The sequence below is a fragment of the Arachis hypogaea genome, chromosome 16 (assembly GCF_003086295.3).
Source record: "Arachis hypogaea cultivar Tifrunner chromosome 16, arahy.Tifrunner.gnm2.J5K5, whole genome shotgun sequence".
NCBI classification, from domain to species: Eukaryota; Viridiplantae; Streptophyta; class Magnoliopsida; order Fabales; family Fabaceae; genus Arachis; species Arachis hypogaea.
In genome coordinates, this window is record NC_092051.1 from 30,339,823 (window position 1) to 30,411,911 (window position 72,089).

The 72,089-nt window shown below is 35.8% G+C and overlaps 4 protein-coding genes, 1 long non-coding RNA gene and 1 other non-coding gene across 7 annotated transcripts; 3 read left to right on the forward strand and 3 right to left on the reverse strand.

Moving 5' to 3' along the window:
- Positions 1–12,811: 12,811 nt before the first annotated feature.
- Positions 12,812–31,271, reverse strand: LOC140180089 (uncharacterized). The gene is made up of 4 exons (XM_072220486.1): positions 31,233–31,271; positions 14,815–15,135; positions 14,181–14,267; positions 12,812–13,624 (listed from the first exon to the last, which is right to left on the reverse strand). The coding sequence occupies exons 1-4, from the start codon at positions 31,269–31,271 to the stop codon at positions 13,406–13,408; spliced, it is 666 nt and encodes a 221-aa protein (XP_072076587.1). The 3' UTR covers positions 12,812–13,405.
- On the forward strand, positions 26,948–27,055 carry LOC112760883 (small nucleolar RNA R71). The gene has a single exon (XR_003181299.1). It is a non-coding gene; the product is annotated as a small nucleolar RNA R71 (small nucleolar RNA).
- A 12,383-nt stretch (positions 31,272–43,654) lies between the features above and the next one.
- On the reverse strand, positions 43,655–44,448 carry LOC112758868 (uncharacterized). The gene is made up of 2 exons (XR_011874182.1): positions 44,307–44,448; positions 43,655–44,131 (listed from the first exon to the last, which is right to left on the reverse strand). It is a non-coding gene; the product is annotated as an uncharacterized lncRNA (long non-coding RNA).
- A 4,605-nt stretch (positions 44,449–49,053) lies between these two features.
- On the forward strand, positions 49,054–54,011 carry LOC112758869 (uncharacterized). Of its 2 annotated transcripts, none has more exons than XM_025807657.3 (4): positions 49,054–49,438; positions 51,587–52,270; positions 52,424–52,661; positions 52,777–54,011. In XM_025807657.3, the coding sequence occupies exons 2-4, from the start codon at positions 51,644–51,646 to the stop codon at positions 53,718–53,720; spliced, it is 1,809 nt and encodes a 602-aa protein (XP_025663442.1). In that variant the 5' UTR covers positions 49,054–49,438; positions 51,587–51,643; the 3' UTR covers positions 53,721–54,011. The 2 variants fall into 2 exon arrangements, with proteins under 2 accessions (XP_025663442.1, XP_025663443.1); XM_025807658.3 differs by having other exon boundaries at positions 52,789–54,011.
- LOC112758870 (26S proteasome regulatory subunit 4 homolog A) lies at positions 53,915–57,437 on the reverse strand. The gene is made up of 6 exons (XM_025807659.2): positions 56,799–57,437; positions 56,044–56,289; positions 55,649–55,818; positions 54,819–55,035; positions 54,545–54,685; positions 53,915–54,218 (listed from the first exon to the last, which is right to left on the reverse strand). The coding sequence occupies exons 1-6, from the start codon at positions 57,279–57,281 to the stop codon at positions 54,135–54,137; spliced, it is 1,341 nt and encodes a 446-aa protein (XP_025663444.1). The 5' UTR covers positions 57,282–57,437; the 3' UTR covers positions 53,915–54,134.
- A 12,116-nt stretch (positions 57,438–69,553) lies between these two features.
- LOC140180090 (uncharacterized) lies at positions 69,554–70,057 on the forward strand. Its single transcript, XM_072220487.1, has one exon. It carries the CDS (start codon positions 69,554–69,556, stop codon positions 70,055–70,057), a length of 504 nt encoding a protein of 167 aa, XP_072076588.1.
- The last annotated feature ends 2,032 nt before the right edge of the window (positions 70,058–72,089 follow it).

A 72,089-nucleotide genomic window follows, 5' to 3' on the forward strand; every position in this document is an offset into this window, starting at 1 on the left:
ACTTCTAATTCTCAATTCTTGCTAAGAGCTTTCTTAGTTATTAATTTATTTTTCTCGCAATCTATATTTTCTTGTTCCTTATTTCAAAAACCCAAAAAATATACTTTTCCATAACCAATAATAAACTACACTTCCCTGCAATTCCTTGAGAGACGACCCGAGGTTTGAATTCTTCGGTTATTTTATTGGGTTTTGTAGTTGTGACAAAAAATTTAAACGTTGATTGAGGTTTAATTGTCAGTTTAGAACTATACTTGCAAAGCGATAGTTTTTGTGAAAATTTTTACCGAAATTTTTCCTTCGTCAATCATGTCCAAAGTTCAATTAAAAATGAAGCAACTGAAGGTAGCAAAATATGAGTTCAGTACACACACAGGGCAATAAATTGGCCAACCAACACAAAGCAATTACAAAAGAAATATAAAGTGCTACTGCAGACACAATAGCTACTACCACGGCATATCAGTAAGGAGTTGGATCTCTTTGCCGGCCTCCTTCAGTTGCTTCACAGCGTCCGTGACGAACGGATTTTATGTCAGTAAAGAATTTTTAGAAAAATAATCACGTTGTAAGTATAGTTTCTAAACCAACAAAGAAACCTTTCGTACAAAAATTTGGTTGTCACAAGTAACAAAACCCAATAAAATTTATAACTGAATTATTTAAACCTTGGGTCATCTTCTCAAGGAATTGCAGGGATGTGTATTTCTTATTGGTTATGAGTTTTCTGGGGAATGTTGAGTTTGGGCAATGGGCACGAGCATATGATTGTAAATTAAAGTAATGAAAATTAAAAGAGATTTATATTATTCTAAATAAAAAGCCTTGAATGAAAGAATGATTAATTGGAAGAAAATAAATTATTAATTAGAAAAACTCTTGGCAAACTATGAGAACTGGAAATTCCATCCTAGTTATCCTTATCAGGTGTGATGAGAATTGGCTTTTGCTCCCACTTAGTTAACCTTTAATAAATAAAGGAAAGTCAAGTGGACTAATCAATTTGATTCCTCAAGTCCTAGTCAACTCCTATGGAAAGACTAGCTTTAGAGGGATCCAAATCAATCAGCAATTCCCAATTTTCAATCAACAGCTGAGTTTGATAACTCAAGTGTCACCAATTACTCAACCAAAGCCAAAAGGGGAAAATCCAAATTTTTTATATAATAGATAGAAGAAAGCAATCATAAATCTGAAATACCTCAAATTGCATTTAAACATAAATTCAAATCTAACATGAAGAGTTCATAAGCCAATTTGGCAACATAAGTAATTAACAAGTAAAAGCATTAGAGTAAATAAAAGTAGGAGAGAATATAAATTAAAGGAATATTGAACCTGGAATTGAGAAATAACCATAAACTGAGAGGAATCCTAATCATAAAAATCTAAATCCAAAATCATAAATCCTAAGAGAGGGGAGAGAGCCTCTCTCTCTCTAAAACTACATCTAAAACCTAAAATTGTGATTATGAATGTTGTGTTTATGAATGAATGGATTCTCCCACTTTATAGCCTCTAATATGTGTTTTCTGGGCCGAAAATTGGGCCAGAAAACATCCCAGAAATTGTTGGGGGCGAATTCTGATCCGTACAGTCGCTGATTTTTCCGCAGAATGACGTGTCCGCGTGATTCACGCATGCACGTCATTTTTATGTACGGCCACTATAGCGAATTTTGAAGCCCTGGATGTTAGCTTTCCAATGCAACTGGAACCGCATCATTTGGACCTCTGTAGCTCAAGTTATGATCGATTTAGTACCAAGAGGTCAGGCTGGACAGCTTTAACAATTCTTCAGTTTCTTGTATTCCTTCTACTTTTGCATGCTTTCTTTCCATCCTCTGAGCCATTCCTGCCCTGTAATCTCTAAAAACACTTAACACACATATCACAGCATCGAATGGTAATAAGAGAGGATTAAGATTAGCTAAATTAAGACCAAAGAAACATGTTTTCAATTATAGCACAAAATCAGGAAGGAAAATGTAAAACATGCAATTACATGAATAAATGTGAGAATAATGGATAAAATTCACTAGATTAAGCACAGGATAAACCCTAAAAATGGGGTTTATTAGTCCGCCAGCTTTGCTTATATAGACTCCCCTTCAGCCTTCAACTTTGAAATTTCATGCTGAGCAATCCGGTACTTCCCATCCAAAGTTTGGCACTGGGCCAAGACTGACTCCACTTTCCTCCTGATGGCAGCAACTCGGAGAAGATTTGGGTATGCCCATTTGGTCTGTGCTACCAGGTCTTCATCATGGAAGATATTCTTAGTACCCGGCAGTAGCTGGGAATCAATGAAGGTGCCTGCATCGAAGTGCTTTTTCCATGACGGAGAGAAGCTTCCCCAGGTTGGACCTAGGCTTCCTATTCTTAGGATTGGAGATTTCCAATATATTGTCCTCCTCCTCCCAAGCTCCCGTATTATTCCCAACCAGAGCTCCCTGGTCCCGGTCCACCTCGCCGGTAGTGCTACGCCCAGGCTAGGGCTTGGGTTGGGGCACATGCTAGATCTCTAGCTCTCCGAGCTGGGGGATCTCCTTCCAGGCTTCAGAAGAATCGGGGGCATCATCATCTTCATCAGGAAAAAAGTGGGTCATCAAGAGACTCAGAGTATTGTTCCCACTTGTCATCTCAACTGCAAAGAAAAATCAAAAGCTAAGTTACAAATTTGTCAAGAAAATCGAAGTAAACAAGTCGAGAAAATGGAAGAATATTAACGGGATTGAATACCCTACACTTACCTAAGCAATCTCGGCCAGTGTCCCATTCACCCATCAGAAGATGAGGATTAAGGATATTAGAGCCAAACACGACCAACAGAACGTCAACAATCTGCTAGTTTTGCCGACCAATGTGCTCGTAAGTCACTTCGATTAAGTAGTCGGAGTCGGCGCCAAAGCTCCAGTAGGTTGGGATACGCCTCTCCCCCTCAAGGGTGAGCTAAAAAGGGCTGGGTGATGATCTCAAGATGGCCTCACTTTGTTGAAAGTTTCTTTAAAACGATGGAAGAAATCTTCAAAGAGGCCGAAGATCCTCCGATTTTGCACAGCTCGAAAAGAGAGGTACCCCTTTGATGTAAGATTTTTTGTCGGTAAAGAATTTCACAAGAAATAGTTGCGTTTCAAGTATAGTTATAAACTAACAATGAATCCTCACATCAAAGTTTAATATGGTTGTCACTAGTTCAACCTCAATAAAATAACTGAGAGTATTAATCCCGGGTCGTTCTCCCTAAGAATTATAATGAAGTGCTTTATTATTGGCTATGAAGGAATGTTTTGGGGTTTTTGAAATAAGGAACAAGAAATGTAAATTGCAAAAGAAATAAACTAACAACTAAGAAAGCTCTTGGCAAGGAATGAGAACTAGAAGTCCTATCCTTATTATCATCATCAATTGTGACAAGAATTGTCCATTGCTCCCACTTAGTTAACCTCTAACTATGAAGGAAAGTCAAGTGGATGGAATCAACTTGAGTCCACAAGTCCTAGTCAAATCCTAAGGAAAGAATAGCTTTAGTGGCATTCAAATCAACTAGCAACTTCCAATTATCAATCAACAAGAGACTTTGATAACTCAAGAGTCTCCAATTACTCAATCTAAGCCAAGAGGAGAAAAATCTAACTCATGACTAAAAGAAACATTTCATCAAACACCTAGAGGGCAACAAAAGTAAACATCATCAATTGCAAGAATTAAAGGAAGCTATAACTAATCAAAGCAAGAAATCGACAATAGAAATTAAAGCAAACATCAAAAGACATGGAAATCATAAATTGCATTAAAAGAAAATGGAAATCAACAAGAGAGTTCATAAACTAAAATTGACAAAATAAAAGCATTAACAAGAGAAGTAAACTACTATAACAAATAAAGGTAAAAAGAAAATTAAATTGAAGGAGAAAGAGATCTAGATCTAAAAGGAAGAAAACTAAGAACCCTAATCTAGAGAGAGGAGAGAGCTTCTCTCTCTAGAATTATACATTTAAACTAAACTAAAGTGTATGAATGGTGATCCCTCTCCCCCCATTTGACCCCTCTTCAATTTTGCATGTAATAGCCTTAGAAATGAGTTGGATTTGGGCCTGGGAAGCTCAGAAATCGCCCCCAGTGTTTTCACTTTAATGAGGTCACGGTGAGCTGCGACGCGTACGCATGGGCCACGCGTACGCGTCGTCTGGCATTCTGCATCTCACGCGTATGCATCATGTCACGCGTACGCGTTGCCTAGACAACCTCATTTTCACGTGTGCGCGTCTGTCACGCGCGTCGATGTATGCACTCCAAATCCTTGATTTTCCATGAATTCTCCACTTTGCATGCTTTTCTCTTCACTCCGTTGATCCATTCCTAGCCTTTTCAACCTGAATTCACTAACAAACACATCAAGACATCTAATGGAATCAAAGGTGAATTAAAATTAGCAAATTAAAGGCCTAAAAAGTATGTTTTTAACCATTAAGCACAATTAGGAGAAAGTCATGAAATCATGCTATCTCATTGAATAAATGTGAGAAAAGTTAGTAAAATTTCCCTAAATTAAGCACAAGATAAACCCTAAAAATGGGGTTTATCACCCTTCTTGTGCTTGCCCTCTGGTGCACGAAATCGTGATTGTTCATTCCTTGGTAACGGCGCCAAAAACTTAATACGCACGTTCATAATCTTAATTCTTTTTCACAACTTCGCACAACTAACCAGCAAGTGCACTGGGTCGTCCAAGTAATAAACCTTACGTGAGTAAGGGTCGATCCCACGGAGATTGTCGGCTTGAAGTAAGCTATGGTCATCTTGCAAATCTCAGTCAGGCGGATTCAAATGGTTATGGTGAATTGATAGTTAAAATATAATTTAAAATATAAAATAGGATAGAGATACTTATGCAATTCATTGGTGAGAGTTTCAGATAAGCGTATGGAGATACTTTTGTTCCTTCTGAACCTCTGCTTTTCTACTGCTTTCATCCAATCACTCATACTCCTTTCCATGGCAAGCTGTATGTTGGGCATCACCGTTGTCAATGGCTACATTCCGTCCTCTCAGTGAAATGGTCCAAATGTGCTATCACCGCATGGCTAATCATCTGTCGGTTCTCGATCATGCTGGAATAGGATCCAGTGATCCTTTTGCGTCTGTCACTACGCCCAGCACTCGCGAGTTTGAAGCTCGTCACAGCCATCCCTTCCCAGATCCTACTCGGAATACCACAGACAAGGTTTAGACTTTTCGGATCTCAAGAATGGCCGCCAATAATTCTAGCCTATACCACGAAGACTCTGATCGTAAATCAGGAGGCTAAGAGATATGCATTCAAGCTTGCTTTCATGTAGAACGGAAGTGTTTGTCAAGCACGCGTTCATAAGTGAGAATGGTGATGAGCATCACATAATCATCACATTCATCATGTTCTTGTGTGCGAATGAATATCTTAGAGAAGAAATAGGCTTGAGTTGAATAGAAAAACAATAGTACTTTGCATTAATTCATGAGGAACAGCAGAGCTCCACACCTTAATCTATGGTGTGTAGAAACTCTACCGTTGAAAATACATAAGAACAAGGTCTAAGCATGGCCAAATGGCCAGCCTCCCCAAATGGCATATGAATTCAAAAATAGGGAAAAAGACCGATCCATGATCAAGGATGATCAAAACATTATAAAATAAATCACTAAAAGTAGTTTTTATACTAAACTAGTAGCTAGGGTTACATAAGATAAGTAAATGATGTAGAAATCTACTTCCGGGCCTACTTGGTGTGTGCTTGGGCTGAGCATTGAGCTTTTATATGTAGAGACTCTTTTTGGAGGTAAACGCCATGTTGTAGCCTGTTTCTGGCGTTTAACTACAGAATAGGGCAGAAAGTTGGCATTTGAACACCAGTTTGCATCGTCAAAACTCGGGCAAAGTATAGACTATTATATATTTCTGGAAAACCCTGGATGTCTACTTTCTAACGCAATTGAGAGCGCGCCAATTGGATTTTTGTAGCTCTAGAAAATCCACTTTGAGTGCAGGGAGATCAGAATCCAACAGCATCTGCAGTCCTTCTTCAGCCTCTGATCAGATTTTTGCTCAAGTCCCTCAATTTCAGCCAGAAATTACCTGAAATCATAGAAAAACACACAAACTCATAGTAAAGTCCAGAAATGTGACTTTTATTTAAAAACTAATAAAATTATATTAAAAACTAACTAAATCATACTAAAAACTATGTAAAAACAATGCCAAAAAGCGTATAAATTATCCGCTCATCACCCTCTCAAGAAGGATTTGTAAGTAGAAAAAAAATGAAGACTTCGACAATAGTTGAGAATTTCAGGTACTCGCAAACCATCTCAAAGCACCGATAGCAGTCCAACTAATCGGGTGAAGTTGTGAGGAGGCAACATCACATCTATTTAAAAGTGCTTGGACAAAAGGGAAAAAAGAAAGCCGGACGCCCAGAACAGAAAACATGGGCTTGTACACCCACATCCAGTCGGGGATGCGGGGGTCATCAAGGTTAAGGTGGCAGATGCGGTCCTGGGGTACGGTACTAAAAGCTCGTAGTCCCTCTTCTCAGGACCGCCGCCGCATATTGCTCCTGTGTTGCAGAGCTCCTGCAGTTCTTCCACAGTCACTCTGGAGGCAATATTCATCACGTCACAGGTACACCATACGTAACGATTCATGGGCCTAGGCGAAAGGGAAGTCATCCCATGGGGTCACATTGCCATACCTACAGAAGGGGCAGCACTTAAGTCATTCTACACTAAACCACCCTAGCCTAATCTACAGAAAAGACACCTATGGCACCCCCTAAAAGCTACCTAGCAAATACCAATTTGATCCAAAAAGCAACCACAACAAGAAAACCAGGACAGCAATGGCATAGAGTAAACAAAATGACACAAACAAATTATCACTTACTAGTGTTTGTGGCAAAGAAAGGTGTTGAAAGCAAGCAATAGTAAGTCTCCCGGAGCAAAATTCACAAGCAATGATAGAGATAATAGTTGCAAAAGGATGGTGAAAAAGTAAATAATGGTGGCTGTTACAGAGGAAAAGAGAGATGAAAGGAAATGGTAACTGCAATCATAACTGTAGAAGAAGAATCGCAAAAGTTCAAGGGCAAAATCAACTTTTTTGCACACTTTTAAATCACATTTAAAAGCAATTAATGCCCCGGGTGCCATAATCGAAGCGACGCCCTAGAAACAGGTGTTGAGGGCAACCCCCATGCGCGAGGAAAGCACTAGAAGCCTAGACCCTCGCCGACTAGCCTGTATTAGGCAGAGACTACCCTCACAAGAACACGAGCAGGCGAATGCGTTGATCGTGAGTCTCACGCCTTGACGCATTGGGGCTAGTATTCTGGCCCAACCCAATAAAAATGGGGGTTCACTAAGCAGACACGCGCTCCTTCCATACGGCCAGATGCCCTCCACATGATTCAATCTTCTCTAGGAAGATCTCGATAGCTGGTGGAAGCTTCTAAAAGGCTGGGCCCTAACAGAAGGGGCCAACCCAAACGAATGGAGATAAGGGAGAGGGACCTACCCCTCTCTCCAGGTACGTTATCATTATCAAAAATCTAGCTGCTTCATCGTACGGATGCTAACTTAAGCATCAAAGTGTCCTTACTGGTAGCTCTACCTGCTGACCAACCGATGACCCTTTGATGCAGCTCCTCACTTCAGAACTCATGTTCAGGTCCCGATTCTTATTCCAGTATCTCGCAACTAATCGACTCAGCAAACTACCAAACAGTTTCATAATTTTTTTTCTACATTTCGTTTTCTATTTCTTCCGTATAACAATCTATGTAAAGAATAAGTTATATAATAGAAGTTACTAAAAATATCATTAAATTAACATCTATAATTACATACATATAACACTTATATTTATATATATTACATATAATAATTCTCAATTTCATCCAACATATTAGTTGCAAAGTGTATAGCAATATTATTTTAACATCAATAATTTTATGCATATAACATTCATAATTTATATTTATAATATCTACAATTTTATATTCATAATATCTATAATTTCATACATATATTGTCTATAATTAATAAATTTTTATAATTAATATTACCAAATTTTAAATTAGGTATCTTATTGTATATTTCAAATCTCACATGTGCACCAATAGATTATATTTTAATTATTTTAATATTTTTATTTGATATTTATATGTATGCTTATTTATTTATTCTAATATGATGGGTTAATAATTATTTTTAAAATTTTGTTTCTTAATTTTTGTTTATATTTTATTTTTTATTTTTTATTTTATAATAATCTATATGTAAAAATATGAATCGTGACAAAAGCTGCTAAAATGTTTTAATTTAACATCCATAATTTTATACATATCACATCTATAATTTTAAATATATAACATCCATAATCAATAAATTGGTATTGATATTGTTATTTATTATTTTATTTTGCAAATCACAAATAAATAATTTTAGATATTTCTGATTTTTAATAAATAGAAACTGATCAAATTTAATATGTTTTCTTTTTTTTATATGTGTTGAGATGGTTTGAGATATTTCTTAAGATCAATTATATAAGAATTTGGAATTTTTATTTGAGAAAAAAGTTGTAGAATTGTAAATATAATATGGGGATCCCTACTCAAATTTTCGAATTAAGAGAATTATGTCCCTCATCTATCATTTTCACAAAAAAAAATTTTATCTTTAAATCTTTATTCGAAGCAATTTCGTAAAAATTTTTGCGTTTCGAAAAATTTTGCCATCGTTAAATGATAGAAGTTTACGAAGCATGAATAAAAGGATGTTTAATGATCTTAAAGGCACTAATCAAAAGGGACCCTCTCACTCTCTTTAGGGTTTCACTCTATCCCTTTCATGAAACTCCATTACACGTAGCCTCATTGCTTGGACACCAAGAATTCAACGGTCCTTCTAAAAAATAACCCCGCTTTCACCGTGGAAGCAAACTCCCTCTTCATCCCGCTTCCGCTGAAGGCCGGCATGCCGAGGTTGTGAAGATTTTGTTGCATATAAACGAAGAAGCTTGCATGGTTAGGGACAAACGTGACAAGATTCCTCTCCATCCACTTCGCTGCCATGAGGGGACACGTGGCGGCCATTGAGGAGCAGGTAAGGACAAGGCCAGAGTTCGTTAAAGAGAGGATTACATGAAATTCATAGCTTCAACTCTACTTCGTTCTTTTCCTGTCTTTATGTGGTATTGTTAATCATAAGCGGGTTTCCACTTAACCATTTATGAAGTAGATAATAACGTTCTTGATGGTGGGTCCCAACATAATGTGGGCCCTTATCATATCTATCAGAAGATTAGGAGTCTGGGGTATTTGTTGATTTATGCATGGGGTAGCTTGCTTTTGATTATTGGGTTCTTTCATATATTAATAAGGTTCATATTTTGGGTGAGATCAAGAAGAACGCCATCGCCAACGAGTTATAACTCAAATGACATATTCTCTCTATATTCATCTAGAAGACGTGAATTCGAGTCTCAATCTTATCTTTAATAAAAAAAAAAGTCCTCCTCCGCTCTCTCTACAACTACCTCTCCTCAAGCTCCAAATACTACAAAAAATGCTCACTCACAGTCATGAGTCATGGTAGCATCTAATTAGGCTACTTATTACGGAAATAAGTAATTCTTTCACCTTTTGTTTGTTAATATTTATGTGCTAACCTAAAACTCATCTTTCTCATCCAATCAAGATAAGAAGCCTGTTTGGTGCTACCAGCATCACAACAAAAATAATCTACAGATGAATTTAAGACAACATAGAAAATAGAATTTGTTAGGCTGCGCCTATTTTTGAGAACAGGACAGGATAAGATACTGAAGGATAAATATACAAATTTTTGTGTTTTTTATATTCTGTTTCGTGATAAATTATAACAAATTATAAAAATTTAATTTATTTTTATTTTTTTATTTAAAAAATTTGAGATGAAAAATATAATAATAAAAAATATCATCATAAAAAATTAATATAAATAATAAAAAAAATAAAAAATAAGTTGTATCCTTTATTAATGTCTCTATATCCTTTCTATTAGAATGGACATAAAATACACTAATTTAGTGTTTCTAGACACATTACCTCTGTTCATATCTTTTCTACCAAACACAATTCTATATTTTTGTATTTCTATAAACAAACGCAGCCTTATAGCGTGTGGTACAAAATAAAGTTTAAGAATAGAGTGCACGTCTCGAGATTAAAGAAAAAGATGGAATAGAATCCGAAAGACCGATGACGATATTAGTTACATATCACTTTTGCCTAGAAAAATGTTAAGCTGTGACGAAATAAATAAACAGAAAATTAAAGGAAAATACGAGTAACGTTTGAGAAATTATAACTGTTGCGTTCCATCCAGTCTAATTTTCAAGCTAAAATTTATTAACAATTAAAAATGTTATTTGTACATTAAAATTAATCATTAAAATTAATTATTAATATATTTGTATATAAATATATGTATAATTTAATTTATTTTCAATATATATTTATATTTTAACATATATTTTATACCAATAACTAATTTTAGTAAGTGATTTTAATGTACACGTAGCATTATTCATTAACAATACATGTATAATTGCACAATAAATTTTGTATATCGTGAAGTGTTTCAAAATATTTGTCTCTCTAGTCTTTAGTAAGAAAACTAATACATCAAATATGTGTTAATTATTCATGTTTATTTCTATTTATAATTTCACATATTTAATTTCTTTTCTTATAAACTTGTAAATATAATATAATTATTATTTTTAATATTTTTTATAAATTTAATAAAAATAATATCCTAATGGTACGTTATCTCTATTGCCTGCACAAAGCATTTATGTACACTTGTCATTTGGAGTCGAAATAGGTTAAACAACCTGTCAAGGGCTTACATATGTTATAAAATAGATTGAACGATTGTAAAAGTCAAAATTTATTAATAAATTATGCTTAAGTTTACAAATTAGTTTTATAAACCTGTTTAGTGTCATAATGTCTGTATCGATTAAAACCTAAATAAATATATAAATAATTTTTTATGATTAAAAAGTTATTAAATATTTAAATTTATTATAAATATTTTTGTATATTTTAAATATTCTTTTAAACATTAAATTTGTTAAATAAAAAATACTAAATGACTAATAAAATTTATTGTTTTTAATCTGTAATTAACCATTAATGATGACCAAAAATAATAAATTTTGATAATCTTTAAACATTTCTTTTATTATATTTTTTATTAAAAATAAATTTTAAATAATATTTTTTTATTTTTATAAAAAAATTATCAGATTTTTTAGCAAATATTAAGTCACATCAAATTTAATACCGATCTTATTTATTATTTAAAAATAAACCTATAACAAATTACAAACTAAACTCAACCTTCTAATTAATTATTTTATAGGTCTCACTTATTACGGATGAAGGTTACCTATTTTTATCCTGCCTGTTATGTTTTAAGTAAAGAGTAGTGAGTAATTTTGACCGTAAACCATACTCCTTTATATTCTTCCTCTAAAGAAAATTTTCAACAAATGCATATTAATAAATAAAATACGTTAAAAAATTATCAAAATTTATTATTTTTTATCATTATTTAATCATCAATTTAATCTTTTAGTCTAGTAATTTAATAATATATTTTATTATATATTTTTAAACATTAATAACTGAAGGTTCTCAATGGCCTAGAAAAAAGAAATTGAATCCATGATCACTTTTATACTTAAATGATTTAACCACTTTTACGTATTGACACTGTAAGAAAATAAGCTTTCTGCTACGCTTTTAAAGCGTGCCGAAAAGTGCAAAAAAAAAATGTGCCGATAGTTTTTCGCCACATTTTTTGAGTTATCGGCACGCTTTTGAAAGGGTCACATCCGCGAGCGTGCCGGTTGCTCTATCGCCACGCTTTTGTTGATCTATCGGCACGCTTTTTTTGTTGGCACGCTTCCATTTCTTGCCACGCATAAAAAGTGTGGCCATATGTCTTAACCTATAGCTACGCTTGTACCGAAAAGTGCACATATCGCCATGCTTTTGGAAGCGTGCCCAGTGAGGTGATTTTGGCTACACTTCAAAAGTGTGTCGATAGGGAAAGATATGGCTACGCTTTTTCAGCGTGCCGATAGAAGAAGATATGGCTACGAGAAGATATGACTACGATTAAAAAGCGTGTCAATAGCCAAAAATATGACTATAAGTTGGATCAAAATACTTATGGCTATACTTGCCTATAAATCTTTCTAATTAAATATTACAAAATTAATATATAATTTTAAGTCATAGTTTAAATGACTAAGGCCTAGTTTGGGTAAATGACTTAAATAAGTTCTTTTGGAAAAAGAGTTTAAAGCATAAGGACTTTTATTAATAGTAGCTTATAAATAAGTTATTTTGTGTTTGGATTTTTAGTTATAAAAGTACTTATTTTAAAGTTGTAGCGTTTGAATAAATAACTCAAAAAATACATTTTTTTTACACAAGAGAATGAATATTAAAATAAGGGATAACGATGATAAAAAATACTTTCCAATATTAAATGTTGATTTTACATAACCTAATCACTAATATTGTGTATGATATGGTAGGTGAAAATAAAAAATAAATATAAAATGTGTGTCAATGTATATTTTGTTGCTGTTTTTTTATTTTTTTATACTCCTATTAGAACTCCCTTCTCTTTTATTGAGGTCAAGAACTTGCTATAATTAACTATGAAAATAATAGCAAGCTATAAAATCACATGTAAAAAAAATAAAATTAAAACTGAAATTTCATACCACAATTAAATACAAATTTAATAATAAAAATAGAATGATAAAATGATAAAAAAAAACCAAAAAAAATTATATGCAATAAATTATTCGGATGGAATATTGTCTGATAATGGTGGTGGAAGATCAATACTTTTAGCAAATGAATCATTACGTGAAAATGGTGATGGATGACCCTCACTTGCAGCCGATGGAACATTGCGTAAGAATGATGGTGGAAGGCCAATACTTCTAGCAAACCTTACGTGAAAATGGTGGTGGAGGGAAAGTAGATTTTTTTGTTTTGAAGTTAAATTTTTTTAAGTAAGTGGTAGAATGACTTATCCAGAAGTAGAGAAGTCATATATTTCTACTTTTTCAAAAAGTTATGAATTAACTTTTCGGGAAGTTAAAAATTTTTTTTAAAGTAGTGCCAAACACACATACGGTGACTTTTCATAATCCAAAAGTCAAAAAAGGTAGCTTCTGCTACTTCCCAAACGGGCTCTAATTTAAACAATAAAATTTTTTTATATAATTTTAAATTAACCAATCCAACATACATAAACTTTTATCATATTTGTTAACAAAAAAATAAAATTTATTATTTGAAAAATATAACATACGCATCATTAAAGTTGCAATAAAAGAAAAAGTCAAAATTTGTTATTTGAAGAACAAGAAAACTGTTCTTGTGGGAAGACCAAAGAAGCTTTGGCTCATTTACACCTTTCACAAGTTCTGATATTAATGACTCCACACCTTCCTCATCAATGACCAAAACCACTATTTCAGCTCCCTCCTTAGCTAAAGCTTGATCCTCCTAGAATATAAAATAAATAAAATCAGATTATGCATTCAAAGAACAACTTCTGCTCCACTAATAAAAGAAATTCTCTTTATAAGTCATTATCAATTAATGGCATGTGCCAGAGTTACTTAAGAGTTAGCATTATAACATAAAGCTTAATCTCAAGTGTCATTTCTTTACCACCTACGTTGCTCAACTAGTATATGCCATGGGAACTACCAAAATTCTAGTATTTTTCGGCAATTTATTTCTGTTGAAACTTTGTTAGAGAAATACTGACAGAACGTGTGGTTAGAAGAATGTTTTTACATTCCTAGGAATTTTACACCAAAAATCTTATATCAGAATGATCTTACAATATAAGATTCCCAAGAATATGAAAGCTTTTCATGAACCACACACCTCTTGACAGTTGACAGAAATGGTTTTATTGTAAATGGGTAGGGGTAAATTCAATATATTATAGTCTGTAAACTCATATTATTCATGTTTCGCACACGTTTAGAAAAAGAAAAATACTCAATGAAGATGGTTCAAATGAATTATAATTGCAGGGATAATTCCTGACCTCAAGAGCTTTTTCTTCATCGTACATAAATTTCGGAAGTTTCTTTATGATTTCTGTACTGTCAGCTGCAGCCAGTGTCCTGCTTATCTGGACAGTTCATAAAACACAAGCCAAAGATAAATATTTATATGCCTCTAAACTCATTACACAATCATTTTTAAGTTAAAAACATCATATAAAATACTACTCAACAGCAATTCATAAAAGAAGGTTCATGTAAAAACACATATATGACCACTGCTATCAAGTAAATGGAGTGTGTTTTTGTGTGTGTGTGTATATATACAAGTGGAAAAATAATATGAAAAAGAAGTAGAAGCAGTTTTATGACATCGAAGGGAGTCAACATATAGAGTCAATTCGGTATAAATGTGCTGATAGAAAACGAAGAAATCACACTGAATTTGATGTAGGTATAGTTAAGTTGCTGGGATCACATCTGATTCGAGTAATACATAAATTGGATTAAAGTAAAAGGGACTGCAGTGTGTTCTTTTTCCTGACTAAATTTAGCAAAATGTATATATGGATAATGGGGATACTGTTCTTTTTTCCGGTAGTTATAGTGAGAAACTTATAAATGATAAAAAGCTGAGAAAAAGGAACTAAAATTCAAGTAACAAAAGAAAAGTACCAGAGATGCAACGATGGTAGCTCTTCTTTCAAGGAAGAGAGTGAGGTGGCTAACAAAGTTTAAACTTCCAGTTAGCCATTTGCCAGAAGGAACATATAGTTGAGCACCACCCTTATCAGTGAATGACTTGAGATAGCATATAGCATTTTGGAATGCAACTGTGTTCAAAGTTTTTCCATCTCCAACTGCCCCAAATTCCAAGATCAAAACACTGTGAGGCCTAGCATTGTTCCATGCTTTCTGCTCATATGGCCCAAGACTATATTCTTCTCCATTGCTTTCCAGTGCAGTGCTCAATGCTACAAGCAAAAGCACAGCCACCTAAAAAGAAGAGAGCCATAAAACAAAAAGGAGAGTAGAGTTTTAAAGTGCACTCTTAACTTTACTAGAATGCTGGAACTAGAAGGGGCATTATGTCCCCTAAAACAGAGAAAACACTACCAAATTGACAAATTCACAAACAGTATTGAATCATTGCACAACTTTTGAAAAGAAAGAGTATCTGATAAACCACTATTTTATGATTTCTCTTGTGCTCAATTGAGTAGTTTTTATCAAATTTTTACTCACTTATTCATATAATTTTCATGGTTTTACAATTCCTTCTTTATTCTATGATATATGTGAAAACATGTTTCCTAGACCTTAAAAAACTGTTAATATTAATTATCCTTTATTACCATTCGATGTCGTGATTTGTGTGTTAAGTATTTTCAGGTTTTATAGGGCAGGAATGGCTTAGAGAATAGAAAGGAAACATGCAAAAGTGGAAGGAACGCGCGAAAATGAAGTTTTGAAGAAAATGGCAGCGACGCGCACGCATGGACGATGCGGACGCGTGCCTCGCGCAGAATACAAGCGACGCGTACGCGTGATTGACGCGTACGCATGACAAGGAAAATAATATGAATGAAATCCGGGAAGGGGCTCCAGTATATAGAGAGGATCTCACCGTTTAAAAAGTAATCATAGAAACGATGGAACCCACCATTTCTTTATCTATTTCTATTTTATTTACTATGTTTTTTCTCAATTCAATATACTTTCATATGGATAGGTTAAACGCTTTTAAATAAAAAGCAAAAAATGGTGGTCAGGAAGGTTATAGTAGCAAAAGCCATTGAAATTCTTACTCATTCACGCGTACGTGTGACAAGAAAAATCTCCAAATGACGCGCACGCGTGACCTACGCGTACGCGTGACAGACGCTACGTGCAGAAAGTTGCAGAATTCGCCCCCAGCAATTTCTGAGCTCCTTTTCGGCCCAAATCTAAGCCCAGAAACACAGAATAGAGGCTGGAGAATGAGGGAATCAAAGGATTCATCAATCGTTCATTCATTATTGACAATTTTAGGTTTTAGATGTAGTTTTCTAGAGAGAGAGGCTCTTAGATTTTAGGATTAGAATTTTTTCGTTTTCTCAATTCTAGGTTCAATGTTCCTTTAATTTATGTTCTCTTCTACTTTCATTTATTCTAGCATTCTAGTTTATCTATTTTTCCTATTGATCACTTTATGTTGCTATTTGATTTATGAATTCTCATGTTTAATTTGATTTTCTATTTAATATAATTTGAGGTATTTCAGATTTATGATTGCTTTCTTTAATTTATGTTATTGATGCTTTTAATTTAATTTATATTTCTTCTTCCTTTGCTTTGGTTGAGTAATTGGTGACACTTGAGTTATCAAACTCAGTTGTTGATTGAAAATTGGAATTTGCTTATTAATTTGGATCCCTCTAAAGCGAGTCTTTCCATAGGAGTTGACTAGGACTTGAGGAATCCCATTAATTGGTCCACTTGACTTTCCTTTATTTAGTAAGGGTTAACTAAGTGGGAGCAATAAACAATTCTCATCACAATTGATAAGGATAACTAGGATGGAATTTCCAGTTCTTATACTTTGCAATGGTTTTCATGATAATTAATTTACTTTCTTGCCAATTTATTTCCTTGTTCCTTATTTCAAAAAACCCAAAAAGATACTTTTCTCATAACCAATAATAAATCATAGTTCCCTACAATTTCTTGAGAGACGACCCGAGGTTTGAATACTTCGGTTATAAATTTTATTGGGTTTGCTTTAGTGACAAACAAAATTTTGTACGAAAGGATTCTTTGTTGGTTTAGAAGCTATACTTGCAATGAGGATTTATTTGTGAAATTCTTTACTAGCAGAAATCCGTTCCGTCAAAAATGGCGCCGTTGCTGGGAAATTACAATTGTGTGTCTTATTATTGGTTATTGTAAATATTTACTTCTTGCTTGTTTATTTGTTTTTATTTTTGTTTTTAATTTTTATTAGCTATTATGAGTTCTCACCCCTGTCGCTTTGAGTTTGGTTCCAATATTGTTGTTAGGAATGGAAGCTATAACAGGAACATGCATCAAGGTCGAAACAATCAAAAATGGAAGGAGCCACGAGGATTTGATCAACCCTTTCAGCAACAACACCCTCCAAGGTACCATGGACAACGACCATCCTACAATGCATGCCAAGACAATAGTTATGGTGGACCCTTTCATGACAAACCACCTCCACCAAATTACTATGGTCAAGAACCATTCCGAGGTGCGTACCAAGATGATAGATATGGTGGACCCCCTTGTAGTTACCAACAAGTCCCACCCTATGCTTATGAACCACCTCCACAATATACCTTTGAACCACCAAACTCACAAGCCCCTTACTACCAAACACCCCCATATGACCCTAACCCTTATCCACCATTTCCATATGCACCATGTCCATATCCATCGACCCAAGAATCAAAGGATCGTCTCAAGGAAATAGTGGATCAATTTCATGCAACTCTTCATCAATTGGAGCAAGCGATAAATCGATTATCCTCCCAACATTTGGATACTCAAGGAACTCCCAAGGCTTCATGTGGAAAACCTAATGACGAACGTAGCATGAAGGAGACACTAGAAACTCCGGTAGACAGTAAAGAGCATAACTTTGTATTGGAACAAATGGAGGAAGCCGGAATTATCGAAGAAGAAGAATTGGTTGAAGATTTAGGAGACGCTGAACCTCCATGGGAATCAAGAGTTGTGGAGAACTCCGTCCAGAAATTTGCAATTGATGCTGAGGAGGATAGTGCACAACCCCCAAGGCATGTACCTTATGAAAAACTGGACGGAACAGATCAAGAAGCAAGTTTCTTTGATGATGATGAACAGGAATCAAGCTCTCTTAATGAAAAGCTTGCATCCGAAATGGAACTCTTTGAGCTTGAAGAATCTTCTCCAAGTGAGTATGAAGATGATGTGGAGGTAGATTTTTCTCAACCTCCAACTTATGACTTGAGTGATGAGGAAGAAATCGAAGACTTTGATCTAGACCTGGTTGCAGTTGAAGAGGTTTGTAAGGAAGTGGAAGAATTCACAGAAGAGTACAAGGGAGTGGAGCTTGAAAGACCACTGAAAACACCTCTCCCAAGGCCATTACCACCCAATACAAACTTCAAGTGGGTAAAATCCTTAGCCTTTATCTTCACCTTTCCACTTGAATATAGTTTGCTCGAAACCGATGGCCAGCTTAGAGCTCTTTGTGGCTTTAAGAGTAAGAGGGAGATGATTAGTAATAGGAGTTAGCATCCAAGGTTCAATACGGTTCCACGCTCCAAATGTAAGTGCAAGGATTGGTATAGAGCTCGATTGAATGGGTTTCGGAAGATGTTTGGGTGTCTCAGTGGAAATTCGAATTGCGTACCGCCCGGTTGGAACAATGTAGATAAAAGCGAAGACGGGTACAAAAGCAAGGTTTAGGATCCTGGAATTCATTCTGATAATCAACACTCCTGGAGCCTGATCACCTGCTTTAACTTGCTCAAGGGCTTTACGTGCCTGGTTTGGGACCCCAGAGGCTATTGGAATTACAAACGTTGGTGGAGATTTCTGGATGAGTTCAAGCACAAGCCACCATAACAAGGAGCTCACCAAATGTCCAACTTAAGGACTTTAACTAAAAGTGCTAGGTGGAAGACAACCCACCATGGTATGATCGTTCTCTTTCAATCTTAATTTTATTTTGTTTTGTTTGTTTTTAGTTTTATTTTATTTTATTCTCCCTAGTCTCATTAATAACATCCGCATTAGTATCTGCATTTTGCATTCTGATTATATATATATGGCTACACCACGTGTGCGCATGGGCCACGCGGCCTCGATTTCAAATCGGCGTCTCCATCCAACGTCCAGAAAGTTAGGCTGGAATCGTGCGGCTGGTATGCGTAGGCATAAATTGACCCACGCGTGCGCATCCATGACGCGTGCGCGTCCATGATGCGTACGCGTCATTTTCATTTACACACAGCATGCGTGGGCATGCGTGACGCGTACGCGTCGCATGAAAATTTTTGCCCCCTAATTGAAACAGAGAGTTACACCAAAACGATGCTGGATTCGTGCGTTTAGCACAATTTTGGTCGACGCGTACGCGTGTCTCATGCGTACGCGACATTTTCATTATCCCCTGTTTACGCGTTCGCATCCATGACGCGTTCGCGTCGTTTCAATTTTACCTCATCCACGCGCACGCGTATGCGTGGATTTAAATTCACTAACCCCCCTGACGCAAAAACCCTAACCCTCGCGTGCCCATTCCCCCCCTTCCCCAACGTTCCATCTCCACTCTCTCTCCCTCCAAACCTCCATAACCACCGCCACCGTCGCCGCCCCTTGGCCGCACTGCCCTCACTCTCCCCTCTTCCCCCCTTCTCTTCCTCTTCTCCCTCTACCCCCCTCTCTCGCCCCCTGCCCCGTTGCCAACCCCAAAACCCCGCCGCAGCCGACACAGCCCCCGCCGCCACCGTCGACGACCCCCGCTGCTACCGTCGCCCCTCCCCTTCTTCTATTCCTTTCCCCCCTCCTTTCCCCTCTCGAACCCTACTGCCACCAGCCACAGCACTGCCGCTCCACCCCAGCACCGCCGTTGCTGCCACCACCAGCGCCGCCGTACACCCCCTCTCCCTTCATTTCCGTTTCTATCACTATGCCCCCCAGGTTTCACTGCACTCCGATTTCTTTTCCGTTCAAGTTAGTTAGTTTGCATATTTCAATTCTGTTCAATTTAGGTTAATTAGATATGCATGTTTGTAGTGGATTCTAGGTGGTTAGGTAGCTAGGATGTGGTTAGAGGATTCTAGGTCTGATAATTGCTCCGTACCTACTGTTTGAATTTTCTGCTTTTCACTATTGGTTGGCTGTTATTGTTGCTATTTCACTATTTCATGGCTGTTTGATAATGTTCTGCTTCATACCATCAATTCATATAAGCTGCATTCATTCCTGCTGATTCCAAGTATTGCTCTGCATTCACATCATATGCTGCTGTTTTGGTTTACATTCTGCCTTAAATCTATCTTGATTGAGATTTCTGCTCCATACCATTTTACTTGCTGGTTTGATATAACTTGTTTTGAGATTTTTATAAACTGTTATTTCTATTTGACAAGTGCTGCTACTTGCATTATTATGCTGTTTGATTTTCCGGGAACGTTCCTTTTACTGCCAGAATGCTGCCCAATTTTTCACAAAAATGGTTTTACTTAATTGCCATTCATGACTTGCCTTTGGTACTTTTCCGTTGTGCTTTAATTAGTTTAAACCAAAGTCACCTCATGACATGCTAGGCTAGCATTCACTATCTCTTTTGGTTCCCTTCCAACTTCAATTGCATTATTGATGATTCATAATCTTTTTCATGCTTCTTTCATTTTCATGTTTATCATAAATAATCTGCATTATCTGCTTGAATGTGAGTTATTTGTTCTTCAAGTTTGTGCATTTCTGTTAGCTAGGAACCACAATACCATGCCACTAACTTTAACTGCCCTTATTCACTTTTGACTTCATTGACTTTCTAACTTTCCTCTTAGTTTTACACTAACTACTTTCAACCCCTTTCAAGGCATGTTTATTGTTGTTTCCTGACAAACAGGCATTCTGCATCTCATAGTTTTTGGATTGTGATTTTTAATTGAATTCTATGAATTTTATCTTGCATTCAGTCCACTATTCTATCTAATTCAGACTCACTTCATGCTTTGGCTATTATTTCTATTTTGCCCATCTATGCTTATATTGTTTGAATCCTATTTACCTTCCTATTTTTCTGCTTTAAGTTGCTAAATTATACCCTGAATTTTCTATTTTTCAGGATGTCTGACCCAAAAGAAAAGGGAAAGGCTAAGGCCACTACGGATAAAAGGAAACGAGGCCAAACATCTATGGCTCTGATAGATATACTACATGATGATTTCTGACGTGAGAAGAACTTTACTCCGTAGGAAAAAGCAGACCAACTAGTGCCTGCGACTAATCCGATCAAGTTCGCAAATCGCTACTGTGAACTGAAATATGAGGTCTTTAGGACTAAAAGACACCTATATCTGGAAAAGACCCTCATAATTTCACCTAAATTGCTACAGTATACTACAGAACAGATAAAACAGAGAGGCTGGTTCTTTCTATAAAGGAATTTGACTGAGATTAATGCATCATGGGTCCGGGAATTTTATTGCAACTATTATAAGACGACCTTGGATGCAGTACAGCTCAGAGGGAAGCATATTTTAGTTACTGAGGAGACCATTGAAGATATCCTCCATTTCCAGCCTAAGTCAGATGAACCAGACGGTTACCAGAAGGCTGAGGAAGCCATGAGATTTATGACTTTTGATTGGGAGGCAGTGAAGCGAACCATATCCATTGATCCAGCTGTCCCATGGGTTATGGGTAAATCGATAGTGAATTGGTGCACGAAATTGTGATCTCCAGGCTCGAACAAATCCTGGTAATGGCTCCAGAGCTTAGTGCTCTGATCTTAATTCATAATTGTCACAACTTCGATACAACTAACCAGCAAGTGCACTGGGTCGTCCAAGTAATACCTTACGTGAGTAAGGGTTGAATCCCACGGAGATTGTTGGTATGAAGCAAGCTATGGTCACCTTGTAAATCTCAGTCAGGCAGATATAAAGTAATCATGGAGTTTTCGAATAATAAATAATAGAATAGGGATAGAGATACTTATGTAATTCATTGGTGAGAATTTCAGATAAGCGAATGGAGATGCTTTTCGTTCCTCTGAACCTCTGCTTTCCTGCTATCTTCATCCAGTCAGTCTTACTCCTTTCCATGGCTGGCTTTATGTGATACATCACCACTGTCAATGGCTACTTTCGGTCATCTCTCGGGAAAATAATCCAATGCCCTGTCACGGCACGGCTAATCGTCTGGAGGCATCACCCTTGTCAATGGCTTCATCTTATCCTCTCAGTGAATAATATGCTCATGCACCCTGTCACGGCACGGCTATTCATCTGTCGGTTCTCGATCATGCTGGAATAGGATTTACTATCCTTTTGCGTCTGTCACTAACGCCCTGCAATCGCGAGTTAGGAGCTCGTCACAGTCATCCAATCATTGAATCCTACTCGGAATACCACAGACAAGGTTTAGACTTTCCGGATTCTCTTGAATGCCGCCATCATTCTAGCTTACGCCACGAAGATTCTGGTTAGGAGATCTAAGAGATATTCATTCTAGCTTATTTCATGTAGAACGAAAGTGTTTGTCAGGCACGTGTTCATAGGGGAGAATGGTGATGAGCGTCACACATAATCATCACCTTCCTCACATTTTTGGGTGCGAATGGATATCTTAGAAGCGAAATAAGATGAATTGAATAGAAAACAGAAGTACTTTGCATTAATCTTTGAGGAACAGCAGAGCTCCACACCTTAATCTATGGAGTGTAGAAACTCTACCGTTGAAAATATATAAGTGAAAGGTCCAGGCATGGCCGAGATGGCCAGCCCCCAAAACGTGATCACAGGATCAAAATACAATCCAGGATGCCTAATACAATAGTAAGAGGTCCTATTTATAATAAACTAGCTACTAGGGTTTACATGAGTAAGTATTTGATGTATAAATCCACTTCCGGGGCCCACTTGGTGTGTGTTTGGGCTGAGCTTAAGTGTTGCACGTGCAGAGGCCATTTGTGGAGTTGAACGCTAGTTTTTGTGCCAGTTTGGGCGTTCAACTCTGGTTTTGGATCCTTTTCTGGCGCTGGACGCCAGATTTGGGTAGAAAGCTGGCGTTGAACGCCAGTTTACGTCGTCAATTCTTGGCCAAAGTATGGACTATTATATATTGCTGGAAAGCCCTGGATGTCTACTTTCCAACGCAATTAGAAGCGCGCCATTTCGAGTTCTGTAGCTCCAGAAAATCCACTTTGAGTGCAGGGAGGTCAGAATCCAACAACATCAGCAGTCCTTTTTCAACCTCTGAATCTGATTTTTGCTCAAGTCCCTCAATTTCAGCCAGAAAATACCTGAAATCACAGAAAAACACACAAACTCATAGTAAAGTCCAGAAATGTGAATTTAACATAAAATCTATTAAAAACATCCCTAAAAGTAACTAGATTCTACTGAAAATATATTAAAAACAATGCCAAAAAGCGTATAAATTATCCGCTCATCACAACACCAAACTTAAATTGTTGCTTGTCCCCAAGCAACTGAAAATCAAAATAGGATAAAAACAATAGAATATACTATAAATTCCAAACTATCAATGAAACATAGCTCCAATCAAATGAGCGGGACTTATAGCTTTTTGCCTCTTGAATAGTTTTGGCATCTCACTTCATCCATTGAGGTTCAGAATGATTGGCATCTATAGGAACTCAGATTTCAGATAGTGTTATTGATTCTCCTAGTTCAGTATGATGATTCTTGAACACAGCTTCTTTATGAGTCTTGGCCGTGGCCCTAAGCACTTTGTTTTCCAGTATTACCACCGGATACATAAATGCCACAGACACATAACTGGGTGAACCTTTTCAGATTGTGACTCAGCTTTGCTAAAGTCCCCAATTAGAGGTGTCCAGGGTTCTTAAGCACACTCTCTTTTTTGCTTTGGACCTTGACTTTAACCGCTCAGTCTCAAGTTTTCACTTGACACCTACACGCCACAAGCACATGGTTAGGGACAGCTTGGTTTAGCCGCTTAGACCAGGATTTTATTCCTTTAGGCCCTCCTATCCACTGATGCTCAAAGCCTTGGGATCCTTTTTATTTTCCCTTGCCTTTTGGTTTTAAGGGTTATTGGCTTTTTGCTCTTGCCTCTTGGTTTTAAGAGCTTTTGACTTTTTCTGCTTGCTTTTTCTTTTTTTTCTTTCTATATTTTTTTTTGTTTTCGCCTATTTTTTTTTCTGCAAGCTTTGTTCTTTGCTGCTTGTTCTTGCTTCAAGAATCATTTTTATGATTTTTCAGATTATCAAATAACATGTCTCCTAGTCATCATTCTTTCAAGATCCAACATATTTAACATTCTTAAACAACAACTTCAAAAGACATATGCATTGTTCAAGCATTCATTCAGAAAACAAGAAGCATTGTCACCACATCAATATAATTAAGCTAAGTTCAAGGATAAATTCGAAACTCATGTACTTCTTGTTCTTTTGAATTAAAACATTTTTTTATTTAAGAGAGGTGATGAATTCATAGGACATTCATATCTTTAAGACATAGTTACTAACTACTAATGATCATGTAATGAAGACACAAACATAGATAAGCACCATAACATAGAAAACGAAAAACAGAAGAAATAAGAGCAAGGAATGAATCCACCTTAGTGATGATGGCGTTTCAATGATGTTCTTGAGCTCTTCTATGTCTCTTCCTTGCCTTTGTGGCTTGATTCCTAGTGATTTTTGGTATTTCTATCCTCAGTTGCTTCCAATAATTATGTGGAGGGAAGTGCATCCCCTGAGGTATCTCAGGGATCTCTTGATTTGCAGCCACATGTTCTACCACTGAGCTGTAGATCCTTTACATAATTGTTTTACCACACCAAACTTAGAATGTTGCTCGCCCTCGACCAAAAGAAGAAGGAATAGATGAAGAAGAAGATGTGGAAAAAAAACTAGGATTATGAGGAAGGAATGTGGGGATCCTGTGGGGTCCACAGATCCTGAGGTGTCAAGGCATTTACATCCCTGCACCAATTTAGGCATGTAAAATGCCCTTGCACACAACTCTGGGCGTTCAGCGCCAGGTTGGTGCCCATTTTGGGCGTTCAACGCCCATTTGCTGCCATTTCTGGCGTTGAACGCCAGAACCATGCTTGTTCTGGGCGTTCAGCGCCAGGATGTTGCCCATTTTGGGCGTTCAGCGCCAGAACCATGCTCTGTTCTGGCGTTTGAACGCCAGACAGATGCTCCTCCAGGGTGTGATTTTTCTTCTGCTGTTTTTTATTTCGTTTTCAAATTTTTTATTTATTTTGTGACTCCACATGATCATGAACCTATAAAGACATATAACTAAGAAAAACATAGTTAGATAAATAAAAAATTGGGTTGCCTCCCAACAAGCGCTTCTTTAATGTCAATAGCTTGACAGTGGGCTCTCAATGAGCCTCACAGATGTGCAGAGCTTTGTTGAGACTCTCCAACACCAAACTTAGAGTTTGGATATGGGAGTTCAACACCAAACTTAGAGTTTGGTTGTGGCCTCCCAACACCAAACTTAGAGTTTGACTGTGGGGGCTCTGGTTGACTCTGCCTTGAGAGAAGCTTTTTCTGCTTCCTCTCCATGGTTGCAGAGGGAGATCCTTGAGTTTTAAACACAAGGGAGTCCTCATTCCATTGAAGGACTATTTCACCTCTGTCAACATCAATCACAGCTCTTGCTGTGGCTAGGAAAGGTCTTCCTAGGATGATGGATTCATCCTCTTCCTTTCCAGTATCCAGGACTATGAAATCAGCAGGGATGTAAAGGCCTTCAACCTTTACTAATACGTCCTCTACTTGTCCATAAGCCTATTTTCTAGAGCTGTCTGCCATCTCTAATGAGATTTTAGTAGCTTGCACCCCATAGATTCCCAGTTTCTCTATTACAGAGAGGGGCATGAGGTTTATTCCTGAACCAAGGTCACACAGAGCCTTAAAGATCATGGTGCCTATGGTACAGGGTATTATGAACTTTCCAGGATCCTGTCTCTTCTGAGACAATGTCAGTTGATCCAGATCACTTAGTTCATTGATGAACAAGGGAGGTTCAACTTCCCAAGTATCAATGCCAAATAATTTGGCATTCAGCTTCATGATTGCACCAAGAAACTTGGCAGTTTGCTCTTCAGTAACATCCTCATTCTCTCCAGAAGAGGAATACTCATCAGAGCTCATGAAGGGTATAAGGAGGTTCAATGGAATCTCTATGGTCTCTAGATGAGCCTCAGAGTCCTTTGGTTCCTCAGAGGGACGCTCCTTATTGACCACTGGACGTCCCAGGAGGTCTTCCTCCTTGGGATTCACGTCCTCTCCTCTCCTCACAGGTTCGGCCATGGTGCTTATGTCAATGGCCTTGCACTCTCCTTTTGGATTCTCTTCTGTATTGCTTGGGAGAGTACTAGGAGGGATTTCAGTGATCCTTTTACTCAGCTGGCCCACTTGTGCTTCCAGATTTCTAATGGAAGACCTTGTTTCATTCATGAAACTTACAGTGGCCTTAGATAGATCAGAGACTAGATTTGCTAAATTAGAAGCATTTTGTTCAGAGTTCTCTGTCTGTTGCTGAGTTGATGATGGAAAAGGCTTGCTATTGCTAAACCTGTTTCTTCCATCATTATTAAAGCCTTGTTAGGGCTTTTGATCCTTCCATGAGAAATTTGGATGATTTCTCCATGTTGAGTTATAGGTGTTTCCATAAGGTTCACCTAAGTAATTTACCTCTGCTATTGCAGGGTTCTCAGGATCATAAGCTTCTTCTTCAGAAGATGCCTCTTGAGTACTGTTGGATGCAGCTTGCATTCCATGCAGACTCTGAGAGATCATATTGACTTGCTGAGTCAATATTTTATTCTGAGCCAATATGGCATTTAGAGTATCAACTTCAAGAACTCCCTTCTTCATAGGTGTCCCATTATTCACAGGATTCCTTTCAGAAGTGTACATGAACTGGTTATTAGCAACCATGTCAATGAGTTCTTGAGCTTCTGCAGGCGTTTTCTTTAGGTGAATGGATCCACCTGCAGAAGTGTCCAGTGACATCTTTGATAGCTCAGATAAACCATCATAGAATATATCCAGGATGGTCCATTCTGAAAGCATGTCAGAAGGACACTTTTTGGTCAACTGTTTGTATCTTTCCCAAGCTTCATAGAGGGATTCACCTTCTTTCTGTCTGAAGGTTTGAACATCAGCTCTAAGCTTGCTCAGCTTTTGAGGAGGAAAGTATTTGGCTAAGAAAGCCGTGACCAGCTTATCCCAAGAGTTCAGGCTGTCTTTGGGTTGAGAATCCAACCATAATCTAGCTCTGTCTCTTACAGCAAAAGGGAAAAGCATGAGCCTGTAGACTTCAGGATCTACTCCATTAGTCTTAACAGTGTCACATATCTGCAAGAATTCAGTTAAGAACTGAAAAGGATCTTCAGATGGAAGTCCATGAAACTTGCAGTTCTGCTGCATCAGAGAAACTAGTTGAGGTTTCAGCTCAAAGTTGTTTGCTCCAATGGCAGGAATGGAGATGCTTCTTCCATGTAAATTGGAATTTGGTGCAGTAAAGTCACCAAGCATTCTCCTTGCATTGTTGTTGGGTTTGGCTGCCATCTCCTTTACTTGTTCGAAATTTTCAATCAAGTTGTCTCTGGATTGTTGTAATTTAGCTTCTCTTAATTTTCTCTTCAGAGTCCTTTCAGGTTCTGGATCAGCTTCAACAAGAATGCCTTTTTCTCTGTCCCTGCTCATAAGAAAGAGGAGAGAAAAAGAAAAGAAGAGGAAGAGACAAAGAATGTAATATAATGGAAGAAACACAACTGTGAGGAGGCTAGAGATGTGAGATGAGATGTCAGGATATGAATGAATAAATAGAATAAGATGGGAGAGGGGGGATTTTCGAAAATATTTTTTTGAAAAGGAGTTAGTGATTTTTGAAAATGGTTTTTTTGAAAAATGTTAGTGATTTTTTTTAAATTAAAAATAACAATAAGAATAATTAGTTAATTAAAAAGAAATTTTTGAAAAAGAGGGAAGATATTTTCGAAAATTAGAGAGAGAGAGTTAGTTAGGTAGTTTTGAAAAAGTTAAGAAACAAACAAAAAGTTAGTTAGTTAGTTGAAACAAATTTTTGAAAAGATAAGAAGTTAGGAAGTTAGAAAAGATATTTTGAAAAGATATTTTTGAAAAAGATTTGATTTTTAAAATCTCAATTAATGACTTGATTCACAAGAAATCACAAGATATGATTCTAGAACTCAAAGTTTGAATCTTTCTTAACAAGCAAGTAACAAACTTCAAATTTTTGAATCAAAACATTAATTGATTATGTTATTTTTGAAAATTTGGTATAAAAATAAGAAAAATATTTTTGAAAAATATTTTTGGAATTTTCGAAAATAACTAAGAATTTTGAAAAAGATTTGATTTTTGAAAAAGATTTTGAAAAAGATAAGATTTTCAAATTGAAAATTTGATTTGACTCATAAGAAACAACTTGATTTTAAAAATTTTTGAAAAGGTCAACTCAAATTTTCGAATTTGATGAGAGAAAAATAGAAAGATATTTTTTTTATTTTTGAATTTTTATGATGAGAGAGAAAAACACTAAAAATGATGCAATGCATGAAATTTTTAGATCAAAACAATGAATGCATGCATGAATGATATGAGTGTCAAGATGAACACCAAGAACACTTTGAATGTCAAGATGAACATCAAGAACATAATTTTGAAAAATTTTTAATGCAAAGAAAACATGCAAGACACCAAACTTAGAATTCTTTAATGCTTAGACACTAAGAATTCAAGAATGCATATGAAAAACATGAAAAGACACAAAACAAAAAATCATTAAGATCAAACAAGAAGACTTACCAAGAACAACTTGAAGATCATGAAGAACACCATGAATGCATGAGAATTTTCGAAAAATGCAAGATGCATATGCAAGTGACACCAAACTTATGATATGACTCAAGACTCAAACAAGAAACACAAAAATATTTTTGATTTTTATGATTTTCTAATTTTTTTAGATTTTTATTTTATATTTTTCGAAAAATTCTTTTGAAAAAGAAAACAAAGATTCCAAAATTTTTAATATGAATTCCAAGAATCTTGCCATGTTAGTCTTAAAGCTCCAATCAAAGGGTCAGGCATGGCTTAATAGCCAGCCAAGCTTTAATCAAAATATGAGTGTAATTCAGACATGACAAGCCTAACATGCTCTATCCAAAAGAATTAGACATGGCTTTACAGCCAGCCATGCTTCACATGCTTCATGAAACACTGGAATTTATTCTTAAAAATTCTGAATAAAAAAATTTTTTTTTTTGAAAAAATTTTTATTTTTTTCGAAAACAGATGAGAAAATTTTAGAAATATTTTTGAAAAATTTTTGAAAATAAAATAAAAAGAAAATTACCTAATCTGAGCAACAAGATGAACCGTTAGTTGTCCAAACTCAAACAATCTCCGGCAACGGCGCCAGAAACTTGGTGCACGAAATTGTGATCTCCAGGCTCGAACAAATCCTGGTAATGGCTCCAGAGCTTGGTGCTCTGATCTTAATTCATAATTGTCACAACTTCGATACAACTAACCAGCAAGTGCACTGGGTCGTCCAAGTAATACCTTACGTGAGTAAGGGTCGAATCCCACGGAGATTGTTGGTATGAAGCAAGCTATGGTCACCTTGTAAATCTCAGTCAGGCAGATATAAAGTAATCATGGAGTTTTCGAATAATAAATAATAGAATAGGGATAGAGATACTTATGTAATTCATTGGTGAGAATTTCAGATAAGCGAATGGAGATGCTTTTCATTCCTCTGAACCTCTGCTTTCCTGCTATCTTCATCCAGTCAGTCTTACTCCTTTCCATGGCTGGCTTTATGTGATACATCACCACTGTCAATGGCTACTTTCGGTCATCTCTCGGGAAAATGATCCAATGCCCTGTCACGGCACGGCTAATCGTCTGGAGGCATCACCCTTGTCAATGGCTTCATCTTATCCTCTCAGTGAATAATATGCTCACGCACCCTGTCACGGCACGGCTATTCATCTGTCGGTTCTCGATCATGCTGGAATAGGATTTACTATCCTTTTGCGTCTGTCACTAACGCCCTGCAATCGCGAGTTAGGAGCTCGTCACAGTCATCCAATCATTGAATCCTACTCGGAATACCACAGACAAGGTTTAGACTTTCCGGATTCTCTTGAATGCCACCATCATTCTAGCTTACGCCACGAAGATTCTGGTTAGGAGATCTAAGAGATATTCATTCTAGCTTATTTCATGTAGAACGAAAGTGTTTGTCAGGCACGTGTTCATAGGGGAGAATGGTGATGAGCGTCACACATAATCATCACCTTCCTCACGTTCTTGGGTGCGAATGGATATCTTAGAAGCGAAATAAGATGAATTGAATAGAAAACAGAAGTACTTTGCATTAATCTTTGAGGAACAGCAGAGCTCCACACCTTAATCTATGGAGTGTAGAAACTCTACCGTTGAAAATATATAAGTGAAAGGTCCAGGCATGGCCGAGATGGCCAGCCCCCAAAACGTGATCACAGGATCAAAATACAATCCAGGATGCCTAATACAATAGTAAGAGGTCCTATTTATAATAAACTAGCTACTAGGGTTTACATGAGTAAGTATTTGATGTATAAATCCACTTCCGGGGCCCACTTGGTGTGTGTTTGGGCTGAGCTTAAGTGTTGCACGTGCAGAGGCCATTTGTGGAGTTGAACGCCAGTTTTTGTGCCAGTTTGGGCGTTCAACTCTGGTTTTGGATCCTTTTCTGGCGCTGGACGCCAGATTTGGGTAGAAAGCTGGCGTTGAACGCCAGTTTACATCGTCAATTCTTGGCCAAAGTATGGACTATTATATATTGCTGGAAAGCCCTGGATGTCTACTTTCCAACGCAATTAGAAGCGCGCCATTTCGAGTTCTGTAGCTCCAGAAAATCCACTTTGAGTGCAGGGAGGTCAGAATCCAACAGCATCAGCAGTCCTTTTTCAACCTCTGAATCTGATTTTTGCTCAAGTCCCTCAATTTCAGCCAGAAAATACCTGAAATCACAGAAAAACACACAAACTCATAGTAAAGTCCAGAAATGTGAATTTAACATAAAATCTATTAAAAACATCCCTAAAAGTAACTAGATTCTACTGAAAATATACTAAAAACAATGCCAAAAAGCGTATAAATTATCCGCTCATCATGAATCCAAAGGGCATCAAGATTATTTATCTTAATGATGAGGCTCGGCTATGGCAACAAATTCTGAGCAACTATGTGATGCCGAGCACTCATGAGACTGAGGTGCCAGCTACCATGATAACTCTCATCTGGTGTGTTAATGGAAGGAAAGGACTTGTACCTTCCACGATTCATCAGGCACTTCATGGCCAGGGTTCATGTCTGAGGCACTCTGTCATTCCCCTATTTGATTACCCAGTTGGGCCGCCGGGTTGAGGTACCCTGGGAGCCTGAGAATGAGAGGCCACCAGCTGCCGACTGCAAGAAGATCATCCCACACGGCAGGAAGTTCGAGGCTTTGGGCTACAGACCGCCCTCTCTTCCTGCCTCTGCTGACGTAGCCACATCCTCTGCTGTCCCTTCTGCACCTACTGCACTTACCCACACCCACAACACCCTCACCAGCTTCCCAGCCCATATACCACCTAGTGCACCGACTCTTTGAGCGCCTGGATCAGATGGAGCGTCACAATAAGCGACGCTACAAGCATCTAAAGCTAATGATCAGGATAGGACACACTGACATTCCCTCCGAGCCTGACACACCATCGGAGCCATCTGAGGAGGAGACGGATGAGCAGGAGGACGATGCATGGGCAGAGGATGAGCAGGCAGAGCCCCAGCAGGCAGAGCCGCAGCATGAAGAGCCCCAGCATGAGGAGCCTCAGCAGACACAGCCGGTAGATCCACAGGCTCCTATACAGGCAGAGCCTCAGGCACCTTCACTACTAGAGCCCATAGAAACAGCATCAGCACACCCTTCCGGAGGTGACGACTCTTCACAGCCAGCCTGACTAAGCATTGAGGACGATGCTATTATATAAGTGTGGGGAGGTCGCCATCTCTGGTGAACTTTATTTTGGTGAACTACTTTCAGACTCTTTTTATCCTATTTTGTTTCATTTTCTGTATTTTTATTTTATTTTATTTCATCTTATTTTCCTTTCAGTATTTGCACATTTTCTATTACTGTACTTTTGTCTATTTATACTTTATCACATTTTGCACTTTGGGCTGTATATATCTTAGATATTTAGCTTGATTTGCACTATTAGCTTATTAGTTGTGATATAGAAAAATTGATATTATTAAGTTTAGTATACTCTTTTTAGCATATGATAATTTGGTTTAATTGAAAATAGAGAGTAAACTAGAAATTTTTAGATTTCATAATCACAACAATCCACTTAACATATATATAGTAATAAGTGTTGGTAAATTGACGATATTTTTCAAAGAATGTATTTATTTCTTTACAAAATCCATTCAAGGATTCACATTGATTGAGTTGGAACTCTTTATTCTTACTTGCATGATATACATAAATGATATATGGTTTTTGGGCCAAAGAACACAACCTATGAGATTTGAGCTTAATTGCATGGTTACATTACTTAACCATAGTTTTCATTCCTGTGTGTTTCTTCACTATGATTGCAATCTTTTGCTTTGTTCCATTATATATGTCCAATATAGAATGTATTTACATGCTTGTATATGACTGAGGCCATTACTTGTTTTTGCTCACTTATCCCAAATAAGCCTACCCTTTTATGTCACCCTTGTTAGCCACCTTGAGCCTTTTAATCCCCTTCTGTTCTATAACCACATCACTAGCCTTAAGCAGAAAAATAAATTAAATACTCCAAATTGGATCTTTGGTTAGCTTAAGATAGAGATTATGTACTAACTAAGTGTGGGAAACCATGGAAACTTGGGTTGATAGGAAAGTATTAAATTGATAGATTATTTGAAATTTGGGTGCATGCTCATGTGAAACCAAAATAATTAAAATACCATATGCATGGATATGTTATGTTTATCTTAAAAAAACTTATAATTAAATAAATAAATAAGAGGACAAAATTACCCCAGTATTAAGCTTAGTAAACGATCAATGCATATGTAATAAAATTAAAAATGATTTGGTACATGAGTGTGAAATGAAAAAAAAAGTGGGAATTATGGGTAGCTAGGTATAATTTTAGAGTTGTATAAGAGTAAGTATATTTTAGGTGAGATCTTAGACTAATCAAGGATTCAATTTATAGCTCACTTAGCCATATATATATACCCTCACCTTTGCCTTAACCCCATTACAACCTTGAAAAGACCTCATGATGTTTCCATTGGTACATTAAATATTTGTTGATTGGTTAGATAAAGAACAAAGTTTTAGAAAGTATGACTAGAGAAGAGTAGAGTGATTAACCCCAACCACTGAGTGATTAAAGTGTATATACAAATCCAGTGAGGGTTCAATAACTCATCTCCATATATCCATGTTTGATCACTGTTTATCTTGCAAGTTTGTGAATTCTTTTGATTAACTCAACTCAATTGTGAATGTGTTTTAATATGATTTAGCCTTGGTTTTGCATATATGATTCCTTGAAAATTTGAATCAATCTGACCACATGTAAGCTTTATATATCTAGGTGGATAGTAATTAGAATTGCATGATTCATATAGGTAGCTTGCATTTAGATAGATTGCATTGCATGGATTCCACCGTTCTACCTTCACTCTTTTTCAGTTTCTCTTGAATTTAGCATGAGGACATGCTAATGTTTAGTATCTTTAACAGCAAAACAAAATATTCCATTTCAGCTTCCGCTTGGAACAGGAATGCAGTTATTATTATTAAACATGCCAACCCCCTTCATAATTCTCAAAAGCCAGGTAACCAGAAAAGTGCTTCTGAAACGTTATAATAGCTTATTCCACAAAGATATAATTATTGCAAGGAGGAAAAAAGAAAAAACAAAAGGTGATGACTGATGAGGACCAACATGAATGTAAGCTAGGAAAGTCTAGAATAGTGAATATTCTAGTATGGCAACTACCATGAAAAGAACAGTGTAAAACAGTAAAGCAATTAATGTCAACTACAAAGATCTCATCTATCTAGGCTTGGTTTCAGAGACAAGAAAAGGATATATCAACCAACCTACCTTAGCGCGGTCACCAATCTCATAAATTTTTGTCTCCCCTCAGATTTCACTTAGAAGAAAACAATGATCTTAATAGCAATCTCATAAAATAATAATAATGATTGTATATCAGTATATGCAAATTAGTTTTTTACAATTAAAGAACTCAGCATCTTCCTTTGAATTCAACCTTGATCTCTTAATCTACACATGTATTATTAGAAAGGATTGCGCTCAATGCCATGTTTATAACTAAAGGCTAAGCTGGGAGCACATGTTATTGCAAGTTACTCACTTTGTTTAGATCTCCGATTGGTGTTTTCTGTGAAAGTAATGAATGTCAGTGTCACAACTCAAAAAGAAATCATAATGGTGGCCTTCATGTTGAGTGCATTCTGATGACAAGTCATCTTATGCTAGTTTTACTAGCAATTTTCATTTGCTTTCATTAGGTTTCAGGCACTTTCTTGCACAATAAGTAAGTGATTGGAGTGGAATTTCATGTTCATCTTGATTCAATCAAACATCATTAATTTTATACAAAATCATGAGATTTATGCAAGAATTAGGTGATTATTATAAATGATGCAAAACCTTATGATTTTGGTGAGACTTTGATTGCATGTTTGGTTGATTTCAGGTGAAAAATGAAGAGAAAGAGATGCATTGCAGAGTAACGCTGCGCTCAAATGAAGAACGCCACGCTCTCTACCCACGGGCACGCGTACAGGACGCTTACGTGTGGGGGACGAATTCTGGAAGACCCACGCGTACGCGTGGATGTAATTGGTGCTCATTTGCAAAGAGAGTGCTACGTTAGCTTAATGAGCGTTTTCGAGCAAATCTGAATTTGGAATTGAAGTTCTGCAACCGACGCGCATGCGTACATGATGCGCACGCGTCGATGGAGCATCTGAGATGAAGCACGCAAATGCGTGGGTGGCGCAGAAGCTTGGAATCAACATTTTGCCATCTACGCGCACGCACAGAAGACGCGCACGCGTAGGGAGCGCTCATGGTGCGAACGTAGTGCTCGTTTGAAGAACGCTATCAAGGATGCGCACGTGTGAATGGTGCACGCAAGCATGATGGAGGCTAAAGATGGCAATTACGTGTACGCGTATGTGACGCGTACGCGTGGATGTGCAAAAATGCGAAGCGACGCATGGGCATGAAGCACGCGTACGCGTGATGAGCATTCAGCGAGCAAGGACGCACGCAGTAAACGCGTACGCGTCAGTAAATAAACGTTGCGCTCTCTTTTAGAATGCTACGTTCCCCTAGAAGCTGCAACCAAGTACCAATCTTGACCCACTTCATCAGAGGCCAAAAAGCCCACTCCAAGTACTTGATGACTAAATTAGAAAGTGTATAAATAGGATAAAATTTGATTTCAATAGGATCTCTTCTTTTAGATCTTCTTTTTACCTTCTTTTATTTTTCCTTTTAGTTCTATTTTAGGAATTCTGGAGAATTGGGAGATCTATTTTTATTTGCCTTCTATTTTTCCTTCTGTTCTTCTCCTTCTGCAATTTTTCTTTTCTGTTTTGGTACTAGAGCAATGATGAACTAAACCCCAATTTCATTATGGGGAGGAGCTCTATTGTAATTCCAATGAATCAATAAAATTCTTCTTCATCTTAATTCAATTTAGTAGCTATTGGATATCTTTTGTTTTGATTTAGAATTCTCCACTCCGGAAGGGGGTTGAATTCAATTGAATGCTTGTGTGAGCCTCGAAAGGGGAATCACTTGCATTAGAATTAGAGCTCTATCCTTCACTACTCTCTTGATCAACACTATTCGAGAGGAATTGAGATACTGAGAGTTAGTGTGGCTTATGGATGAGAGATATGCACTTAACCTCTTCTCATGACAATTAGATCAATGAATTGGCACGATTGATTGTGATTAGAGGTTGGATTGCCAAGGAATTGGGATCCAATCAATTTCAATCCGCCATAGATCTACCAAATGATTGAGAAAGGAGTTGAGACCAAATTGATTCAAGGAGGATTACAGTATCTCCAATCCCTGATGAATCACTTTCTTTGAATTTCTTCACCTTAGAGTTTTCTGATTTACTGCACGTTACATTCTGTTTTGATTCCCAGCACCCAAATCCCTTTATTATTCATGCAATTTAAGTTTCCTGGCAATTTAGATTCTGCAATTTAAATTTCTTACACTTTAAGATTCAGTTATTTACATTTCTTACATTTTAAGATTCAGCTCTTTTAATTTGTTGTTCTCTAAGTTTTTGCAATTTACTTCTCCTGCAATTTAAGATTCTACCAGTTTTACTTTCTGTACTTTAATTTCTTACAATTTATATTCTGTTAATCAACTTTCACTCAAATCATCAACTGTCTGCTTAACTAAATTCATCATCCAACTAAAATTGCTCAATCCATCAATCCCTATGGTATCGACCTCACTTTTATGAGTTTTACTACTTGATGCTACCCGGTGTACTTGCCGGTGAGTTTGTGTGGAATCGATTTTCCCTCATCAAGTTTTTGGTGCCGTTGCCGAGGATTGATATAGATTGACAATGATTAAGTAGGTGATAATCTAGATTAAGCACTTTTTTCTTGTTTTTGCTAAGCATATTAACTGTTTGTGATTTTGTTTCTACTAACTTTAACTTAACTCTAGCAATAGAGTGTTCTATTTTTGTTTTCCTTTGGTTTGTTTGTGTTGTATGCCAGGAGGAAGAAGAGGTGCATCTACCTCTTTTGATTCTGAGCCAGAGAGGTCATTCTTGAGATTGAGAAGAGAAGCAAGAGGGAAGAGAGTTATTGGAGAAGAAGAATCAGAAAAGGAAGAACAAAAAATGGAGGGTAACCTCCCTAATCCACCAAAAGAGGTGGCCAACAACAATGGCCAGCCTCCAAGGAGAGTTCTAGCATCATATACCTTCCCCAATCCAAGAAACTGTGGGAGCAGTATACTCACTCCTAATGTTCATGCAAATAACTTTGAATTGAAGCCTCAGCTTATCACTTTGGTGCAAAACAATTGTTCCTATAGAGGAGGCCCCCTTGGAGATCCAAATCAACACCTATCTGTCTTCCTAAAAATATGTGAAACTGTCAAGACAAATGGTGTGCATCCGGATATTTACAAGTTGCTGTTGTTTTCATTTTCTTTGAGGGACAAGGTATCTCAATGGCTGGAGACATTCCCCAAAGAAAGCATCAACACTTGGATAGAGAATCACTGTATGAGGCATGGGAAAGATACAAATCTCTTATTAGGAATGTCCACCTGAGATGTTTAGTGAATGGGACAGACTTCAAAATTTTTATGAGGGGTTGACTCTAAAAGCTCAAGAGTCCTTGGATTACTCTGCAGGAGGCTCATTACAACTGATGAAGACAACTGAGGAAGCCCAGAATCTCATAGACACTGTGACCAATAACCAATACTTTTATGCTCACCAGAGGCAACGCCAACCAGTTCAAAAGAAGGGTGTGTTGGAGCTAGAAGGAGTGGATACTATCTTGGCACAGAACAAGTTGATGCACCAACAAATTCAGCAACAAATGAAGTTGATGACAAAGAGAATTGATGGACTTCAAGTGGCTGCAGTGAACACAGCAAGCCAACCCTCAATTGGATGGAGCCAAAGTGAAGAAGCTTTTAAGAAAAGCAACTATGATCAGCAACCAGAACAAGTCCAATACATGCATAACACCTCAAGCTCCTCTCAGAATGAATTCCATGAGGATACATACGATCCATCATAGAAGAATCATCCCAACTTGAGGTGGGGTGATAATCAGAATTCATGGCAAAAGAACCACAATTCCAACAACTCTCGCAACACACACAACCAAAATCACTCATCCAATAACACTAACCAATACAGAAACTCACAAAATACATATCACCAACCCCACAACAACTCACAAAATCACCAAAATAACTTCTCCACATCCACATTCTACCCACAAAATATACCTGCAACTAATTCAAATAATTTCCAGCAAAAACCATCTCAGTTCACACAACCATCATCAAATCCAGACTCTCAGAGAATCTCTAATCTAGAGATATTGATGGAGAAGCTCATCAAGAATCAAGAGATGGCGAGACAAGATCAAGCCCTGACCAATAAGAATCACGAAGCTTCAATGAGGAATATAGAAAGACAAATTAGACAATTGTCCAAACAACAAGCTGAAAGGCCAACCAACTCTTTCCCAAGTGATACCATTCCAAATCCCAAAGAAAAATGTAAAGCAATTCAACTCAAGAGTGAAAGAACATTTGAGGATGATAAGGCTAATAGCAAGAAAGAAGTGGTAGCAGAGGAAAAGAATCAAGAGAATTCCAAGAAGAAAGAGGATGAGCCACAGGCTTCAAAAAAGGGAAAACATGTCATGACAGAGCCTCCACAAGAACAGAAGAAGGAAGTGAAGCCATATATTCCACCTCTACCATACCCTCAAAGATTACAAAGAGAGCTCAAGGACCAATAATTTTCCAAGTTTCTGGAGGTTTTTAAGAAGCTGGAAATCAACATTCCCTTTGCTGAAGCATTGGAGCAGATGCCTTTGTATGCCAAATTCCTCAAAGAGCTCATCATTAAGAAGAGAAGCTGGAATGAAAAGGAGACAGTGGTCTTGACCCAAGAGTGCAGTGTAGTGATTCAAAAAGGTCTCCCACCAAAACTCAAATATCCTGGGAGCTTCTTTCTGCCTTGTACCATTGGCAATATGTCCATTGATAAGGCACTGTGTGATTTAGGATCAAGTATCAATCTGATGCCTTTATCTATGATGAGAAGGTTGTCTATAGAAGAAGTAAAGCCTACAAGGATGACCTTGCAACTTGCTGATCGATCAATGGTAATTCCTAATGGAGTGGTTGAGAATCTCTTAGTCAAGGTGGGCAAGTTCATATTTCCAGTGGATTTTGTGATCTTGGATCTAGATGAAGAGGGAGGTGATTCTATCATATTAGGAAGACCTTTTCTAGCCACAGCAAGGGCCATCATTGATGTGGATAAAGTAGAAATGACTTTGAGAGCACATGATGAGCAAATCACTCTAAATGTTTTTAAGGAGATGCATCATCCTGCTGAAAAGAAAGGTTGCATGAGAATTGAGGAAGAAGACTCAAACTGGAAAGAAAAACCCAAGGAGGTACTCATCAACTCACCCTTGGAGCAGAAGACAGACATTGAAGAAAAACAAAAGGGTCATAAGGATAAGAAGACTGAGAAGGGATTGCAAAAAGAGGTTAAGAAATCTCCTGACATAAAGCCTGTTGCCAAGAAGGAAGGGTCACCAAAAGAAGGAAAGAAGAGCAAGAAAAGGTTCCAAAAGGGTGGAGAAACAAGAAAATCCTAACTGAAGGGTTCTCAAAAGGAGACAAAGTGAAACTCTACCAACAGTTGGAGACATTTCCACAATCTGATGATTATTATACTGTCAACAAAATACTCTCGCTGGAACATATAGAGATTGTGCATCAAATCACAAGAAAAAGGTTCACAGTGAGAGGGGACAAGATGAGGCACCATAATCATCAGCCACCCTAACAAAGAATCAATGTCAAGCTAGTGACAGTAAAAGAGCGCTAGAGGCAACCCATGATTTAGTATTTTTGCTTTTGTTTTAATGTCAATAATTAATGGTTCTTCTAGCATGAATTTAAGCTCTCATGGGTAGATTTGATCGCTGCATACATTATTTTAAAGCGTATGTCTGATTCCTAAGTTTGGTGTGCCTAAAGGCACTCTAAAATGGCTTTTTAAGCATGATGATCATACAACCATCTTAGGATATATACTCATTCATTGAAGTATATAGCCAAACATTAAGTTTGGTGTTCTACATATGCCATGAATTTCAAGAAAGTCACATCTGCTCTAAGACTCAAATTCATGAAAAGATAAACCATGTCTTGCATCATTTTTGTGAATTTATTTTGTTAAAATAGAAAATAAAATGTTCCCTATAATGAATAAACTAACAGTGACAAAAATCAAAATTTCACATGAATTATTTGATGTAAAACAAGTTTAGTGTCCACCAAAACTATGTATGCTTACATGTGGCACGGTTAGTTATTCATGTATAAGGAACATGTGGCCTAAATTTTCAATTTCCTATATCTAGTTATTAAATTGCATTTTCTAAACTATTTGTCTAGTTTCATGAATTTGTAAACAATTAAAGAGCAAGAGCCCAGAGAAATGTAGAAAGAATGGAACAAAGGTTGAAGGGGGCTGGACTCTGGGATTAGATAGACCAGTCTTGGGATCGGAGAAGCCCTGCTGAAGAACAACAAGAAACAAAAAAGAAGAGAAAACAGGAGCCAAAGAAGAAAGGAGAGTCCAGCAAGGGAAAGGAGCACAAAAATTAGAGGTGGTGGAGTTCCATTCATAATCTTAGTAAATAAGGAAGATGCACATCTGAAAAATGATGTGCCTTCCAAATTTTCATGTTATGCACTTTTATTATTTTGAGCTTATATGTTCTGCATCTTTATGTTTTTTAATAAGTTTTCATGTTCTGCATTGTTATGATAGTTTGCATATGCATCACTCACTTTACTGGAATTCATGTCTTGTTCCCTTCTGCATAAATAAGAGAAAATGATTGACCAGAAAGTAATTATTCAATGTGATAGGGATGATAATAAAGTTCAGTGGTGGTAATTGCTTGATTAGTTGGTAAGCTCAATAATAAAAGCTGCAAGGTAGAATATCTCCTTCAAGTATAAACTTAGTTGCTGTTATGGACCTTCAATTAATAAATATCCTTAGAAAAAAAAAGAGAGCAAAAAGGAAAGGAAGAAAAGCTAAGAATTGGTAACAAGAATGAAAGAAACAATAAGAAAGCTAGACACCAATAGTTTGGACCTTAAGACACATGCCTGTGGTGTCTTTGTATTAGGATCTCCTTGGATTGTCAGGTTCTGAGGAGTATTTTAAAACTCGGTAACTTGGATTAACTAATCCGGGATTATCAACCGAAAATTCACTATCAAGAGCAACCTAATTACAAGACATTTAGTAACCCAAAGAGGTGTTGGGCATCAATGTCTTTAAGAAGAATTGTGAGCCAAGTGCCTGTAGTGAAGAGTTGTTGAGTAAAATTGAGCCAAAAAGCTGCTGTAACACTTGACACTGAGCTACAATTGAAAAATAAGTTTCTAAAGCAAAAAGGAAGAAATAAAATCTAACAAGGATCAATAAAGAATAAGGTCTTATAGCAGCAACTCTAGTTAATACTCAAAGAGGCAATTCACATTTGGAAGTTGATAATAATTGAGCTGCATTCTGTCTGCATAAAACCCCATGAACCAGATTCAATCACCTGCTAATAAGGACATATATGCTTATCTGTCTTCATTCCTTTCTCTCATGCTTTAGTGCTTGCTTGGGGACAAGTAAGATTTAAGGTTGGTGTTGTGATGACAAGTCATCTTATGCTAGTTTTACTAGCAATTTTCATTTGTTTTCATTAGGTTTCATGCACTTTCTTGCACAATAAGTAAGTGATTGGAGTGGAATTTCATGTTCATCTTGATTCAATCAAACATCATTAATTTTATACAAAATCATGAGATTTATACAAGAATTGGGTGATTATTATAAATGATGCAAAACCTTAGGATTTCGGTGAGACTTTGATTGTATGTTTGGTTGATTTCAGGTGAAAAAATGAAGAGAAAGAGATGCAGTGAAGAGTAACGCTGCGCTCAAATGAAGAACGCAATGCTCTCTACCCACGCGCACGCGTACAGGACGCTTACACGTGGCAGACAAATTCTGGAAGACCCACGCGTACACGTGGATATAATTGGCCCTCATTTGCAAAGAGAGCGCTACGATAGCTTAATGAGCATTTTCGAGCAAATCTGAATCTGGAATTGAAGTTCTGCAACCAACGCGCACACGTACATGACCCACACGCATCGATGGAGCATCTGAGATGAAGCACGCAAACGCGTGGGTGGCGCGGAAGCTTGGAATCAACATTTTGCCATCCACGCGCACGCGTGGGGAGCGCTCATGGCGCGAACGTAGCGCTCATTTGAAGAACGCTATCAAGGACGCGCACGCGTGAATGGTGCGCGCAAGCATGATGGAGGCTGAAGATGGCAATGACATTTACGCGTATGTGACGCGTACGTGTGGATGTGTAAAAATGCGAAGCGACGCATGGGCGCGAAGCACGTGTACGTGTGATGAGCATTTAGCAAGCAAGGACGTGCATGCGCAGTAGACGCGTACATGTCGGTAAATAAACGCTGCGCTCTCTTTTAGAACGTTACGTTCCCCTGGAAGCTGCAACCAAGTACCAATCCTGACCCACTTCATCAGAGGCCAAAATGCCCACTCCAAGTACTTGATGACTGAATTAGAAAGTGTATAAATAGGAGAAAATTTGATTTCAATAGGATCTCTTCTTTTGGACCTTCTTTTTACCTTCTTTTATTTTTCTTTTTAGTTTTGTTTTAGGAATTCTGGAGAATTGGGAGATCTGTTTTTATTTGCTTTCTGTTTTTCCTTCTGTTCTTCTCCTTTTGTAATTTTTCTTTTCTGTTTTGGTACTAGAGCAATGATGAACTAAACCCCAATTTCATTAGGGGGAGGAGCTCTATTGTAATTCCAATGAATCAATGAAATTCTTCTTCTTCTCAATTCAATTTAGTAGCTATTGGATATCTTCTATTTTGATTTAGAATTCTCCACTCCGGAAGGGGGTTGAATTTAATTGAATGCTTGTGTGAGCCTCGGAAGGGGAACCACTTGCATTAGAATTTGAGCTCTATCCTTCACTACTCTCTTGATCAACACTATTCGAAAGGAAATGAGATCCTGAGAGTTAGTGTGGCTTATGGATGAGAGATATGCACTTAACCTCTTCTCATGACAATTAGATCAAGGAATTGGCACGATTGATTGTGATTAGAGAGGTTGGATTGCCAAGAAATTGGGATCCAATCAATTTCAATCCGCCATATATCTACCAAATGATTGAGAAAGGAGTTGAGACCAAATTGATATAGGGAGGATTACAGTATCTCCAATCCCTGATGAATCACTTTCTTTGAATTTCTTCACCTTAGAGTTTCCTAATTTACTGTACTTTACATTCTGTTTTAATTCCCAGCACCCAAATCCCTTTATTATTCATGCAATTTAAGTTTCCTGGCAATTTAGATTCTGCAATTTAATTTTCTTGCACTTTAAGATTCAGTTATTTACATTTCTTGCAATTTATATTCTGTTAATCAACTTTCACTCAAATCATCAATTGTTTACTTAACTGAATTCATCACCCAACTAAAATTGCTCAATCCATCAATTCCTGTGGGATCGACCTCACTTTTGTGAGTTTTACTACTTAATGCGACCCGGTGCACTTGCCGGTGAGTTTGTATGGAATCGATTTTCACTCATCACATTCATTTCAGCACTCTTGCAAGTCTTGCTGGACAAGTTGGCTACTCGCCAAATTCTGAAACTATTTCATCAGATAACTTCAGCAGCAAATGAAGCACAAGCAGCTGCCGAGAAGCTGAGGTTCCAATTGCTATCAATGAAGACAAGTACATAATAAAAAAAAGTTTTATCTAAATTAAGTAAGGTAATTAATTCATAATATATAGGGAAAATTCATAAATTCAATATTTATAAATAATATAACAGTTTGAAATTGCACATTTATTCTTTTAAATTTCCCTCACTATCTCTCTTCCTCCGATCATTCCCTAGCCCCCTTTCTTGATTGGCATGTAGATCGCTTCAGCAATGAACCACATAGTAAATTGCGGGTAAGGAGTTATCACTTTTCAGTATCATTCAAACAAGGGCAAGAAAGAGGCACCACAAGGCTTTAGCACACATCTAGCATCATTGGAAAATGGGATTTGAGCACATAACAATAAAAATAGTGACTATCCTTCAATCTTCCCATCCGTTAGCTTCTTGGGTTCAAACCAATTTTTTTTCCCAGTTATTAAACATGTTTATGGTTATGGTTCAACTCCAAGGAATAGAATACTCAACAATACTTTACACTCAGACCAGTGTGCACACATGGTTATTTTTTGGCGGTAGCTGCATTAAGTGTCCAACACAAATAACTCAATCTGATTAATTCAGTAAATGTACACAGGAAATAGAAATAGAGACAAAATGCTCAACAATCTATTCCATTATAATAAAAATAGTAAAGATACCAAAGAGAATCACTTTTGGTTGATTCCATTAAAGCAATGTCCAAGAATCTTACCCCAGGGCTCCATTGCACTGAATTTATGTCCATATCATGGGCCTTTTCCTTCTTCAGCAGCAACTTGTACAGAGGACCATCCATTTATGTCATATACAAGCAGAAAATTAGGGTCAAATTTACATTGAAGCACACATAATAGCAATAAGAAATAACACAAATAGTGAACACAGACTCAAGCTCAAAATAGTTAACATCAAATTCCATTGAAGCACACATAATAGCAGCATTGAATTGAGATGCTCCTCAAAATAGTGAACATCAAATATGCACTGCATTGCTCACACACATTTAATCAAACACATGGTGGGTAGTAACAGTGGCAGTGACAGAGTCTAAATAAAGAAATAAAAGAAACCTCGAGGGTTGAGCACCGACTGAGGGATAGGCAGCAATAGACAGTGCCGATTGAGGGAGGACACGCCAAAGGACCAGCGCCAACGGAGCAGCGCCGACGGGGCAGCGCCAATGGAAGGTTGCGAGAGAGGGTGTGAGGTTGCGAATCTGAGGAGGAGACTTGCGTTGAGGGTGCGAGGGTTGCGACAGAGAGGGTGCAACAGAGAGCTTGGAGAGAGGGCTGGGTGCAAGGGTTCTCATAGCAGTGATGAAGATGAAGGGCTGGGAGAGAGCGCAATGGGGTGGCGAGGGTCCTCATTGGCAGTAAAGGCAGCTGGTTGGAGAGGGCTGGGGAGGGTGTGCTCGACGGCTGGGTGATGATGAAGTGTTATCACATAGAGGGCTTAGGGTTAAAGTGTTTAACTTGGGAAAAAATTAAAGGCTTTGGAAAAAAAATTGGGGAACTCTATGGGTACGCTTTTTTGTGGTAACCAATTAATAAGAGGATATCGCCACGCTTTTAAAATGTGATCATATAAAGACAAACTAGCCAAGCTTTAAAAGCGTGCCTTTTTTTCTATGGCCACGCTTTTGAAGCGTGGCAAAAAAAAGTGTTGCTAAATTAGTAATCAATCGCCACTCTCACAAAAGCGTACCGATTTTTCTCAAAGCGTGGCAAAAAAAACATGGCCAAATCACATTTCAGTGGCCATCCTCGCAAAAGCGTGTCCATTGACCACTTTTGGGCACGCTTTAAAAGCGTGGCAAGAAAAAAGTGTGCCAATAGGCCTTTTTCTTGTAATGTGAAACTTAGTTGTTGTTCAGTCTATAATGTCTATTATGAATGAGACAATTTCATTTTGTCTTATAACGATAGAAATAAAATTGAGTAAAAAAGAAAAAATAACATAATAATGTATCCTGATTCAGCCACCTTTTGCACTGTGACCTATATCAAGTCTCCATCATATCTATGGTAGAATTTTTACTATGTTTATCAAAGATACAAACACCAATTCCCAAGAATTCTACCTACTCCTATCAAAGACAAACCAAACTTCTAACAAAACTTGATTTGGCTAGTTTTATTCCCTAAACTCTCAACACTAAGTACTCACCCAACTTAACAAGAAAAGCCTCTCAAGAGTCAAGAAAACAAAATAGAAAAAATTACAAAATAAATTGACATAATTTTAGTTTTTCTCCAAACTAACTCTCTTGCCTTTTCTCTTTATGACTTTTATTGATTTTTCACAACTATACCTTTTTCATTGAAATGAAACATAAAATGATGAAACTGAAAAGTAGAACATTTCAATGAATAACCATGAAGGAAAAGAAGGATAGCCAAAATGTTATGAAAATCTAAACAATGTATTTTCACTCTTTACTCCAATTTTTGTCGTTTATCCTCTTCTGTATGTGGGCAAAACTTTCAAAATTTGAGCCTGGTGTGATCGGTCCACCTCTGTAGTTGGCATTTATGAACTTTTTCTCACTACAAAAAATCATCGGATACCATCGGATTTACAAAAAAAAATATGCTGGTAATATGTTTACCGTCAGAATAAATCCGATGGCATAAACCCTTGTCGGTAATTGTTTACCGGCGGATTTTTTCGTCTGCCGCTAATCACCAACAAAATTAGCGGTGGATATTAATTTTAATTGGCGAAATTCTAAAGCTTGTTACTATCGGATTTATTTCCCGGTAAATCTGACGGTAATCTTAATTCTTTTTTTTAATTTGTTTAAAAAATCAATATATAATTTTAAATGTTTAAGTTCAATCATTTTTAAACTAACAAAATTCAAAATTTTAAAATTTTTCATAATAATTTGTCTATAATTTTTTGTTAAAATTTTACAAATAAGTTCCCACATCAAAGTTTAAGAATAAAAACGAAAAATAATAATTACTCGTGTATAGAAAAAATAGCACTATAAACATATACTCTAAATCCAGAAAAGATGAACTTACATAAGGTTTGATATGAAAAACAAGATACCTCATGGTGTCTAAGTAAATTGCATAGTTGAAGCTCTCTAGAAAATAAAATATTTGAAAAAATTAATTACAAATTTACTCTCTACAAGAGCATTTTCTGGAATAGCAGGCTGTACACCTTCAATTGCAAACTATAAACATAATCAACACACAAACTATAAATATAATCAACAAACAAATCAAAGTTCATATATTCAAATGAGTAAATTGTAACAAACTTAGTAAAATTAACTACAATCAACTTAGAAAATTAATAATAATCAACAATAAATCAATAATTAATTTAAAAAATTAACAAGCTAAAATTAACTCAGATAATTAACAACAATCAATACTAATTAACTCAGAAAATAATTAACTTAGACAACAATAAACTCATAAAATTAACAATCATCCAAATTAAAACACCATCAACTCAAAACAAATCCTAAATTACACCCTACCTAACCTAATATTATTTAATTTCTAATTACAAAAATTAATATAACAAACCCTAATCACACACTTCTTTAAAAAATTTAATCAATAATTTAATAAAATACCTAATAAAATCCTAAATAAAAAAATCTAAAAAAAATTACCTTTGATGGTGACTACAAAATGGTGAAAGCGTGGTGGTGACAGAGGCAACAGTGAAACCTACAGTGATGAAACTAGGGTTTAATAACATAACAAAGAACCCAAAAAAAAAAAAATAGACAACAACCTTACTTGGCGCGGTGGACCTCAATCGTGGTGATAGCGACAAGGCGACGACCTCCGATCGACGGCAAGAGACACCAACAACAGCGGTACGACGGTAGCTTTCCACCGAGACTCCAGCAACAATAACGACAACGATCTGCGACGACAATGTGGCTTAGCAATGGCGATGACAACTCAAGGTGGCGGCGGCGCACCCTTCTTCAATGGACCAGAGGGAGATACTTGAGAGAGAGAGAGAGAGAGAGAGAGAGAGAGAGAGAGAGAGAGAGAGAGAGAGAGAGAGAGAGAGAGAGAGAGAGAGAGAGAAGGATTTCGCGTTTGAATTTTATCCCAAATTTACCGTCGGATTTACTGGCGAAAAAAACTAATGGTAAGGTGTTCGTCGTGGCCTAAACGACGCGTTTTACTAAATCATGTTACCGTCGGATTTAGCGGCATTATTTTAAATTTGACAGTAATTATTCGAGGGATGAATTTTCACTCGTAAACATAAAAAATCCACCGTTAAATCCGATGGTAACGTCCGTCGCTAAATATGACAATAAATTCGACGGTATTCACCATTTTCTTGTAGTACCTCTTCTCCTAATGAGTTCAAAACAATGACGCAGACGATGAAGCAATTGCAGCAACAATTCATGGTTATAGAATTGGCTTGGTTCCGTTCTAGTCTCTTCTTCTCTTTCTTCCTTTTTTTTTTTCTTCCATCAATAATATTCACCAATAATCTTAGTTTTGGCTCTAAAACTTGTTCTCAGTCCTTGATTTGAAACAAAGAGGATGAACTCCTTTCTCTTATTCTTTTTCAAATTGAGCAACATTGAAAAGAGTAGCTTCAACAAGCTAAATACAAGCTAAATTGATTGCATATAAATAAAACTGAAAAGAGGTAATTTACTTGTAATGAACATTTGATTTGATCTTTTCTTGCAATTTCAGTATAAGAAAAATTTTTTTTCTTTTTTAATATTTGATGTTAAAGATCACCTTTTTCATTTTGTTGAACCCTAATATGAGATAGGAAAGTTATCAGGTGTACTTGGAAATATAGGTGTTTCAGTTATTTTAACTGTTGATCTTAATTAATATATATTATATATTTTTTTTATAATTCAGATCAATGGTTAAAATAACTGAAACACCGGTATTTCCAGTACACCTGATAACCTTCCTATGAGATACTTTATTTGTTTACAAATGTTGTTTTTTCTTTTTTGATTTTTGATCAACACCATTGGAGCAATAGTTGGTGCAAATTAAAAGAGAATGCTTCCATTTAACTTGAGTTCTTTTTTGTTGTAAATTATTTGGATCTACAAATCATTCACACACATCACAAATATATTTAGGCTTTAACGCAAACCTAAATATTTGTCGTCATAAAAATATTATTAATTTTTCAAACTCAAACAATAACTAACGGACCAAAAATAATAAATTCGATCACCCTCTAACATTTCCCCAAATAAATTCATATATTACTCCGAGGACCGTTTCAAACCTGGCTTCGTTTTTCTTCAAACGCGTGAGTGGGGTTTTTTTTTTTAAATAAAAAAAAAAACAATAATTCCAAAAAACGTTTCATTTTTTTTTTTTTTTGAAGTATTCTCTTTTTTATTATTTAAAAGAATAAAAACCCGTGAGTGGCTGGTCCTCAGATTTGTGATTATATATAATCAATACTGATGAAAGTTAACAACAGACCAACTATCTAAATTGATATTAACATCAACATTAATTAATTCCTTTAATGGAGACAGAAGAATTAAATATTAATGCAAGGAAGGCATTCTATCAAGCATCACTGAATAACAATAATGGTGGCTTAAGCACCTTACACACTGAAACATGCTATTTTAATTTGACGACCATTTTCATTTTCATTCTTTGTTCGGGGAAATCCCATTACACACAGCCGCTGTGCTTGGAAATCTGGAGTTATGTTGACTCAGAACAAGGACGTTATCCTCTTCATCTTGCTTCAGCTGAAGAACACACTAAGTTAGTGATGAAAGCTCTGGTTATGGTATTGATAAAGATGGTAACACTTCTGCATTAGCGGCGAGACTTCAAATAAATCAAGGTACTATAATGATGCACACACCAATTCTTCAATTATTTTTATTCACATCAGTTATATCTGACCATTTAATATGGAAGCATAATCCAATTGGAAGATAGTATTAATTTGTGGGCTGTTTGGTAATGATATTGATTAGTGTCAATGTAGGGTTAGCTACTAATAAATAGTAATCCAAGAAATGGTGGCATATAGATGGGTCATTAGATCCCGCGCCACCTTGAACAAAAATCAATCTTATTCGAAATCCGAAAATCCATCCTACTCAAAACCCATCTTAATTAAGTCGGATAATTATTCGACCCGACTAAGTAGGAGTGCCATAAGTATCTACGATACAAATTGTATTGTCATTCCTATTTATATATTTCATACATATCATCTCTAGATCGAATTAGGATATGACCAAACAATTATTTCTAAGAATTTATGTCTAATTTGTTCTTCCCTTCCATTTGGGTCGATTTGGTTACCAACAGGGCGAAGCTTAATTGAGACAATAGGGTATAGTTTTTCAAATTTTTTTATAAGAAAAATTAGTAATATTTTTTTAAAAAAATAAAAAATAGTTTAATTGACTCAAATAATTTATTATGATTTAAAGCACTCATGTTCAATCTTCATCTCTTGCTTTTATTGCACAATAATTTTTAGTTTTAAATATTAACTTTCTATTCAACAAGCAACACCCCTTTTACCTTCGAGTTTAAATATAAAAAATTAAGTATTTTTTATTTATTTAATTTAATATTATTTTATATTTTACTGTTTATTTAATTTAATTTTTTATATGATAAAAAATATTAGAATATTCAATAAGTATTGATATTTATTGTATTTGTATAAATTGATAAAAAAAATTCAATAAATATTACAAATTACTAAAAGATTTAGTTCTAATTCAATTATTGAAGATTTCAAGTCATTAAAAATTTGAAGAGTATCATTATAAATTATTTTATATTTTTTATCTGTAGAATTATTTATTTATTATCTTATTAGTAACAAACTTAAAAAATAATTATATTTATAAATTTTATTTTAATATAAATATTATTATTAAATTTTTATGTTAAATTTTTTACCCCTCTAAAATTTTGTTTCAAATTCCGCCACTGGTTACCAAGCCAATTTAAAATTATAACATAGTTTCAAATTATTGAAAGGTTCTTAAAATACTAAAAAGTGTATTTTAAAGATTTAATTATTTATTGGTATGAAACACGGACACTTCGCTGAGTTACCGTATCTGCATGTCGAACCGTGTGTTAATAAAAAATAAAAAAATTTTCTCCGGACACACTTGGACACACATAAATATCATCACGTGTCAGCGTGTCTAGTCTTATTCTTAACATATATTTTTGAAATAAATTTAGATATAGTATATATTATTATTTATTAAAACAAAAAATATTTTAAATACTTGATATAATTAAAATAAGACATTAAAAATAATTAAAAATTAAATTATTTTAATATCAATAAAATATCAAAATATCATTACAATTTATCTAAAAAATACTTTATATTTTATATGTATGCGTGTCCCCGTGTCTTATAAAATTTTAAAATTCACATGTTGGCGTATCCCGTGTCGTGTCGTGTCGTGTCCCGTGTCCGCGTCAGTGTCCGTGCATCATAGGTTGGTTCCTATAATTTTATTAAATTTTTAATTAGGTTTCTATAATTTTTTTTTTGATTGGGTCTTTATATCAAAAACGTTAAAATTAACAAATATTTTTCTCAAAATACATAAGGTCAAGGATCTAGTTAGGTTTTTAATTATGAATACCTTCAATTTGTGAAAAAATATTCAGTTAACTCTAATATTTAGACTAAGAAAAACTTAATTATAAAACTAAAAGCAGTATAGAGATCCAATTGAAAGGGAAAAAAAGATAAGAATCTAATTAAAAATTTGGTAAAGACCAAAAGAGTAATTAAAGCTATTTTTTAATATCGAAATTCATAATTAGGTGTAATATAAATAATAACTAGCTAGAAAATGTAATTTGCCTTATATTTATATAGTTGCCTATATGGTTCTTGTAACACAAATAAACAAAGCTTAAATTATAATAACACTTGGATCTTGTTAGTATCGTTCTGTTCGATGATTTCACTGATCGATTATATATACTGTTTCAGGACACTAAAAGTAACTACATTGATGATCACATTGCACCCAACATTATTACAAAAAGAATGGAGGTTTTGAAAGCAGATTCAAATCTACAAGACAATGCAATGAGAGAACTTTATGAAGCATCAATAAAAGGATGTGTAATGACCTTAAAAGCACTGATCCAAAGGGATCCTCTCATTCTCTTTAGGGTTTCACTCTATCCCTTTCATGAAACCCCATTACACATAGCCTCATTGCTTGGACACCAAGATTTCTGCAAGATCCTTCTAGAAAACAACCCTGCTTTCGCCGTCGAGGTGAACTCAGAAGGACGGTGCCCTCTTCATCTTGCTTCCGCTAAAGGGCACGTGGAGGTTGTGAAGATTTTGTTGCAGATAAACCAAGAAGCTTGCATGGTTAGAGACAACGATGACATGATTCCTCTCCACTTCGCCGCGATGAGGGGACACGCGGCAGCAGTTGAGGAGCTGGTAAGGGCAAGGCCGGAGTCCGTTAAAGAGAGGATTGTGACTGATGATAGCTCCGTTCTGCATTTGTGTGTTCGGTTTAACCATCTTGAGGCCTTGAAATTCTTGGTTGAAACAATGAGACTTGAAGCTGCAGAAGACAACCACCAAATTTTGTGTGCCAAGGACAAAGACGGTAACACTGTTTTGCATTTAGCTGTGAAGAACAGGCAATTTAAGGTACTACTAACCAATAAGTTAATAATTACTCATTTGAAAGTTGATAATAGAGTATACGTTGTTACTTAATGGTAATAACACAATAATTTTGGTGCCCTTTTATGTAGAAAATGAATGATTATCAATGTTAGTAAAATATTACAAGTTTTGCAGAGCATTGAATACTTGCTTTCGGTATCGGAAATGAGTCCAGCAATAAGTGCCTTGAATGAAGTTGGAAATTTATCAGCTTTGGACATGGTGCACTCCTATGCCCTTAGAATTAACCAACTTTTAACCAGAGCAGGAGCACTCTTTGAAAGCTCTTCCAATACGCTTGTTGTACAAGAATCAGAACCCTCATCAACAGACATTGATAATGCACACTCATCCTCATCAGAAGGAAGCATAGGTAGTATTCAGAAAAAATGACTCTGACGTTCTGATAAAGTTAAGAAAATACCCTATAGTTATTTATGTGTGGCTCTTTCTCGAAATTAACAATAGTATATCTAAATCTCTAATAGATACTCCTGCAGAACAACCACAGATGTTGGCAAGCATGGATCTTCAACCACAACCACACCTGCCACTGCGATCAAGCACAGGACAACCTTCAGAGTCATCACAACCTCAAGAAAGCAACATCGCTCCAGCACAATCAGCAGATACTCATGTGGAACAACCTCTGCCCTTGTCAAGCATGGCGCCTCAACAGCAACCACCACAACTGCCACAGCAAAACAACATTCGTCGATCACAATCAGCACCATCCTCGGTAGGTAACAATAATCATCCTTCACCGCCACCACCCCCCTCGTCAACAGAAATAACACCACAAGATGATAAGAACAGCAGATGGAGTAGCCGGGTTGAGCATTTCTGCAAAAAATACCTGATAAGCCAAATCAACTGGATGGACAGCAGTCAACTCATGGTAGCAACAACCGTCATCGCAACCATAACATTCCAATCAGTTCTAAGCCCACCAGGAGGAGTATGGTCAGCAGACACACACGATGGCGGCTACCAATGCAACAGATATGGTTACTGCGAAGCCGGAACGGTGGTTCTAGGTTATGCTCAATCACCAGATTATATTAAATTCATCTTCTTCAACTCTGCTTCATTCTTTTCCTCTCTGTGTGCGCTCTTGTTAATCATAAGCGGGTTTCCACTTAACAATGTAGCTATGAAGTGGATTATGACATTCCTGATGGTGGCTTCTGCGTCCTGCATGCTGCTAACATACATGTGGGCCCTGGGAATGACCAGCCCTGATCATATTTATCATAGGCTTAGGAGTCTCGGGTATTTGTTGGTCGGTTTATGGGGTTTCTTGCTTTTTGTTATTGGCATCTTTCAGATAATAAGGTTCATTCTTTGGCTTAGATCAAGAAGGTCGTCCTCCACTCCCTCAACAACTACTACTCGGAATACTACAAATGCGCACTCACATAGTGGCATCTAATTAAGCTAGTTATTGTCAAAACATGCACATCTATTTTCTAATGTATTACATGGCACTTCTCAGGTTCTTTCACTTTTTTTAGTTAATATTTATGTGCCAACCTAAAACATATCATTCTCATGCGTCGAAGGTAATAAGCCTCTTTGGTGCTATCAGCGTCACTACAAAAATAAGCTTTAGGGCAACGAGGTGAATTTAAGACTGCTCAAAGTACTTTCTGGATATTATAACAAGGATTATGAAAAATGATCCCTCGTCTTTTAAATGATAAACGGAAACTATGTTGAATTGTAGTTCAGATCGTAATCCCTGAAAGCTCTAATTTACGATACAAGCGAATAAACATCGTTCACACAACATAAAGAAGAACGACCATAACCAACGACAGAAATCAGAGAAATTGAGGAAGATATTTTACATATACAGTCCTTCTGGCACCCCTTCTTTCTTCTTGAACATCACTTTATCCTTTGCCTTCTTAAAGTCGGCATGTGTCACCTACAAAACCATAGACAATGGCATCCAAATAATTCAACAAATTTCACACAAAATCATGTACACGTTACAACTGGAATGAAATGATCAATCATCTTGCACATAAACACAACTTTGGTACTTCAAAATACACCAAGGTAAACCTCCACCACATAGGTCGAAATCAATATTTTGCTAAATTCTAATTTGACCTTGTTTGTTTCCAAACAGGAGATATACAGGGTATGGAAATCGCAGAGGTCCGAACGATAAGTACCATTCCCTAAATTTTTTACAGAATTGCATTGTTTTAACCAATAACTGAAAACATGAAAGAATATGATTCGAACCTTCATTCGGCGCTCTCGTAGAGCAAGTAAGCCAGCTTCAGTGCATATTGCTTTTATATCAGCCCCTGAAAACTCATCCTTAGTCATAACAAATTCTTCTAAGTTCACATCATCAGCTAATGTCATCCTTGATGTGTGTATCTACATGAAAACCAGTAGAAGACCTTTTAGTCATGTGATTAAGCAAAATATGCCTATTAAGATATATATAACATGGAATCATCAGAAACAGCATTTCGGTTGTTGCTATCACAAAATTAGTCATCATGCCTACCTGGAAAATGCGTCTCCTGGTTTTGATGTCAGGGAGGGGAAACTCTATCTTCCTGTCTATTCGACCAGGTCTCAATAGAGCTGGATCAAGGCTTTCAATTCTGTTGGTTGCAAGGATCACCTTTACATCTCCTCTTGAATCAAAACCATCTAACTGATTAAGAAGCTCCAACATAGTCCTTTGAATTTCGCGTTCTCCACCTGAGTGAGCATCATACCTGCAGAGTGTGTTAAAATATTAATAAGCAACGGTAATGCAGGATAAGAGTCATAAGCAGGTCTCCACAATATACTCTTCCACCAGTTTATATCCTCCCCCCAATCTTCCCCAGAAACACACAGATAAAATTTGACCAGTCATTGACTCCAAGAGTTAATGTAAAGCTTTTAATTGTACTTCAGTTTTTAATTGGATCAACAGTTTAACAATATCATATGCTTGAGAAGAACAGGACACTCAGTGCTATGTCAACTAACTTGTGCACAATGAGTGTGTTGGATTCAGTGTGTTGCAATTGCCCTAAAACAATATTTATAGAGTAGGCTTTTTAGTATCCTCAAAGGGAATGGCGTGCATTATTACATAGCTAACTTTTAATGACTTAACTATACCTTCTGTGTCTATGTGAGGATCATGCAAGAATGGCTGATCCATTTTCTGTATTCTCTTCTATTGTGTGTGTATATATATATATATATATATTAACAAGATGAAAATAATTCCAAGAAGATCCACCATGTAAACCCAACGCCCTCAAGAAAAAACCAAAGAAAAAAGGAAAAAAAAAGTGAGGGGGAAGGGGGGGTATAAAGTTGGTGTGCAATCATTACCTCTTTGTACCAACTGCATCAATTTCATCAATGAAGACAATTGAAGGGGAGAGATCATCAGCTACCCGGAAAAGTTCCCTCACAAGTTTTGGACCATCTCCCAAGTATTTTTGTATTAATTCACTACCAACAACTCTTAAAAATGTTGCAGATGTTGAGTTTGCAACAGCCTGAAAGAAGAAGAGACTTCGTGTTAGAGCCAACAGCCTATGCATGGCACTTGTGCAGAAAGGAAGAAAGAAGAAAAAAAGAGAGGGGTGGGAAGTGTAGGGGAAAGGTAAGACAATAAGACATAGATTAGTTGGTATTCAACAAATGAAACTATTACTTTTTAACTGAGTTATAGAGTTAATTCTATCTCAGTGACCCAATAAGAAACAAAGATAAATGGCCACCTTTGCAAGCAAGGTCTTTCCAGTTCCAGGTTCTCCATATAAAATGACCCCCTTAGGTGGTTTGATACCGATGTCTTCGTACAGTTCAGGATGTGTGAGAGGAAGCTCAACTGCTTCTTTAATTTCCTGTATCTGGGCATCTAAACCACCAATGTCAGCGTAGGATTCCAAAGGAGCTTTCTCAACCTTCATGACTGAGACCATTGGATCAACTTCATCTTGAAGAAGCCCAACAACAGATAGAACCTGATAAAATGGCAAACATGTTAGGATAATCATTGTATCACCAGCATTTAACTATATCAACCATATAAGAAGCAAAGACTTATTCTAATTCATTTTCACAAACAACCATCCTGCCAATGCCTACATTACTCCGAACATTACTTTCCCCTGCTAGTTATTCAGAATTTATATCATCTTTGTTGGTGATTTAATCGAGTCTTGCTGATTAAAGATACTAGAAACTATACACATCTGTCCCTGTGGTATGAACTGTTACGAGGTAAAAAGACACTAACAATTTTTTTAAAACTAATAATACCTCCCAAAATTGTGTAATTGTGCATTAATGATTCAACAAGCAGCATTTTCCATGAACATATTAGTACTTTTAAGTCTGGAAAGGTTTTATCATATCCACACAATCCAAACACCAAACCCTAATTTCTTCCATCACTCAATCAAACCTCAACAAATAAAGCACAAATAAACATCATATAAAAAGTAATAAACTAAGAGAAACAAAACCCTACCTTGTTATGCATCAAGATGGCGCAACCGGGTTCAAGCTGATCCTTATCGACAAAAGACAAGATTCCAACATAGTACTCAGGGCCAACCGATGACGAAACGATTGCATGATTCTCATCGATGAGCTCCTCCAAGTTTCCGACGGACATGGGCGAACCGCGAAGGTCATCGACCTTGGATCGGTCCTCTTCGGCCTTCTCCTCTTGCGGCTTCAGTCGCTCCTGGTTGGCCACGAACTCCTCCTCCATCAGAAGGTAGTCCTTAATCCTCTCCAGCTTCAGCAGCCTCAGCTTGCACTTCGAAACCGGCGTCACCGTCGGAAGCCGCGCCGCCGCCTCGGGCCCCTTCTGCTTCCGCTGTTTCCTGCCAACGCGAGCTGGCGGCGCCGCCGGCTCGAACTTCTTGTCCTTCTTGTCGCCGCTGTCTGGCTTCCTGTCCCCCGGCATGCCCTGCCGGTTGAGACCGCCCGGAGTTCCCTGACCCATGATCGGTGAGTTTTGGGGAAAAAGTGTAGAGAGAGAAAGTGTGAATGTGAAGATAGTGAGAGAAAGAAAGTGTTGCACTACTCTTAGTGTTTTTTTTTTTTCGGTCACACACTCCTCTTAGTTTAGGCCAGGCGTCTTCATCGTCCGGTGAAATTAGGTTTGATTTGATCTAGATCTGATCTGAAATATATACCGGACCTATTTGTTAGACTCGAACTCGCTCCTAAATCCGATAAAACTTATACATTTTTGGGCCACGATTATATTGGGTAAAAATCGGGTGAAAATCGGACTGTTTACATTATCTTCTTGTAAGCTAGCATGTGAAAATATTCAAATTTCCAAAACTCTAACTATTATTTGACATGGTAAAATTCACTTAAAAAAATATACGGAAAAGCTCTACATACAAGCGATTAGGGCTTGTAAGCATTACAAGTCAATTAATCCCTAACCCCCTAAAACACGCTGCAAGTGCTACGTCCCTTACACGCGCTATATATAACTACCAAATTTAAAAGATTTGTTTCCTTCTTCGTTCTCCTTCTTTCCACATTTGCTCGTTCTTCTTCTCGCGCGTCTTCCCCTTCTTTTTCGATCGTTCTTTTCTCCTCCTTCCTCACTGGTTTGTCTTCGTCATTGACGTTAGTTCCTCTCTCTGTAACTCCAACTTCGTTTTCTTTTCGATTTTCTGGTTTCTGAAATCAAAGTTTGAACTCGTTTTGAAGATAATGGATGATTCAACCTCGTTTTGTGAACATTGACCGTGAAACTAACGCGTGAACATAAATATGTGGATTGAATCTAATGTATTAGTTTTGATTAATTATCTGCAATTTATAGCAGACGCTCGGGTGTAGATCAGAATTTTTTTGGGTGTATTTTTGGGGGAAGTGTGGGTGTATTTACAGTTTATGGCTTTTTTGTTATTTTAGTTGAGTTGTTGTCGTTCGGGTGTATTAGATCAGACATGATTGGGTGTATTTTTTGTTTTTGACATGGTGTATTCTGCAGCCTCTCTTTGTTGATGACCAGTTTGTTCCCAAGGTTGGAATGACCTTTACCACCCTTGAAGATGCTAGAAAAGTTTACAGGAACTACGCCAAGGCTGCAGGATTTTCTACAAGAGTTCGGAGCACAAATAGGAAGGAAAACGAGATTAAGAATCAATTGATTACATGTAGCAGAGAGGGAAAATGGAAATCTAAAATATCTCAAACAGCACAGGAAACTAAACATGTCCATTCGTCGTACAATAGAGAATAACGAGGAGGCTGGTATTAGACCAAGCAAAATTTACCAATCATTTGTTGCGGCTGCCAGGGGTCATCGCGAGTTAAATTTTATTGAAAAGGATGTGAGGAATTACATTATGAGAGAAGTGCGAGAAGCGTGGGTGTGCTTAAAGACTCATTTGATAGGAATTAGAATGATTTTCTGCTGAATTTTGGTCTTGTGGACAACAAGTGGCTTTCAGGTAATGTTTGTTTAAAATCTGCAGCAGAGGTGTAAATTTATTTTTTTTTTCGGGTGTATTTATAGTCTGTGTTTGGGTATATTCTACAGATCTCTATGAAGACCGTCATATATGGATTCCAATCTATCTGGATCACCACTTCTGGACAGGGATGAGAAGCACACAAAGGAGCGAGAGCATGCATTCTTTTAGGTGTAAAAGTAGTGTTCTTTTGGGTGTATTTCTGAATTTTATTGTATTTCACATTTTACATATATATACATATATATACTTCAGAATCTTGTTTTTATGTTATAAAATACTGTTTGTTTTTTTTTTACAACGGTTTAAGGGTTTTAGGTATTAGGGTTTAGGGTTTTAGGGTTTACGGTTTAAGTTTTAGGGTTTACGGGTTAGGGGTTAAGGTTTAGGTTTTAAGTGTTTAGGGTTCAGGGTTTTAGGGATAAAGCATCAGAGGGATAGATTTTTGGGTGTATATTCAACTTTCTTTAGGTGTAAAAAATGGCAGGTTATGGGTGTATATTTGGTTTGATGTTTTTCTTCATATTATAGTACCTGTAATTCATACATTTTGAATACAGTAGAGAGAGTTTAATTATTGAAAGAAATTTTACAATAAACTGGATTATAATTGGAAAATTTTTACAGCATGTGTTCAATTTGTTACAGGACTATATAACATTTACATTAATCAGTGTCAATATCCTTAGAATCTATCTGACAATTTGGTGATGCACCCTTAGCGGCGGGATGTGCATCAGGCCACCAAATCTCAAATCCCTAACAATTATTTTCTTCTCCTCGCTCATGTTTCTGAATTTCTCACTTAACAAATGTGTTGCACACTTAAGGTCTTTGATTTGCTGTAAACAAAGCAAAATTATAGTCAGATATATTTCTCTTATATAAAACTGATTTCATCTAAGACATATATTTGTTCTTACATTTTTTTCAGCTTGGTTTCTGCCTGCCATTTTTTCTGAAATGAAAAATACACCCATAGATATCATTAAGATACACCCATAGATATGAGTCAGATACACCCATAGATATCAGTCAGATATCACTCAAACATGCATTAATATACAAGGTCAAGCAACATTACAAGGTCAAGCAATATACACCCATGGACAAGCAAATATTAGAACAGTTGCAACTGTTGACTATATTACAGTATATCAGTTCAGAAATATACACCCAACAAATTATGCTATATACACCCAACAAAATACTCAATATACACCCACCAAATCACGCAATATACTCCCAAAAATCAGTTACCAGAAGAACTATAACAACAAGAACAGTAACACCTAGAACAACTAAGAAGAACAGAATAACCTAGAAGCAAGAATAACAGTAAAACCTAGAACAAGTAGAACATTAAAAACTGTAAAATGAGACCTAGAACAAGAAGAACAGTAAAACCTAGAAGAACGTAGAAGAACAGTAAAACCTAGTTCTTCGTTTTCGAAATGTGGAAAATATACAATATGAGTAAAATAGTAACGTAACATACCTTGAGTATTATAACTTCGTTTTTTCTGGAGATTGTTGATCGAGAGTTCTATGTTGTGTTGATGGAGAGTTCTAATCTTCGCGACGAGTCCTATCTCTACAGTTTGGAATGTTGCTCGAAAACGGACGGTTTGTGTTTTCTTCGAAGGGCTTGGAGAAGTGGAAGAGTGCGCCATTAAGGAGCGCTATTTTGCGAAGAGCAACCGTTGAGTGGGGCGCGTGTAGTTTACGTTCCATTGAAAGAGAGATGAGTGCGCGTGTGAATGAAGTGTGGGATGGGAACATGTAAAACTTGTAGGGCCATTTTGCTTGTATGTGTAGCAGGCCCGAAAAATATAAAAAGAACCAACCCTTTCCTAAAATTAAAGCATAACTACAATCAATACTAATATTGTCTAATAATACCAAATATTTAAATAAATATAAATAACATAATATTATGCATTAGTCCAAAGTCTTATGCATTTTAAACATAAAACATTAACTTATAGTCTTATAATGACTAATAACACAAAATATTAAGGTTTACAATATTTAAATTTCACATAAGAATAGTCATCATCCATCACTAATAACACAAAATATTAATTGTGTTATGATGACCGGGCCACCGGGCCGAGTTTGGGTGACCCGAGCTATGGCCCCGACCTGACCCGAAATAATGACCGGGTCTATTTTTGAGACCCTTACCGGGCCCTAGACCCAGTAAAATACACCAACTTAGCCCCTAAAAGGTTCGGGGCCGAGCTGGGCCATGAACACCCCTATTTCAGGCTTTCAGCTCGTCTTTTTTTTTTTTTTGCACGACCCTCTTAAGTAAGTTTTATTTTTATCCTCCAATAAATATCGAATCTATCTATCTATAAACCATAGAAACCTCGAGGAGTCTATGCTGATATGGCATTTTCTCGTTTTTTTTATTTATTTCCAAAAAAAAGTGTTTATGAAGTTGAAGAGTTGGACAAAATTTGGTGTCTACTGGTTTACTCTACTGGTTACTTTGCTCTCTCTCTCTCTCTCTCTCTCTCTCTCTCTCTCTCTCTCTCTCTCTCTCTTTCTCTCTCTCTCTCTCTCTCTTTTAGAGTTTCTTTTAAAGGGTGAAAAATGTTGCTATCCGTGGTTGATGTCTACGATGACGATGGTTTCCGGTTTCGAGTGGTTAGGGTTTGCAAGTAATCACAAAATTGTGCTTGTTGCAGACACAAGTCACTGTTTGTACGCCTCCTGCGATATTGCGTGTGAGTCTTGCTCTGGTTCTGCCTATCGCTTGATCCTATTCTTTCTGTATTTTGTTTGTTGGATGATGCAAGGGTTATGGAAGAGGTTCCATTTCAGAGAATTTTAGATAGGATTTTGACTGATGAAGTTTTTCTTTTGGTCCCTTGCCATACACAATCCTCTCGCTCTCTCATACACCCTTTTTCTCTAATCGGAAAGAATTCCAACCCGTGTTGATTGCCAACCGCACATTCTTCCTCGTCACCCTCTTCTTCGCCATGGTCATGCTCGTCTGCTAGCGGCCCAAGGGTTTTCGTTTGTTTCTATTTTTTATGTGTGTGTTTTGTTAAATTTTTTTATTTCTTGCAGTTTTGTTGCAACTAAGTTATATATTCATTTTTTTCTGCATATGATTTGTGAGTTTTCTATTGTGGTTATTAGTATGATTGAGCAGGGTATTCATGGTACTCAACCATTATTTATTGCCAATGAGGGTAAGATTGTCTCATTAGAAGATGATTTCATGCGTTTAACTAGGAGATGCACCATTGAAGATCTTCAAGATAACAATGAAGTCTATATTGGGTTAACGATTTTTAAATTTAGTTGATTATATGATTTATACAGTTTAGTTATGATAATTTTGTTCTCCTGTATTATGAGTAGTGATGAATAATGAAAAGTGGTTGATCTGTTCAGGAGGGTTGTTTTGTGGTGTTTGGAGTAATAACGGCTATTGTCGAAGAGGGACCCTGGTGGTATTCTGCATGTGTATGTGAAAAATCAATTCAACCTGAGGGTGGTGTTTATTATTGTGATTTCCGCATGCATCATGTTCTAACGTGACTCCTAGGTTTGTTTGAACTTCTTTTAGTGTCATTTTATTTTTTGTTGTTTTGAAACCTTTTTTTTTTCCTGTTTTTTCTTTTTTCTTTCATTTTTGTGATATGAGTTTATATAGTTCTGTTGATTTTCTTTACAAGTTTAGGATTAAAATAGCAGTGGAGGATGAAATTGCACATGGTATTTTTGTGTTGTTTGATCGTGAAGCTTCTTATCTCATTAGAAGGTCTTGTGCTAAAGTTTTTGCTGAAGTCCAAAAGGATGCGAGTGTAAGTTATTTTTTTCTTAAGTTTATTAGTTTGGTTTCATGTCGGTTGTATCAATTGATATTGTGCATGATCTATTGTAATGTTAAATGTTTGACACAGGTTATATGTGGTGATACTTATCCTATTGGGTTTCGTGAGTTAATTGGGAAGAAAGTTCTATTAAAGATTGATACTAAACCTGTTGGAGTTGACAAATATTTTGGAACTTTTCGAGTGAAACGAGTTTGTGATGATGCTACTATCATTGCAATGTTTGAGCTCCCCAATTATGATGCTGATGATGAAATCAGTCCTAAAAAGGTTCTGATGTTCATGCCTATCGGTTTTTGTTGTTTATTACCTATTATTTTGAATGTTTATGTTTTTTATATTTTTATCGTGTTTTAAGCAGGAAGAAGAGTTGGTAAAACCAGTGATTGTTGGTAAAGACTCTGCTCATGTTAAGGAAGAATCGCCTATTGTGTTTGAAAAGAAGTTACAAACTTGTGGCCAATGCTCCAATACTAAAAATGGAAGCCCACTGTTGATAGACTCTATTGGCGAGAAAGAAGATGAAGTTATTGGGTTGGATGATATCTGTGCTGAAGTTGACACAGTAAAGGCTAAACCAATGTTAAAAATTGAGAATGACGCTGGTTCAAATAATGAATTCTCATCTAAAATCAATATTTTGCTTAATACACCGACTGATGAGAGTGAGGTAATGCTTAATTACATCTTACATAAGTCATGTTGATGTTAGGTATTAGTTTTTTTTAAAAAAAAAATACATTAATTTCTTTTGTGGTATCTATTCTTGTATTCTTTTTAATTAGCATTCTGAGCTGATAAAAATGTGCTTCTGAGATAGGAGGTGTTGTCTACTCTTGTTGATGGTTCTCTAGTTATTGCTCAAAAATATAAAAAGAAAAAGGTTTTAAGGGATTGCAAAGCGAAGAAGAATTTGAATCCAGAATTTGAGAAGATATTAGCTAAGGAAGGTGTTGCTGCTTTCAATGGTTCCAACAATGATGGTGTTTGACATACTTCAAGTGAGTTGCTGACTTTAGGTTTAAGTGTGATATAAAGTATGTAGTGTTATGTAATGGTGGTTAAAATCTTGTGCTAAAAGTTGTTGTCATGCTGACTTGTTTTGAGATATATGTTTATCTTTTTGAGATGTGTCCAAAGAATAGGATGGTTTATCTAAAATATGGTGGGTTCTTTTGGTATGGCCGAATCTCCATCCACCTACTTGGCTTATTTTGATTTGTAACTGAGGGATTAGGGTTGTTTCTATCATTAGTTGGTTGTCATAATCTCATTGCTCTTGTTTGTACTTGACCTTGCTATGGATTGGATACATTGTCATGTAATTACATTGTTGATGGAGTCAGTTTTAGGATTTGACCTATGCCACTAGATATGATGTAAGATGTAAGATATCTATATGTAAGTACATGAATAAAGTGCAGCAGCTTCTTTGGTTAATATTTTCTGTCTTTTGTACTCAATATCGTGGTTCTGTTTGAGTGTATGGAATATTGTTTGCGATTTTATTTCCTTTGGTTAAATCAGCGATGTTGACTTTTTTTCCCATGTATTCTATATTGAGATGATCATCAAGTTAATGATGATGTGATGTACTTAGAAAGGAGACCGTGAATGCACAGTGAATTCAATGGAATATAGTGATTGGACATGTTGGTGTGAATTTTATCTTTATGTTGCATATGTAGTTGGTCGTTTGGGGCTATGGGTTTCGGTGTTTCAGCAGGTTAGTTATAGCTAGACAATCCATGGTTGAATTATAAAAAGGATTTACGAGCTAATGTATATATATAGATTAGACATATATCAGTATTTTCTATTGGTTCTAAAGTTATTGTCATATATATAGTTCAGTATATTGAAATGGTTTTGGTTTTTTTATTTTTCTCTTGTTCTTATCTTCTTTATGTAGTTTCAACAAGGAAGTATTAGTTTGTTTACTTTTCAAGAAGATAAAATTGAGTTTGATTTTGAGATTCTTAAGTTTTATGTAGATTTTTATAAAAAACATAGTGATATCTCAGATGTGTGGTAGGACAAAGTTGCATTGAAAAAATTATTAAAAAAAAAAACGAAGCCACGGTAGTGATGCTAGCAGAGGTTAGTTACAATTTTTTTTATTATCAATTATCTATTTAGTTAATAATATTTCATGTATAATGGATTATTTGTTATGTATGAGTGTTATTATTTGTTTGATTTTTTATGTTGTTTTATTAGTTTGAGTGTTTGTTTATGGATTCATATTTTATTTTGGATTTTTTCCTGTGTAAATTGGTATTATTCTGTTTTTGTAAGTTTACTTGAAAGATAGTAATTCTATTTTAATTACTTAATTTGTTTTAATTTATGTTTATTTATAACTATTTGTATGTGTGCGTGTATGTATATATATAAACTTTTTTTTATATTATTTTGATATTAGGAAATTTAGCTAATTCTCAACAAAGTGTTCCTCCTTTCATTTCATCAGTTATTCCATCAGGTATGTTCCTTTTAAGTTGTTTTCTTATACAAAAATTGATTATTTACTCTATTTAAATCTAAAATTGATTTTTTCTTCTTTTTTTTTTTTAAGATGAATCAGAAATATATGATCCTTCTTTCAATTCTTTGAATCATAGTGCAACTCCTATTGACCATCCACTTTTTTTCCAAAGTGAAGCACAAGGTATATTTAGATTTTAACAAGTAATATGTATTCATTATGCTCATAGCATCACCTCTTTTGTATTTTATATTATTTATACTTCATATATTTACATGACAATATGATATGCATGTTATTTCAAACTTATTAAATTTTATTGATTTTATCTTGTTTTTAGTGTCAGTAAAATACATGTTTATAATATCCTTAGAAAAGTAATAATTATGATGAAGAAACATTCGAATTGTAATAATTATAATATATCTTGTGATTTATTATGTGTATATTTGTATGTCTTTAGTTGTAATATACTTATAATGAAGTTAATTGAACCAATTTTGCAAATATGCTTGATATATATAATTAATTTTGTCAATTTAACATAATAAATTAGGTATACCATATTTTATGTCAATTTTGTTAAATTGCTAATTAATATGTATTATTTAAAGAAGTTAAATTTTTCTATGTGTTTATAAATTAGTTTAAATTCTTTTATTCTTTTGTTTTTTATTGTTGTGTTTGTTAGGTTGCCTTGATATTGAAGATCCCAATTATGAATGTTCATATTGTGGTGCATCATTTTGGTTATTGGAACGTGTGAAAAGAGATTCACGAGTCAATGAGCCTATTTTTACCCTTTGTTGTTATAAAGGGAAAGTACAATTACCATATTTGTAGAGACTGCCAGAATTTTTATCTAATTTAATAAATGGTTCAGATAGAAAATCTTTATATTTTCAGAAGAAGATTCAATCATTCAATAGTATGTTTGATTTCACATCCCTTGGTGGTAAAGTGGTCAGTTCAATTAATGATGGAAATGGTCCTCCACAGTTTATTATAAGTGGTCAGAATTATCATAGAATTGGAAGTTTATTCCAGAGTTTGGACAAAATCCAAAATTTGCACAGTTGTATATATATGATACAGAGCATGAGCTAAGTTATAGACAACAAATTTTTAGGTATGTATTTAACATAATATTTTAATGTTCTCAAATTTTAATTTACATGAATTATGAAACATTTATTATTTAGTGAATTGTAAATGTTGTGTTGATATCTTTTATTTATTTTATACAGAGATAGATAGAGAATTGATAGTTGATTTGACCCAAATGATTGATCAATATAATGTGATAGTGCAAACATTTTGGAAAGTGAAGGATTTTTATGAGTATAATGAAAATGAAGTATTTAGTTTGAGGTTGTTTAGTCAAAGAATTCTGATGCAAGAGTTTATAACCATCCATCATGTGATGAAGTAGCTGCTTTGGTTATTGGTGATTTTGATTCTTTTGATTATGGTCATGATATTAACGTGAAGTCAAGATCTGGTGAATTGCAACGAATAAGTGAAACTCATGCTTTGTATTGGCCACTGCTATATCCTCTACTTTTTCCTTATGGTGAGTATGGTTATCAATTGGGTATTCCTTATCGAAGAATGGAAAATGTAAATGTTGTTGGAAGAAGAACCCGGGTGTCTTTACGAGAATTTGTTTGTTTTCGATTGCAAATGAGGGAGTATGAAGAGAGTATTATTCACAAATCTAGGCATTTGTTCTAACAATTTGTTGTTAATTCCTTTTCTATGATTGAATTACAAAGATTGTTTGAAATTCGGAAAAAAAAAAACAGTACAATTAGAGAAGAGGTGCTCCAAGGAATAGAAGAAGCAAAGCAATGTGGAGATATTGAGGCATCATCAATTGGTAAACGAGTGATTTTACCATCTTTTAATGGGGATAAACGTTATATGTTTAATAATTGTCAAGATGCTATGACAATTTGCAAATATTTTGGTTATCCAGATTTGTTTTTGACACCCACATGCAACCCAAATTGGCCTGAATTTCAAAGATATACCGATCGTGAAAGAATATCAATTGCTAATCGTCCAGATATTTCTTGTCAAGTTTTTCACGCTAAAATGAAATGTCTCCTTGTTGATCTTAGAGAGGGTATATTCTTTGGTCCACTTAATGCAGGTATATTTGAATTTCATGTCTAATATGATTTTGTTGATTTTATTATGCACTTTTGATTAGTCTTTAGATGTTTCTTTAGGTATGTACACGGTTGAATTTCAAAAAAGAGGTCTACCACATACACATTTTTTGCTTTGGCTTGGTGAGAAGAATAATTTACACAATACTAAAGTTGTTGATGAGTTAATTTGTGCAGAACTTTCCAATCCTTCAAAATTTCCATCATTATATAATGTGGTTACTAAATACATGATTCATGGTCCATGTGGTAGACTTTGACCAAATTCTCCTTGTATGAAAGATGGTAAATGTTCAAAATTTTATCCAAAAAGATTTGTTGTTGAGACAAGCTTTGATGAAGATGGCTACCCTATATATAAACGTCGTGATATGGGAGTTACAGTTAATATTAATGGTGTTGATATTGATAATAGGTTTGTTGTTCCATATAATCCCTTATTGTTAATGAAGTATCAAGCTCATATCAATTTGGAGTTTTGTAACAAGTCAAGTGTCATCAAGTACCTCTTCAAATATGTTAATAAAGGTCCAGATCGAGTTACTACAGTTATAAGTAATGTGACTAATACCTCTGAACCTTCTACAGTGGTTGATGAGATAAAACAGTATTATGATTGTCGTTACCTTTCTCCTTGTGAATCTATGTGGAGAATTTTTGCATATGATATACATCATAGATGGCCAGCAGTTCAAAGATTGAGCTTCCATTTGCCAAACTAGCAACATGTTATTTTTTATGATCCTGATACTATTGGTTCTGTTTTTTTTAGGAATAAAGATTTGATGACTATGTTTATTGCTTGGATGGTTGCTAATAGGCGTTATGTTGAAGCACGGGCTTTGACGTATGTGGAGTTTCCAAGCAAATTTATTTATGATCATGATTCTAGGGAGTGGAAACCTAGACAAAGAGGATTTTTAATTGGTAGACTGAGTTTTGCACATCCTTCAGTTGGTGAACTATTTTATATGCGTTTGCTTTTGAATGTGCAAAGAGGTTGTACTAGCTTTCGTAGTGTGAGAATTGTGAACTCTGTTACCTATGATACATTTGAATAAGCATGTTCTACAATGGGCTTTCTAATAGATCATAATGAATTTGTTTCTGCTATAAAGGAGGTTGCAGAATTATCTTCAGGTGCACAATTAAGAAAGTTCTTTGTTACGTTGTTACAATCTGGTTCCATTAGTAGACCTTCTGTAGTTTGGAATCAAACTTGGATGGAGCTATCTGATGATATTATTTTTTCTAGAAGACGTGAGCTTCAATTTCCAGGTAATTTCTAATTTTTAGGTAGAAATACACGAAAATATGCCATATTTTTAACAACATTGAACTTGATGTGTATTTGCAAATTAAATATTTTTTTAATTGTAGAATTAAGGATGACAGAAGATGACATACAAAATTTATGTTTACTTGAGATTGAAAAGCTACTTCAGCTTAATGGTAAATCTCTGAAAGATTTTGTTGGTATGCCTTATCCTAAAATTCAAGTAGCTTCAGAATTCAACAATGCAATGATGTTGCGTGGGTTGCAGTATGATCTTGATTTAATGGTTAATAAGCACGAAACAAATGTGCAAAATTTGAATGAAGAACAAAAGGTAGTTTATGATAGAATCATGCATTATGTTAATAATAGAGAGCATGTCCTCTTTTTCATTTATGGATTTGGTGGTACTGGAAAAACTTTTTTGTATAGAGTGTTGTCAGCTAGGTTAAGATCAGAACGAAGAATTGTAATCAATGTTTCTTCAAGTGGAATTGCATCATTGTTGTTACCTGGTAGCAAGACAGCTCATTCAATGTTTGGTATTTCGATTGATCTTAATGAAGATAGTGTTTGTAAAATTTCTAAAGATAGTGCTAAAACTGATTTGATTAGATCTGCAGAGTTGATTATTTGGGATGAAGCACCCATGACTAATAAGTTGGCTTTTGAAGCATTGGATCGAACATTTTCGTGATATGATGTCATTTGAGTTTGATTATAATGGAGATTTACCATTTGGAGATAAAATTGTTATCCTTGGTGGTGATTTTAGACAAGTCCTACCTGTTATTCCAAAAGCTTCTCGTGCTGAGATTTTTATGGCTTCAATTAATTCTTCTTTTCTTTGGAAATATTTTAAAGTATTACCATTGACAAGAAATATGCGTTTGGAAGCTAATTTGGATGAATTAACTCTTACTGAGTTAGCATCTTTTCTGATTGGATACTTCGAATTGGTGAGGGTCGTTGTGGAACAATGATTAATGACAAACTTTTTGTGCATATTCCAAATGATTTACTCATACCTCTTTCTCATGATCCGATTCAAGATATTGTTAATACACTATATCAAGGTATTGTTCAAAATTTTGCTGATCCAAGTTTATTCAAAGACAAAGCAATATTGGCTCACACGCTTGATGTTGTTGAAGAAATCAATGATTATATTGTTAAATTATTGCCTGGTGAAGAAAAGGAGTATTTGAGTGCTGATTTAATATGTGGTAGTGATGCTTATGGTGATATTGATGTTGATTGGATTAATACTGAATTCTTGAACCAAATCAAATGTTCATGGCTACCAAATCATTCTTTAAAATTGAAGAAAGGTATGCCTATTATTTTGTTAAGGAATATTGATCCAGTCAATAGTTTGTGTAATGGTACTCGTCTCATTGTGGAAAGTTTGGAACAAACATCATTGTTGCTAAAATTGTATCTGGTAGCAACATTGGAGACAAAGTCTATATTTCACGAATGAATTTGGTTCCAAGTGATTCTCAAATTCCTTTTAAATTTCAACGTCGACAATTTCTAATAAATTTGTATTTTGCAATGACAATTAACAAAAGTCAAGGTCAAATATTGTCTGCAGTTGGTTTGTTCCTTCGACGTCCAGTGTTCTCACATGGTCAACTTTATGTTACTTTTTCTTAAGTCAAGAATCAAAAGGGATTAAGAATTTTATTATGTGATGAAGAATCTAATGATGTAACATTGACTCAGAATGTTGTATTTAGAGAAGTATTTGATAAGATATAAGAAATTTATTATCAGATACAGATTATTGTATTTTGTTATTGTTGATGAATATCTAATCTTAAGAATTAAAGTTTAAGATATATGAATAAATTTGTTAAGCTATGTTCTAGGGGTATATTTTGAAAACATGATAAAAAATAATGTTTTGAGTCAAAATTATTGGAAAATCAAATTCTTTTTCAATTTATGGATTTTTGTGTTAAAAATTACAAAATTTTTTTATTACTATACTGTTATTATATTTGTTTAGAATGCAAGTTAGTAAAATTGTATTTCTATAAGAGACATGCTATATAATTTTGTATTAGGCTCTTTGTTATTTGAAAAACATATAATAGAGTTAGAATATTTAATATTTTAATATTTTATCTTTAATATTTAATATATATATATATATATATATATATATATATATATATATATATATATGTTGAATTAAACACACTTCATTCTTGGATTTGCTTTTTTTTTCTTTGGCATACTCTGGTGGTGTTTTTTCCCTGTTTGGTTTCTTGCAAAGTGCTTGGACACAGGTACATTGTACTTCATAACTTTGATTTTTTTTGTTATTGGTTAACTTTGTTGAAAATATATGAGCAATATACATAATTCATTCGATCCCATTGAAAAGATCACACCTTGGAAAGAATGTTGGAAGCTAAGAGTTAAGATACTCAGGCTCTGGTGTCATCGAAGCCCACTTTTTGGTAACTCACACAATGTTATACACATGGTCCTAATGGATGAAAAAGTAAGTTTCTTTTCATGAAATGTGATAATGCTTTAATGATTTGCCTGGAGAGTTTATTCTATGTTTGTTTTCAAAATGTATATGACTTAATGTTTCTTTTCTTTTTTGTTATGTTTAATGTTTATTAATTTCTTTTCGTTAATAGTTGCAGAGAATTCAGGCAACCATTACACAATCTCTTATACCGGATTTTGTTGGGCAACTCCATGAATGGGATGTTTATCTGATGACAGATTTCAGTGTTATTCGAAATTCTGGATTAACTAAATTAACAAATCACTGTTTTCAACTTGTTTTCCAACACAGAACCATTGTTGTTGTGATTTTTACATTTAGTATAACACATTCTGGTCTGAATTTATATTCTCTTCATAATATATTACAGAATTCCCAAAACGATGATTACTTGTGTAACACCCTACTACACAGAGTTTTACGCTTAAGTCGTAGAACAGAGGTAGTGTGGTGTTACGGACCTCTAATCAGTAAAATATTTACTTATAATAGTGGAAGAACATAATATACTAGGAGCCTTGAAAATGGGTAAAGCAAAATCGCAAAATAAAAGACGCAACATTCAGGGAACGGAATTACTTGCGTGCTAAGAAACCTAAAGGTTGATGACATGCATAAGCAGAAAAGCGAAAAGAGAGTCAAGAATACAGTGAAACTAGCTCGTGACTTAGCCTGCGAAGCCAAGGCTGGCCGGAGAATATTTACATATATATACATAAGTATCCCAAATACCCAAAATACAGAAACAAGTCCCTAACTCTCCTGTAACCTCTATGAGGAACAAAATAATTAAGTTTCTTGGAGAGAAAGCTAGTACATATGTACATACATAAACAAATTGAAAACCCAAAATAACCAGGAACTACTCCGCTTCAGGGATCCAGACGCCTAGCGAGGAGCCACTCGACTTGCATCTGAAAATAACAACACAGTATAGGGTGAGAACCAGGGGTTCTCAGCATGGTAAAGGTGCCACGCATATAAT

What these genes read in the sequence shown, in the direction of transcription:
- LOC140180089 (XM_072220486.1), bottom strand. Translation starts at nt 31,271, where the DNA reads ATGAACCCTGGCCATGAAGTGCCTGATGAATCGTGGAAG. An exon ending in TGCCTGATGAATCGTGGAAG is followed by an intron (nt 15,136 to 31,232) that starts GTACAAGTCCTT and finishes TCTTCTTTTTAG; the next exon opens with GTGGCTGTGCTTTTGCTTGT. An exon ending in ATGAAGAAAAAGCTCTTGAG is followed by an intron (nt 13,625 to 14,180) that starts GTCAGGAATTAT and finishes TTTATATTCTAG; the next exon opens with GAGGATCAAGCTTTAGCTAA.
- LOC112758869 (XM_025807657.3), top strand. Translation starts at nt 51,644, where the DNA reads ATGGAGGTTTTGAAAGCAGATTCAAATCTACAAGACAATGCAATGAGA. An exon ending in TGAAGAACAGGCAATTTAAG is followed by an intron (nt 52,271 to 52,423) that starts GTACTACTAACC and finishes CAAGTTTTGCAG; the next exon opens with AGCATTGAATACTTGCTTTC. An exon ending in CTCATCAGAAGGAAGCATAG is followed by an intron (nt 52,662 to 52,776) that starts GTAGTATTCAGA and finishes AATCTCTAATAG; the next exon opens with ATACTCCTGCAGAACAACCA.
- LOC112758870 (XM_025807659.2), bottom strand. Translation starts at nt 57,281, where the DNA reads ATGGGTCAGGGAACTCCGGGCGGTCTCAACCGGCAGGGCATGCCGGGG. An exon ending in GAAAGACCTTGCTTGCAAAG is followed by an intron (nt 55,819 to 56,043) that starts GTGGCCATTTAT and finishes TTCTTCTTTCAG; the next exon opens with GCTGTTGCAAACTCAACATC. An exon ending in TACGAGAGCGCCGAATGAAG is followed by an intron (nt 54,219 to 54,544) that starts GTTCGAATCATA and finishes ATGGTTTTGTAG; the next exon opens with GTGACACATGCCGACTTTAA.
- LOC140180090 (XM_072220487.1), top strand. Translation starts at nt 69,554, where the DNA reads ATGATTAATGACAAACTTTTTGTGCATATTCCAAATGATTTACTCATA.